The sequence below is a fragment of the Dermacentor variabilis genome, chromosome 8 (genome assembly GCF_050947875.1).
Source record: "Dermacentor variabilis isolate Ectoservices chromosome 8, ASM5094787v1, whole genome shotgun sequence".
NCBI classification, from domain to species: domain Eukaryota; kingdom Metazoa; phylum Arthropoda; class Arachnida; order Ixodida; family Ixodidae; genus Dermacentor; species Dermacentor variabilis.
The window spans coordinates 108,965,730-109,037,818 of NC_134575.1; the positions used below are offsets into that span (position 1 = coordinate 108,965,730).

Consider the following 72,089-nt stretch of genomic DNA (forward strand, 5'->3'; position numbering starts at 1 on the left):
TATGATGTTATACAATGTTTAAAGCAACAGTAGTACAGATGAGAGCGAAGAGTAATATCAAAACATGTTGTAGCATATGAGTAATAAGAACACTTGTTAACAGCAAGACGGTATAAAAAAAACGGAATAAAATTAAAAAATAAAAGAAACCTAAAAAAACAAAACTATAGAAAAAGAAGGAGAGTTTCAGTAAGTATTTATTATGAATGATTTTAGTTCTCTTTTAAATTGGTATAAATTTTTTGCATTTTTGATGATAGGTGGTAGAGTATTCCATAGCGATATTGCGGAAAATTCCGCAGTCTGTTTACCATAGTTAGTTCGCACTTTAGGTAGAAGAAAATTATTATTGAGTGCAAATCTAGTGTGACTATGAGCTATTAGGTCACAAGGTGAGAAGCAGATTGATGGTAGTTCCTTAGTCATATATTTGTAGAATAAAATTCCTAGATTATATTTGGTGAGTTCTGAAATGGTTAGGATGTTGTTTTCATGTAAAAGGGATTTTCCATTAGCAAAGCGTGAACTCCTTGTGATTATTCTTATGGATTGATTCTGGATTACCTGGAGAGATGCCAAATGGGTGTTATAAGTGTTACCCCAGCATAGTATGCCGTAGTTAATATTAGAGTGAATGAATGAGTGGTATAGCGAGATTAATGTTTTATGTGTGAAGAAGGGACGAGTTTTAATTAGAACGCGAATACCGTATGCTATTTTCTTTTTGATGTGGGAAATGTGATCTTTATATTTCAAGCTAGAGTCAAGAGAAATACCAAGAAAAGATGAGCATGGACTGGGGGAGATGGAGTGTGAGCCGAAAGTTAAAGGGGAGAATGCCGAATGTTGTTGATGTGAGGAAAATACAACAAATTTAGTCTTGGTGGCATTAATAGATAACAGGTTGGCATTACACCAACTTAAAACATTTTGTAGATCAGTATTTAGCTTGTTAATAAGAAGTGACATGTGTTTATCAGAGGAAAATATGGTAGTATCGTCAGCTTACAGAATGCACTTAGTAGAGGTCAAACAGTTAGGTAGGTCATTGATATAAATCAAAAACAGTAGTGGTCCTAAGATGGATCCTTGAGGGACGCCAATGTTAGTGGTTTGTTTTCTGGAGTAGACGTTAGACAGAGACACTGTTTGAACCCTGTTTGATAAGTAACTTTTGAATAATGAGAGCGCAGGACCACGAACGCCGATAGCCTCAAGCTTAGCAAAAAGAATAATATGGTTTAAGCAGTCGAATGCTTTTGTTAGATCAATGAAAACTGAACCTGCGAATAGACCATCGTCAATTATTTTTTTTAATTGGTCAGTTAGATGTATGAGTGCCAAATCTGTGGAGTATCCATTACGAAAGCCAAACTGGCATGAAGCGAGAATATTAAATTTAGTGAGATATTTGGTTAGACGCAATGCGATTAATTTCTCTAGAACTTTGCCGAAAAAAGGTAAAATACAAATAGGGCGGTAGTTATGTATTAATGAGCTGTCACCTTTTTTTAGAACTGGAATGACTTTACCGCGCTTAAGCTCGTTAGGAAACACACCAGTCTTGAATATCAAATTAGTAATATGAGACATGATATCAGAAATTAGGTGGGCAATCATTTTAATGGTAGCAGGTAGAACTTCATCTATTCCAGCACTGGTGGGTTTTAGGTGACATATAACATTACATATTTCTTCTGGCGTTGTGGGGAAAATAAAATATGTGTGAGGGAGACGATTAAGTTGAGTTACTTGTGAAGGAGATGGTGTGTCATTATCAAAAAAATAGGAGCTGAAGGCGTTGGCTATTTGGTTAGGGGAGTTATACTCTGAGTTATTGTATATAATTTTTGATAGCTGTTCTGGTTTAGAATTCCTGTTTAGAAAAGAGTTGATGATGTTCCATTTCAATTTGCTGTTATTGCCGGCTTGTAAGATTTTTTGTTCAAGATATAATCGTTTTGCCACTTTTAACTGGTTGTTTATAGAGTTACGTAACCTTTTATATCGGGCAATTAATTTGGTATTAAAAGGCTGGTTTTAAGTTTTTTTGTACAGGTTATCGCGTTTACGCAAAGCTGCTAATAACTTTTTAGACATCCATGGATTGTGAGAGAATGCAATGGTTTTTTTACATTTCCTTTTACAAGTGAATTTATGAATAAGCGATATAATTACAGTAAGAAATTTAGAAAATGCTTTCTGAGGTTCATTAAAAGTTTTTATTTCAGACCAGTCTATATTAGCAATGGCAGTTATGAAGCTCTCTTTGTCCAGAACATATTTGAAGTGTGGAAGAGGTCAAGGACTCGAGTTATGTTTAAAATGTAGAAGCAATGGGTAATGATCTGTTATGTCCATATCAAGAACTTTTGCCTCTGGTGAAGTTATTATGTTAGATAGGATACGATCAATTAGCGTCCCTGTGCCACTAGGAACCTGTCGTGTAGGAACATAAATTAAGCATTCATATCCGTAGCTTTGCAGTAGACTGGTGTAAGAAATAACTGTTGGTGATGTGTCATTCAGTAGGTTAATGTTGATATCACCCATTATAATGACATTTTTATTTTCTAGTGAAAGGGTATGTAAAGTATGATCAAGATTATAAAAAAAGTCGTCGACTGATGATGAAGGCGAACGATAAATGCATCCAAATATGAAATTTCTGTTATCATTAGAGGGAGAACAATGAACTATTTCAATCCAGACAGATTCACAATTAGTGATGGGTAAATGTAGATCATGTCGTCTGCGATAAGTAAGATCAGGAGAGATATATATTGCCGCACCACCATGACTGCTATTTAATCTGTTACAATATTCTGAATTGTAGTTAAAGAAGCAATAAAGATTTTTGTCAACGTCTGACAACCGAGTTTCAGTCAAGGCAATTAATGAGAATGAGCTAGAAGATGAAAAAAGGAAATGATTAATCTCCTCAAAGTGTTTGCGAAGGCTTCTAGCATTAAAATGAATGACGGAATGAAATCCACTTATGAAAGAGTTAACTTGATTAGGTTCCAGGAAAGAGGCCATGATAAGCTGCGAGACAATGAACACAGGTTGCTATAGTATTAGTCTATTCTAGTCAAGTCGGAATGATCACGGATTCACAGAACTCTGCTGTTAGTAGTCTTTCTAGCCTTGATTTGACAGTTGTCAGTCCAAAGAAACATCCACTTTTTTTCTTTCTTCAGTGTTAGAGCTTTGGAAAACAGGGCCTTGTTACATGGGGTCAGATGATCGTTTACGAAGATAGGTGCGTTAGAAATGCTAGAGAAGCCTAGATCACTGACACAAAGCTTGGCCTTACGTGCTTTACTGATGAAGTCAGATTTTTTAGTTCGAGAGCAGAAACGAGCAATGATGTTTTTTTTTGTCAGTAGACCGTGTGGGCACGCGATGAACGATGTCTAGATCATGAGGCGATATGGAACATCCAGCCTTCTCCCCTAGCATTTCCATGATTGCGACGCAGTCCTCTCCTTGGGAACAGGGAACGCCCTTGATCTCAACATTGCTGACATGACAAATAAAATATCGGGCCCCTTGGTCAACGCCCTTTCTTCTCGTTTATTACATAACGAGGGTCTCGAATCCGGCAACATTGATGCCTTCAGGTAGCATATGTGGGTTTATTGACCGGTTGCCTTCACCTAAGAAGGTCACGTTCTCGTGACCCCTGCGGCAAAAAAGGACGTTCCACGCCCGCCGCCAAGGTCTGTGAGTGGTGGCGCTGGCTAACACTCCCAAGGTTCTACTAGTAGACATAAATACCCAACAAAGTGAATGGGGAAACGCCGCCGCGCTAGCTAAATTGATAGAGCATCGTACGCGAAATGCCAAGGTTGTGGGTTCGGTTGCCACCTGCGGCAAGTTATTTTTTCATCCACTTCAATTTCCGTTAATTTATCGTTACTTTATTTTCATTTTTTAAACACAAGTAATTTCCCCTATGTTGTCCTTGGCGTCAGTGTTTGTTGGCTTCTCATGATATTCCTACGGACATGTTGTTTCAACCTGCGCTAGTGCATACGGGTCATCAGGCTGTTTATGCCGTAACCCGCAAGAGTCTCCCTCTTGTGTACGTCAACTGGTATTTATCAGTTTAACTCGTTCTCAACATGAGTTTTCCCTCAATTTGGTCGCTCTATCGACAATATCTTATGAACATGTAAGGAGCCATTCATAACAGATCCGGTCGGTTGAAAGCGCTCAATCGCATCTACCACTTGAGTGTAACCACAATCAAACATGAACTTTTATTTGACCTATAAACTAGTCGCCGTGACATTTATAAACTACTCTCCTCGACATTTAAACCTATTTTATAACTATTTTACAAATTTGCTGACTCTTGTATGACATCATCTGTGCATCACAATCTCGCTTATCAAACTTCAAGTAGACTGCATAAGAACTTTTGCTCAGAGCGCCTCTATGTTGATAGTGACGGGCTTAACTTATCAGCTCGTTTACGTGCTCTCCGTTTGTGGAATTGCATTTTGGTCAACGCTTTATCTGAGTGAGGGTACACAAAACTTTGCGATAACACTAAAAAATTATATTTGTGCTCCAAAACCTGATACATCGTATTTGCCGCAGCAACTATTCCCAGTGTCTGTAGTGGTGTTACCGGTATGCCCATCTTTTTAATCTTCCTTGCGCGAAAGCGGTCCTTTGTGCTTTTTTTTTCTCTCAGGAGCGCTATTTATTTTGAGTTATATTCGCGTTGAAGTTCGTGTTGAGTTTTTATTTTAAATACTGTCGTCACTCCCTCGCTCCTATAGTTTGTTTTGTGTTTTGGGGTTCGGGTAATGAAACCATCGTTTCATTATGTTAAGGGGATGATTTGTTTAGTTCTCTTATATATCTCTACTTTCCCGTTGCCGTGACAGTAATGAATCAGACACAACGGTTAGTCAGAAAACTTGTGCATGAATTGCTAAATATTTTGGTGCCCTAATTGCTGGTTAGGGAAAAAAGGTAACTCTTTACAGTGACAGGCGAATGGTTTCTTTAAAAGACGTAAATATGTTTTGTTTCTCCTATTTCCTCTCCTCAGATCGATAAACCAAGGTATTTGGAAACAAGCGCAGTATCTGTAACTGTGTGCTCTTCGGCCATGCCAACCATGAGGTTCTTAACGTAATTTCATGGAAATAAAGGAGGTGCATGAAGAAGCATGTGTTGTATTTGTGTTATTTGTGCAAATGAAAGCACAGAAAATACCTAAAACGAAAGATCACTTGAACCTCATTTTAAGCTTCAATCAAGAAGTTTGGCACGTTGTGGCCGTGTAGGTATTTCGTTTCTTACTTATATGACGGTTTCATATCGTAAGTTATTGTATCATGGCTTCGTCAGTTACTGTGTACGTAGCCGTACCTGTTTAAAATAAATAAAGCATCAGGGCTTGTATTTACATAAATATTTTAACACTGTCTCTACTTTAGCCATATTGAGTCTGTCTGTCTGTCTGTCTCTTTAAACATTTATGTTGTGGTGTCATCGTAGGAACTTCTATAAATAGATATATATCAGAATGTGAATGACATAGCTGGAGTAACTTGAGATGACATGCATGATATAAATGACACGACATGTTAATCATGGCATGAAATACATGTCATGACAGCCTATGTCTGCCATGTTCTGAATGACACACATGAAATTATACGAATGGCATGAATGACATGCATGACATGTCATGCTTGACATAGCATGTACGACATGATTGGGGTGTCCTGATATGAGATGCATATCATTCACGTCATAATGTTTAGTGTCCTGTCATACACACGTGCCATGAATGCATGTCTTTTTCATCACATTCTCAAGCCGATTCAGTGGCCAAAGTTGTTCACTAGCCTGTACCACTAGGTTTTTGCGCATTTTCATTGCCGCTTTGGTCGTTGCATTGTCCTGATTCTAACTTTGCCATCCGACTCCCGCCGCTGACTCATGCGCACTAGTAGCGCTCCAAAAATGTGCTGGAGTGAGAAGATCCGGGTATATCGTCCGCAGCGCATCGCATGATGGTCACGTCAATTCGAACACTGATTGAAAAGCACGTTTACCAGGGATATTGATGTGCGACAGTTGTAAGGCATTGCGACCCCTCCGCCAAGCCAACTACTTGCAAAATTTTTCACTTAACATGAATTTCCATTGTGTGTGGCATATACAGGATACTTGTGCATTTTCGCCATAAAAATTCGCCACAGGTACGCCAACTAAATGTCATAATATATTTACTAAAAGCGGAGTCAGCATTAAAGAGTATGTGCTCCACTTAATGCATAACAACACAGTTATAGAGCAACAGCGTTTTCTGTAATCTGTGTCCCGTGTCACAAGCAAACTCTCCGAAAGACGACTTACAGATTTCAATGTCTCAGTAAGGCATTCTTTAGGGTATGCATTTTGGAGCCTTGCTCAGCGATGCTATCTCCTAAGCAAAGGTAGCTTCTTCCAATTAGCTGAGCAAAAACAACCTAATGATCTGAGGCACTAATGACAAGCTAAATGGCAAAAAAAGCCATATACCTGTCGTAGTTCGCTATCGGTTCTAGTACTGTAGTTTTTTTGCTTTCTAAACAAAGCAATTCTCCTTTTGCCAACTGTACATGAGGCTGTAAAATAGTAAACACATCTGAGAGAAAAAAAGCAACCTTTGTGAGTGCACTCACTGTTGAGTTACAGTTGAAGAGACAGATGCGATGCTACTACCTATTTTTAATCTAATGCGCAAACTAAAACAAGCTTGTCCTTAACTGAGCTATCTTCTTTATGAAAGAGGCGATGTTCGAAAAGTGAATTGAATTGAGCGGGAAAGAGAAACTGCTGCTTCTATACATTTCTTACCTTATTTCTTATTTAGCTTGAAAACATTGCCACTCCATGCAGCAAGCACCGCTGGCTTAAAAAAGCATCGACGTTTATGTCCACGTGCTGGCAACTGTTATAATAGACGCTAGTGGTGAAGCAAATACCTTTTTTTTTTTATGTGTGCACGTGTGCTCGCTGCACGGTTACAGAGTCGGACGGAACACTTCAACTAAAGGTAGGCTGTATTTCTAGAACGTGACATTCCAGTTGGAGCTTCAGGGTAACGTTGACCCATGAAGCAGGCCCTTCCAAGCCGCAGCAATTCAGCGGCTACCCCTGATATTGTGCCATCATCTGAGAAAACAATGGTCATGGTGGAAGGTATGCCGGTCACACTACCGACTCGCTACGCTCTGCAGGACCCGCGAGTGCCATGTTACTTCCACGGCAACCTTTCTGACGGTATTGAAGACTCACTGGACGACATTAAGGTAGTGGCAGCTTTCAATGTATGGGAAGACAGAGCAAAACTAAGTAACGTGTATTTGAGCCTCGAGGACGGTGATCGCACCTGGTTCTTTATGGCGTCCGTTGCGTCGACGACTCTTGGAGACCTACTCGAGTTCCGATCGCCTAGAATGACCAGGACGTGTCCTCCATTGGCGCGCTCAGAATCTTAATGAAAATGTGACAATGTATGTAGAAGATATACACATATCTTGAAACGAGTCCATCTTAGCATGTGGGTGTAAAAGAAGCTCCGTGATTTAATGCGAGGTGTTAAAGAGAAGCTTTTTGGTGGGCATATTCGTGGTCCGCAGAGGACATTTGCCGAGTTCCTCCCAGAAGCCGTTGCCATGAATCAGCCCCTACAGCGGCAGTCAAACTAGTACAACCGGCAACTAAGTGCTGCCTCGGCAATCATAAGTTGAAAAGTTTTCGCGACTAGCATTCTAGTGTTCCGGGAGATCATATGTTTGGTAGTTCACGACGAGCTGTAACAGCTGCACTGGGCGCAGCAGCGTTCTGCCTATTACATCGGCGGAATCGTGCAGAACCATGTGCTGCATGCGCTCGGAGTACCTCTAACTCACCACAAGAAAAAATGCCCCTGGCAAGTTTATTTCACCACGCGGACTATGCTGACACGTTAAGGCTCTGTTTCGCTACATTTATACTACCATCTGAGGGGAACGATTTTCAGCGTTTGACTTATGCCCCGTTCACACTGAGACATTCGGCGTCTGGAGCGGCGCCCAGTTCGGCGGAACCCAGTTCGGCGGCGGCGAGATCTGCCGGAATAGCCCCTTCCGCGCCGATCGCTCCCGTACTGATTTCTGCGGCAGCTGCCGCCGGATTGCCTCGCCGCCGCGCGGCGCTGAACAATCGGGGAGCGCGAAACAGGACTTCCAAAGATGGCGGCCGAGTCTCACGTTATGTCGCAGTCCTCGCAGTCATCAAAGACCGCCGCGACATCCACATCCGAAATGCTCATCAAACTGGTGCGCAACCACCCAGTCATCTACGATAAGCGCCACTTGAAGCACAAAGACAACGTGCTGAAGGACGACTTGTGGCACAAGATCGGTCGCGAGCTTCGGCGAATGCTTCTGCGCGTCATGCATCGCCAGAAAGGTGCTTGCCAACAGGCCAAGCAGTACTGCCTCTTCTTACTCAGGGTTCATCAATAATGTCTTTCCAAGTAATGGTGGAGACGCGCAACATAAACACACGAACTCGACACGAGCGGAGACAACTGCGCAATTTCGAGCCGCGCGAACATCCGGGATATCCCGCGCTTGATTGGAGGTTAGCACTTTATGGGGCAGATGGCGCTGTATGTCTTTCCGGTGGCGCGGTCCGCAAGCAGTGTGAACTACGCGATTTTCGGCGGCAGGAGAATTCCATTCGCTGTAGACGCCGGATTCGTCGGTGTGAACGTACCATTAGGCAGACATATTGAGGCGCTATCTTCTTGAATCATCATCGCTAGCACCCGTTCCCCCCCCCCCCATGTTGCTCTACAATCGGTGGAGCCGGTTCCTCGCTTTGAAAACACTGGGCGCTATAACGTGAAATTATTCAAAATTTTTCTATTCAAATTCTGCTATCAGCCCTCCACGATTGGTCAAAAACTTTTTTCGACCACCCCACTTCACCTGTCTGTCACGCGACGTCACGAAAACCGCGATAGCTCCCCATCTGATATAATGTGTACACAGTGATAATTCATGATTTCAAAGAAAAAAGAAAAACAGTTATTTCTTATTCGACCCCTTTTCGCCATTAGCCCTCGGCTATTGGTAAAAAGTTTTCGGGCTGCACCCACTTCACCTGCGTGTCACGCGACGTCACAAAACCGCACAAACTCACCGCGTCAAAGTCACGTGTAAGCGATAAAGATGCATTAATATGCCGAACAAAACTGAATTTTCTTCGGAATAGCCGCAGGCTGCCCCATTCCTAAAGGAATAAAAGATGGCTGCCGCCGATCGCTGAGACGCTTGCTACTCGCACCTGCCGGAGAGCATGGGTGTATTTGCGTATAATAAAACTTCTGGCGTGGCCGTGTAACATTTTCGAGCATTTTCCGCACGTTTACCACGTCATTCTGTGAACTCTTCTTTGCTGAGGGTTAGTGTTAGCGTCATTTCTAAGCTTCCGTTGCATGCCGCCGCGATTTTCGACCAGCCACCACATGATAAGTAAGGGAAAGCCGACCAATCGCAGACGCCGGCACCACCCTCTTCATCCGGTTATCGATTTTCAGTGCACTGGCTCTGCCCCAACAGATCCCTCTCCACTTGCGCGTTCTCCTCGCCTCTTGTGAGCCAATTAGGTACGACAAGCCGCTCAGTGTAGGCAATGTTATTCGTTTTTCAAGCAAACAAAAGTGATCTTTTATAAAGAAGGATAGTGTTTGATTGGTCTGTACACACAACCCTGTGGGTGACCGCCCGGTGCTTGCGTAGGTGGTTACGGAAATTTGACGTCAGGAGATTAAAATAGAAACATGTTAGACTAGTTTTACGTTATAGGGCCCACTCACGCTGTTACAGGTAAATTGAACTTTGGCGCTCTTCCGATCGACCAACACTTTGTTTTCATTGTGGTGAGCCGCCTCACATATTACGAGTGCAAGTACCATCAACTTAGGCCCCAGTGTTTTGTTGCCAATTTACCCCGTCCCCCCCCCCCCCCCCTTCGTAAAGGCGCCACCCGAAATCGAAGTGTTTATCACCAAAGAACGCGCGCCGCCTTCTACCTACACGCAATTCGCGCCCGCCATCACCGCGACGATTCCATCCAAGTAATTTTTTTATTTCTTGTTTTCTCTCCTTCGAGAGCGTACCAGTTGGGCAGTACAATTATTCTGTTGTACAATGCAAGGAAATCAAAGTATAGGTTATACAAAAAGTAAAAAACGACATAAGCAGTGCAAGTTATACATGCTATACAAGTAAACCATGTTAAGATTAAACGGAACACTAAATACTGAAAAACAAAGAAAGGGATAAAAAGCAAGAGGTTTTATAGTAATAGCACAGATATCAGTAGGGGGCAAATAATAAAACAGAACTAGAATAAAACTACGAGTGTTTGAGAATCATTGTGGCAAACGAATAAGCTGTCGAAAATGAGAAGTTTAAGATTTCCTAACGAATAAAGCTATCTGTGCCGGTATCCCTGCATGCATAGGTATTGTTATTCACACACAGTTTTCTTCTGTTCTTGCGATAAATTCGTATAATACTTCAATGTTGGTGATAGTAGGATCGAGTTGGTTCCATTCTGATATTGCGAACGGGAAGAAAGAATACTTAAACGTGTCATTTTTACATGCGTATTCTGCCAATGTATACGCACAGTTGTTACGTGTAGGTCGAGCCTCGGAGAATGAAATGTATTTGGAGGTATCTATCCTATAGGTATTTTGTATTAGCAGAAACAAAAATTTTGCGTGTTTCGGTCTTGTGGATAGCTTTTCCGAACCAGACTTGGTGTAAAGATTTGTTAGCGAGTCTGTACGTTTATATTTGTTATGGATGAACCTCACAGCTTTCCTTTGTACTGATTCTAGTTTACTTATGTTAGTCAGTGTATGCCCAAACCAGACAGTGTTAGCGTATTCGAGAACAGGCCTTACAAATAATGTGTAGGCTAGCAGCCTCGTTGACTTGGTTACGAGCGCCAGGCTTTTTTTTTAAGGAAAAATAGTTTGCGCAGCGCTTTTGAGATTATATTACTGATATGTTTGTCCCACTTGAGCTCCGAGGTGAATGTAACACCTAGATAATTGTGTTCTTCAACTTAGTTAAGTGGCGTGCCGCTAATTGCGCATATATTTTTTGATGATACCGTTTTCTCGTTACAGTCATGATCGCGGACTTTTGTATGTTTATTTGCATCTGGCATTTAGAGCACCAATCAGCTATGTCAGCTTGACAATAATTTAAACGAATATGATCATTGTAATGATTAATTTTCTGTATATGACGCAGTCGTCGGCGAATAGTTTTATATTGCAATTGATGTTGGCTGTGATATCGTTAATATAGAGTAAGAAAAGCAATGGCCCGTGAACAGACCCTTGGGGGACGGCAGATGTTACTGCTACTGTGTTAGAGAGCGTTTTTTCGTAAACCACGAATTGCGAGTGGTTACTTAAGAAACCTTTTATCCAAGCAGAAAGTTATCCTATATCAAAAACATTTCAACTGTAGCTATTAATTTTCTGTGACATACACAGTCGAAAGCCTTAAACAAATCGAGTAGAATCAAGTCAGTTTGACCGCGGTTATTAACTGTAACAGCAATATAGTGGACTAGTTCTGTTAGTTGGGTTACTGTCGATAGACCACTGCGAAAACCGTGTTAGTTAGGAGAGAAAAAATCAATGCGCTCTAGGAATACGGTCATGTGCTTTAAGATTATGTGTTCTAGAAGTTCACATCACGTTCTAGTTCGTGAAATTGATCTGAATTAGAAGGTAATGTTGTGTCACCTCCCTTGTGGATCGGGATTACCTTTGCAATTTTCCAATCATGAGGTAGTTGTGAAGTCTTAAGTGATTTCCAGAAAACTAGGCCAAGACATTTACTACACCATTCTGCATATCTTTTAAGGAAAGTATTACGTATGTCGTTGCGAATCTACAGTTACGTTCCGCTCTGTACCGAGGAACTTCTCCTTCACTTCTTTGATTATGTCTTCCTTTTCCCCGGGTGGTTGTGTATAAGCCTCTGCACTTTCTGTTTTGCGGCATTCTTGTTTTCCTTCTTCGATAGGAGTGTCTTGAGTACCGCCCAAGTGCGCTTGCTGCTTAACGTCCCTTGAAGCTTGTTACATGTTTCGCGCCAGTTCTGTTTTTCAAGTTGTTCACAGTACTCTTGCGTTTCCTTGATCACCTTAGAGATTCGAATTTTGAGTTTCCGGTTGCATTTGTTCGCTGCCAGCGTTTCGCGAGAAGGCGAAAAAACACAAAATTCCACGATTAAAATTTAACGTCATGCAAACGCATTTTGGGTTCTGGTTTTTAATGCCCGGGTCAAAAGAAGAAGAGAAAGTGATGAGAGAGAAGTAGGTCGAATGTAAACAGTCAGCACTTTGTCAGTATCGGATCCTTTACATTTGTCGCAGCCCTACAGGATGAGGATAGAAGTACGAGTTGGTACTACTACAGTGGGACAACCGTACCTCCCGTCATACCAAGCGGAAGATGAAGAACAAGTCCAGGAGACAGCGAGGTCAGCGAGTCTGCTCCAGTTCATCGCAAGTAAGGCTAAAGTCATCGATCTCAGGCGGATCTCATCAGCCGAGGTATGTCGAAGATCAATATCAAAATGTCCGACTACGAAAAGCACTTCAGAAAGTTCTCAAGTAGCAAGCCCTTTCGAAATGACGATAACCAGGACATTGAATACTGTGCTTATGGAGCAGATGTTGAAGGTGCAGGCGTCACAAATTGAGCAACATGGGCAATTGCTTGCTGTGCTAACAGAAACTCTACGCGCTAGCACTGGTCCCAAAGGTTAAGTAGTGAAAACGGACATGTTCGATGGGATGTCCACGTCGGCAACTACTTAGGTGAAGTTCTTTGAATACGCTTGTGAAAAGAACTTCTGGGTGACGTCAGAGGATAAATTGCAAAATACGAGGATGATCCTTGTGCACACTATCAAGAAATGTCATGAGCTTCGCATTACAGAAAATCAGGATGGCGCCCGGGATCACTGGAGTGCAAGTTTTATCTCGGCTTTTGGCCAAAACCTGGTCGACCGATGGGACGAATCTATATTTTTCGAACAATGGTCAAGTTCATTATTTCACTGTTTCTACGAGACGAGACGGCTGTTACAATTAGCAGATCCTACTTTACCCGAGTCGTCCATTGTGCCTTTAGCAATTCACGGTATGAAAAAGGAATGCCAAAGGCAAGTGGAAATAAGATCGCCCAGGACAGTGGAAGACCTACTGGGGTGCCTTAAGGACGTGTGCCACGAAGCCCCTGGGCATGCTGCACAGCATAGTTGGACACATCCTGCCAGACTTCATCCGGATAATACAGCGACAGCGATGACAGCATCCACCAGAAGCGCAGCTTCTGACTATTCCCTTAGCAGCAGAGACGTCCAGATAAAAAACGAACGGCGGTGCACAGCCCCAGGCATGTAACCAGAGGCTTTCTACTTGATTCGGTCGAACGTTTTGGAATCTCAGTAATGTGGAAAGTTGGGCTAGATGGTGAATAATCATCATACCTTGCTGGTGAAGCATTGCACTGACACGGACACAGCGAAGAAACGCAGTTTTGAAAACTGCACTGCTTATTAACGAAAAAAAGTAAGTGTTCTAGTTGACACAGCAGCTTCAGTGAGTCTAATTAATCAAACAATGGCGAAGGCAGATGACATGTGACAAGGTAAAATGGTAACGGTTAAGAGTTGTGACGGATTATGGCGAACGTTTCATAGCTCGACAAAAGTCAGCATACATTTGGCTAGGGAGAACTTCACAGTAGAAGCACTGGTTTTGTGTGATGTCGAATTCTTGTTTATATGTCAAGACCCGACATGAAGAAGCTAAGAATGAAAATTTCTTGGAAAGATGAAGTGACCCTAGACTCTCGGGTTTCAAGTGTCCGGACACCGACACAGATGAAGACTGCCAAATACGCTAATGACATATGGATAATTTTTCCCGAACTTATACGCCTCGATACATACCCACATGCAGCTTCTGTACCTGAAGTACGTGTTGGACTTCAAGACACGACTGTTGTACGGAAGATACCATACAGGATTTCTTATCAAAAGAAGGCATGGCTGAAACAAGAGCTGCAACAAATGCTGAATGCTGGAATGATAAGGCCTTCAACATCATTTTTGGCGTCTTCCATTTACCCCGAAACAAGATGGTTCGCTGCGACTATGTACTGATTATCAAGAAATCAACGTCCAAACAAAGCTATATCCATTACCTATGGCTTTGATTGGGGACATCATTAGAGATACTGGAGGATACGAATGGTTCTCACGAATCGACTTGTGCAAAGTTTACTGGCAGGTTACCATCCAGCGAAAATCAAAGCACACGGCATTTACAATGCCATTTGGTATATATATGAATACAACCATCTGGCATTCGTTTGGAAGAATTCGGGCGCTTGGTTTCAGCGCATGATGAACGGTGCACTCAAACATTTCATAGGAGAATTCCGCAATGTGTATATCGATGACATCTTGATTTACTCTCGTACCGAGGAAGAGTACTGTTCCCACGTCTCCCATGTACTATAAGCATTAAGCAAATCAAACCTAAAGATAACAAAGAATAAAAGTGAATTCTTTCAAAGAAAGGTGGTTTTCCTCGGCAGAGTCCTGGACGGCTTCACGAAGATAACAAAGAAACAGTCCATTCAACGAATCAAGGAACTGAATACGACCTGCAATGTTCACTCACTGCGTGTGCTCTTAGGACTAGCAGCACATTTTAGGACGTTCATTAAAGACTTTGCAGCGATATCGAGGTGTCTTACAAGGCTCACTCAAAAGAAAGTTTCATTTGTGTAGAGCAACGAGTGTGACCGTGCATACGAACTGGTGCGGCACTATCTTCAAATCCAATCCTGATATTACCCGATTTCGCCAAACCCTTCGAGCTCTCCATTGACGCATCCAATTATGGCATGGGAGCAGTGTTATACCAAAGGGATTCAAACCAAGACCTAAGCCACCAGTTAAACGTCATTGGCTCTCACACTTACACCTCTTTAATAGCGGTTGTAAATTATACGAGCACGGAAAAGGAGGCCTTAGCAGTAGTGCTGGCGTTAAGATACTTCAGGATAAGCGTACCTTCTGAGCCTTACACAACAGAAGGGAAGACTGGCAAGATGGTTTAGTGAAATTCAGCAGTTCACTTTTGAAGTTAGCCACAGACCTGGTGAAAAGCTACCTCATTCAGACGCGTTATCAAGATGGCACCCACCGCCAATAAACAACTATCAAGGGACAGACGTCACAAGTGTATGGGAAGACACTGAATAGCTAGAATTAATTGAGGGAAAGTTTGTTGTCCCTCAAAGCTGTATATCTAAAATATTGCGGCTCTATCACGAGAGTGTACACTCAGGAGGGCATGATAGCGTTTGGCCTACCCACTGAAAGATTCAGAAACGCTTTACGTTGAAGAAGATGCAAGTAGAGGCGCCATTGAGTCTACAGAAGAGAGAAAAAAAACATATATTAAGACTACGCCACGTACATGTCACATACAAATGACCCATGTCACGGTACAGTGATGCTGATGCCGGTGATTTATTACCGTTCCCGTTGAAACTGGATGGAGGGAAGTAGTCACCGATATTGCTTCAGTTAACAAGTTCCAGCTACATGCAGCATGCAACTGCTACATGTGGGCGCACTTTGTTGAATACAAAGCAACTGAAATGCAAAGTTTGCACGTATCTACGCTACGCGGCACGCATGCCATAACGCGCGGAAAAATGCACGGCACGATGGGAAGGATGATGACGATCATGATGCATTGGCATTCTCTTCGAACCGGGACGGTTAGAATCAGCCACTTGCCTACTTATAACGGTAGGCAAATAATAGTTTTTCATTCTAGCATTTTTGTATACTTCGTTGTGGTATCTTCCTCAATCCTTTACTATCTACCTTGTGCCACTACCTATACGATTGCTACATGGCGTGCGGCCTGGAGCAGTGTTATGCAGCTGCACTACAAAGTGTGCGTATATACGCACTGCGCTGCGGGCATCTCGCATTGCAAGGCTAGTGGATGCTGATGAAGGAGACGATGATGATGATGACGCACAGGAAGATTTATTGGCATCCCTTTCAAATGTTGCGGTGGCAAATAGTCACCAAGCCTGCTTGATTTCATCAAATATGCCATATTGTTTTGAATTATATAATTTTTATGCGTCTCCATATTCTTTTTTTTCTTCCTCAGGACTCCTCGATCTACCTTGCACGGTTACCTATGCGGCTGCTACATTGCATGCCACCAGGTATAATATGCAACTGCTGTAAAAAATGTTCACTTATCGGCGCTTCACGGGGTGCATCTCATATCGCAATCCAAGTGGGACGATACGATACTAATGATAATGTCAAAAATAATTTATTGGCGCCCCCTTTGAAACGGAGCAGGGACATAGTAACGCCAGTAGCTCGATTTAATCAGGTATGCACAATTTTTTTATTGTGCCATTTCTGCGTACGCATCCTTAATCATCTTCTTCCTCAAAACTTCTCCATCTACTTTGTACTGCTACATATGCAGCTGCTACATTTCGTACCACCTGGGTCATCATCGCCAGCCTGCTACGCGCACTGCAGGGCGAAGGCCTCTCCCATTCTTGTCCAACTACGCCGGTCATGTCACCTGCTATATGACCTCCACCTCGTAAAATAACATGTAACTACAATGTAAAGTGTGCACGTATGAACACTACGAGGCGCGCATGCAATATCTCGTGCCTCCTCGCGCTCTAACGCGCGTTTCGGGTGAATGTTTCTGCTCGAAGCTAGCAAATGCGGGCGCGATCAGTTGCGCCATCTACGAAAACTTCTCGTTCTGTTTATTACAAATTACGCATTGAAACCATGCTAGTTGGCTGCAGAAATAGCACATCATCGTTTCGTAAGAGTACTGCGCCTTTTGTGACGGACCTTAATCTATTGACCACTTGTTTATTGAATCTAATTATGCGATTTTATCCTGGGATGTCCTGCGCAGAAATATTCAAACATATTTTGAAGTATTTTCAGAGTATCTGATATCTTGTTATTTCATGTGATGATGTACCATAGGATATGCTTTTAGTGGTAGGCCTGCATAGCCTATGGAAAGCTTTATGCAACACCGCCATACAGCAAGAAAATTTTCTCAAGATTGCCCTCAGTTCAAATGATTACGAACTTAATGAAAAATGTCGGCCGGATTGTTATCAACTTTTCCTTAGGTGTTTAGCTTCAAGTTTCAAGTTTTTCTTGTGATGGAAGGTGTTGTTTTGTGTGGCGCTTTCTTTGTATGTACTGCTGGATGACTTGCCATTAGGTGTGACCGTATGGCACTCAAAATACTGCAAATGGTTCGTGTAAGTACATCATTTTATTAACTGTGATAATTACTATACTAAAGAAAGTGTTCGCGTGGTTCACTGGGAGAGTAGCTGACTCCCGGGCAGCGGGCCAGGGTTTGATACCGGCGGAAACTAGGTATTTTTTTTTTCATTCCCGCCGACAGCTGCGACGGACACCGTTGGCCGACAACATCGTTAACCGAAACTACTAGTGAAATCAGTGACTAACACGTTACGCTGCGAAAGCACTGCGTTCTCTTCTGTCCGTAGTTAGCGCCTGATTTCAGCCCACAAGGTAATTGCAAGGAAGAAGAGGCGCAATCCTGAGTATCAAAAATTCAGACATGGCAATCGTGCTAATCATGTTGTAACTTTTGCAATCATAAACGTACGTTACCAACATGTCTACACCGGAAAAACATGTTTACCGAATTCGCTGGACAAGAATTGTACCGCGTAGCTTCCAAAATTAAACGTTTTGCAGCATTCCTGGAGTATTTCTGTTTTTTCGAGTATGCTCAACCTAATTCGTCATTGTAAGCACGAAAGTCCTCATGCCGCAATTCCTGTAACCCCGAAAGACGCCTAATCATATTTAGCAATACGATGTTACGCATCAGCGTTATTTAATGAACATTCTTCATACCTCCCAGGAATTGCTTAAAGAAATTGTATTGAATGTCCGAGGTTTCTTGTCGGCGGTTGTCACTGCTTTGTGATAAGCATTGCGAAAATAAAGCTCTCCGTGAAAGTCTAGTGGAACTGCCATTCACCAGTTGATTTTCTGTATTTCAAGAGAATAGCTTTCTCTGTCTTTTTCGCCTCTTTTCTTGGTTGGTGCTCGGTTTGTTCTTATATGCTGCGTGACCTCAAAACTGTTCGCCGATGCCTCACTGCCAAAACAAAGGCACCGGTGGAACGTTTGCGTGTTTTTCCCAATCAAGGGATGGTGGGCGGAATGGGAGTTCTCAGCGAATGCCAACTTTGAGGCACACGTCCTTTACACGCTGTGGCAGACGCTGTTTAGACACTCTACTCATGCCGCCCTCACCACTGCGGCTGCGGAAGCTTCTGCGATGGTAAAGGAGGATGGCAGTTGTGTTCTGTTGTTGCGGTCTCAAAGCTCACTAGGCGATTAGCCGTGTTCCCTAAAGTGCTGCAGTATATAGCGCCAGACCCTCATCACAATCACTCCCTCTTAGATTAACCCACGTATGGCGATTCAGCTTATTAGTTCATCACTGCCACAGATGTACTGTTTGACGGCGCTGTTCTCTTCCAAATTGCGCAATCATGTCCCCATATATGTCCAATAAATGTCTTCATTTCAACAAATGAGCACCTTCGTCGTACCATTCTTTAATAAAGCGAATCGTTGTCTAGACGCTTTTCGCTAACATTGAACATCATCGTCGATTGTAATGGTGTGGTTCATTTTTATCTTTATGCATTCCCTTCAGGCCAACAATTGTTTGTATCCCTAATGACAATTTCTGGGCTTCGGCAAAAATGGTTTAATATGAAGTCACAAGCCCAGTGCCGATTTTTCACATTGCTTTTCTTGACCCAGTAGGTGCAGTATGTTCTAACTGAAAAAGAGGTAAAAGAAAATCACAATCAGGGTTTAGTTTTAGTGCTATCTCGCAGTAAACATTGAAAGAAAAAAATTATTTTTGGTCCCCGTGAGTTGCTACACGGACGCCCATGCGCTCAGCGAAACTCGACACAGGCCAACAGCATATGTATAAAGCAAACGCCATTCTAATTGTTCTTATGTTTCTTGTGTTGAGCCCAATAGCTGATGTGTTACTATCGAGCTGCCATATGTAACTACCGCGTACGAGTAAACAAGACAACAAAACTGTGGCCGACAAGGTTCTTCGCTTCTTTTACTTAATCTAAGAGGTTACGTTGAAGTTGTACTGCTGTTTGCAGAAGGCAATATTTTGGCAGATGGGCAAGTTAAGTTGTACTTTGCGCCATTCCGCACAAAGCCGAAGATACGCTGCCCCTTAATAAACGGGAAGTATAGTTCACCACCCCAGTTGGTGAATCCGTAGATTCAGCCTAGAACTTGGAAGTTTACGTAAAAAAAATATAAAAGAACATACTGCGCCTGCTATGAAGTTTGCGATGAGCACTCCGGTGGAAGCAACGCCGACTGCTTTTGCCCTACAGATCGAGCCACAGGCTACAGACATTCATCATGACATTTTTCACGACGTCGACCATTGGCCTGCATTGTCAGGACTTGGTGCTTCCATTTTAGACCATGTTTCAATAACACATTCTGCTACGGCGCCAAGCCCTCCAAGCCAAACGAGCGGCTGATTTATCAAACAGACATCAGAAGTGTCGTTGCAGCTACAAAGAGGTCAAGTCTCGCGTACATGTGGTAAGCGCTGAAGGTGTCCACGTCAATCCGGTGAAAGCTATCACCGTGGGTTCTTTGAATCGGTGGAGGAAAAGACGTATTCAATGGTTAAGGGGCCTGGGTGCCTATTATCGGCCCTTTATTGCCAATATATTGGTGGGCGACATCAGTGCTAGGGTAGGCAAGAAGCAGGCTGGAGACAAGTCAGTGGGGGAATATGGCATATGCGCTAGAAATAGCAGGGGAGAGTTCTTAGTAGAGTTGCCAGATCAGAATATTATGCGGATAATGAATACCGTCTTCCGCAAGCGGGATAGCCGAAAGTGGACGTGGAAGAGCCCGAATGGCGAGACTAGAAATGAAATAGACTTCATACTACGCGCTAACCCTAGCATCACAAAAGATGTGGACGTGCTCAGCAAGGTGCGCTGCAGTGAGCATAGGATGGTAAGAACTCGAGTTATCCTAGACTTGAGGAGGGAATGGAAGAAACTGGTGCATAAGAAGCCGAAGAATGAGTTAGGGGTAAGAGGGAAAATAGAGGAATTCCGCATCAAGCTACAGAACAGGTATTCGGCTTTAACTCAGGGAGAGTACCTTAGTGTTGTAGCAATGAACGACACTCTTATGGGCATCATTAATGAGTGTGCAATAGAAAGTGGTTAGACAGGATACCAGTAAGCCATCGCAGGTGATGAAAGATCTGTTCAAAAAATGCCAATGTATGAAAGCCTCTAACCCTACAGCTAGGATAGAACTGGCCGAAATTTACAAGTTAATTAACACGCTTAAGACAGCTGACATAAGGGAGTATAATATTGATATAATTGAACATGCTCTCAGGAACGGAGGAAGCCTAAAAGAAGTGAAGAAGAAACTAGGAATAGGCAAGAATCATGTTTATGCGTTAAGACACAAGGCGGCAATATCATTACTAATATGCATGAGATAGTCGAAGTGGCTGAGGAGTTCTATAGAGATTTATGCAGCACCAGTAGTACCCATGACGATAATGGAAGGGAGAATAGTGTAGAGGAACTCGGAATCCCACAAGTAACGCCGGAAGAAGTAAAGAAAGCATTGGGAGCTATGCAAAGGGGGAAGGCAGCTAGGCAGGATCAGGTAACAGCAGATTTGTTGAAGGATGGTGAGCAGATTGTTCTTGAAAAACTGACCACCCTCTATACGCAATGCCTGATGATCTCGAGCGTACCGCCATCTTGGAAGAACGCTAACATAATCCTAATCCATAAGAAAGGGGACACCAAAGACTTGAAAAATTATAGACCGATCAGCTTATTGTCCGTTGCCTACAAAGTATTTACTAAGGTAATCGCAAATAGAATCAGGAAAACCTTAGACTTCTGTCAAGCAAAGGACCAGGCAGGATCCCGTAAAGGCTACTCAACAATAGACCATATTCACACTATCAATCAGGTGACAGAGAAATGTGCGGAATATAACCAACCTTTATATAAAGCTTTCATTGATAACGAGAAAGCGTTTGATTAAGTAGAAACCTCAGCAGTCATGGAAGCTTTACGGAATCAGAGTTTAGACAAGCGATCTGTAAAAATACTGAAACATATGTATAACGGCTCCTCAGCCACCGTAGTCCTCCGTAAAGAAAGCAACGAAATCCCAATAAAGAAAGGCGCCAGACAGGGAGGTACGATCTCTCCAATACTCTTCACAGCGTGTTTACAGGAAGTATTCAGAGACATGTAGAGGGAAGCATTGGGTAGAAGATTTAAACGAGAATACCTTAGTAACTTGCGATTCGCTGATGATATTACCTTGATTAGTAACTCAGGGGCCCAATTACCATGCATGCTCTCTGACCTGGGAAGGCGAAGCAGAAGTGTGGGTCAAAAATTTAATCTGCAGAAAACTAAGGTAATGGTTAACAGTCTCGGAAGAGAACAGTTGTTTACGATAGGTAACGAGGCACTGGAAGTGGTAAGGGAATATATCTACTTAGTACAGGTAGTGACCGCGGATCCGGACCACGAGACTGACATAATGAGAAGAATAAGAATGCGTTGGGGTGCGTTTGGCAGGCATTCCCAGATCATGAACAGGAGGTTGCCATTATATCTCTCAAGAGAAAAGTGTATAACAGCTGTGTCTTAACAATACACACGTACGGGGCATAAACTTGGAGGCTTAGGAAAGGGTTCTACTTAAATTGAAGACGACGCAACGAGAATGGATGGTGTAACGTTAAGGGATAAGAAACGAGCAGAATGGGTGAGGGAACATACGTGAGTTAATGGCACCTTAGTTGAAATCAAGAAAAAGAAATGAGCATGGGCAGGACATGTAATGAGGAGGGAAGATAACCGTTGGTCATTAAGGCTTACGGACTGGATTCCAAGGGAAGGGAAGTGTAGCAGGGGGCGGCAGAAAGTTAGGTGAGCGGATGAGATTAAGAAGTTTGCAGGGACAACATGGACACAACTAGTACATGACTGGGGTAGTTGGAGAAGTATGAGAGGCCTTTGCCCTGCATTGGGCGAAACCAGTTTGATGATGATGATGATTGCAAATTATTTGGAGATCGCGGAAACACTGGCTCATTGTATCAGTAATAATTAAGCATTCGCCCGGTGCTCATGCCATGAGGTGGGTTTTAGAAAGCTCAGACATTCACTTGCCCTAGTTCCAATTGTCAGCTATTCAGGTACTACTCAGGGCAGCTCAGGTAGTTCAGATTCCAGCTGCTTCATTCTTTCCGCCCAGTTTGTGTATAGGCAACATAACGTCAAGACAGTAATTGCTTATGCAAGTCGCAGTTTGTCGCAGCAGAGTTGAACTAGACTACCCCTGGAAAGGATTTTATGATAGTCGCTTAGGTAATTGCTAAATGGTGGTATAAGCTGTTTTGATGCTGCTTTTTAATATTACGACATTACCATTCGTTTCACTGGTTTAGAAACATGAGGGACTTTTGGGGGCGACTGGCGCGGTCATGCTTCTGTCGGCACGCCTATGGTGTGACCATAGTGTACAAGTCCGGGCGGACGCAAGAAGTCGCTGATACGCTATTTCAATCGTCGGTCGCACCAGTCGAGAAAGGCAATAAACATGACAGCAGTTATCTGAACGCTAGAAGAGTAACAGGTTTTTACCCACGTCTGCATGCGAGTAACGAACTGCGATCTATTAGTGATTACTACGGGGTCCGCAACGAATATATAAACAGGCATATTGGTGACGAATCTTCATCCTCCTGCTTGTGGCAGGGATTTTCGAAGCTTATGGCTTCTTGGACGTGATCCCCAGCCCTGTCACGCGAAATGTGTAATGCCTTCTATCTGTACAAAAATGCACAATTTTCAAAGGTAGGACTTTCAGTCGGTTTAATTGTTAAGTGTAGAAGACTGGCAGCTTTTAAGCGATAAGGAACAATCTAAAGGTAACAAATAAAAGGTTCGGGCGCTTCCTCTACAGGAAAACAGGGGTAAGAGTAGCTTATCCTCTGTACACCTAATCTTCATCACGGTTAAGCAACCCATAGATGATGGTGTCGGATTGCTTCCGGCTCCGGCTCCCTCAGCACGGCGAGCGCTTTCGCATGCGAGTTCCCGCCGCTGCTCGCTGAAGGCTGCCGGTTCCCCAGGGTAATGCACGATGGGTGGCCTTCCCGTTCGTTTTTTTTAAATGAACTGAATGGAAACGAAGCCGGCGCCGCCGGCTTGACACCCTTTTCTGCCCTTTCCCTCCCTAGATGCAGCGAAACGGCTCTGATTGGCTGCGCGCGTGGCGTGAGCGCGTGCTCATGCAGCTGGAATGGTTGACAGCGACTCACGCTATAGGCCTCAGACTCTGCCCAGGCGGCGCTGCGGAAAAACCCGTCACCAGCGCCCCCATCGGAGCCTTGGAACGAACTGAGTAGTGCAAGAAGAGCTGTCCGCAAGCGGAGGTGCATAGGCCACAGTGTATCCTTCTCTTTCGTTTGTGCTGAGGCACGGTTTCCTAAAAACCAAGGGCCTGGAAAGCTCCTTCCGCCCATCCACGCTTCGGACAGGAAGCTTAGCAGGGCGAAGTATGTGTACAATATAAAATAAAGTCTCAAGTGTTACTTCAGCGTGCTGCAACTCGCAAATACAGAGGGCATCAGGTTTCTCTATAGGCATATCAGCATAAAAATCTAAGCATTTCAAATTGTTTCATATTGAATATGTCCTGAACACAAGACTTATTAAGTATCTCCTATATATTTATGTATTTTATCCTAATGTTTTGTCTCGCAATTATTTACAGAGAGTAAATCCTTGCATAGCCTTTTCCAGGGCAGCAAACAGAAAACGTTTTCCAAGGCAGCAAATAGCGTGCGATCATAACGAACGTAAGCTTCCTACGGTGCCTACGCGCTGCGTCTTTCTTTCTCGCAGGAGGTACGGCATCGCTCAGTACCTTAATTTGAACTTTTTGCAGACGCTTCGAGCAACAAGCGCGCACAAATAAATGTAAATAAATGCGACATTCTTTTCTTTACACATGTGCATTATTTCGCAATTACTCATCCAGTGCTCCTACAGCAACTGTACGGCTCACATTTGAAAAACGCAGTCGAGCAGGCTCAGCACATTGCGAAGCGTGCTTCTTTTATCGGCGCAGGAGATACAAAATACCGTAAGTAGAAATGAGCTCGCGATGCAACGATGCTCTAGAACAGGATTTTGAATTCATAAACGAACCAAAATGTTTGGTTAAGCTGACCTGCCAGATCTGTCCATTCCACTTGTTGAGTCAAGCGGAGACGGATGTCTGTTAAAAGGCGGAGATATCGATGGCACATAAGCAAGATGGTTCGCAACGTTGTTTTTTTCTGTTACAAACGAAGTGGCGGCTGCATATTCTTGATTTTTTCGCTTAGCTATCACGGTCCTCCGTCAGGGCTGCGTAACACAGTTACAGAAGAACAAAATTGTCGCACTTTCTTATGCGAGCCGCTGTGTTGTGGGAAATGCAAGTAATCCGATTACCCAACAGGTTGAACGGCCCGTATCCAGCGCTCTCACCTTTCCCCTTCATACGATCGCGATGGAAATCGGTAAAACTGAACGTTGTTATTCCGTCCTTCACGTTCATAGTAATTTACAACACAACAGTAGCGTCGATTGCGGCGTTTCTTTGTAGCGCGCGGAGCTATCGCGGTTGCCGTCGTTTCCGCCATCAGTCCGACGAATGAGACAGCAAGCGCTTTATGGCAGTTCGGCGGCGCGTCCGACTAGCGTAGAAATTCATAGCTCTCTGTCTGGGTGTTGAATGCGCAAAACGCTCGCCATATGGACCAAAATATAGTTAAATCGTTGTTTCGCAGTCGCTATCTGCATAGGCAACTTAGCAAGGCAGTCGGGCTTCGCACTACTCAATTACTGCCTCTTCGCACCGCCAGGTGGCGCTACGCGTCTTGCAAAACTGCAGAGTCTGACGTCCATGGCGCCGGCGCAGCTGTCAACTCATGAAACTGCCGTTTACCGTAGCTGCTCTGCTTTGGGAGCAGCTCGGCTTTTGAGTGACCAGACCGCCACCGAAACTTGTGAGCCAATACAAGCTGCGCTTGAAATGAGAATACCAATAGAGATGCATACGGCTCTTCAGGATATGCATGGTGAAGCTTCCTGCAGGGGTGGGTGAACTTGTAATTTGGGTGTGGGGCAACTTGAGATTTTGGGGTGGCCCAATGTCCAGTTGAACGTCGCAGAGAGCCCTTCGAGTTATGAACACCTCGTGGGCAAACGAGTGCGCTTTCCTTGGGCCTTACCAAGGCGCAGTGAGAAAGCAGGGGAGAGCATGCTGATGAGAGCGACGGCGAGAGCGTGATTGTGAAGAGGAAGAAGGGCGCTCAGCAGCGTTCAACTGGGTGAAATGGCTTCGTAGCGATGCACTCTGCCTTCACGCAACGCCTCACGTGATACTGGGGCAGCTGCTGTTCCCTTTCAAGCGCTCCGCTCTTTCGAAACGCGCTCGTGCCCGCGTCCTGCCTCAATTGGCACAATTGCATTGAAGGGGCCGGATGTGACGTGCAAATCTGACATTTTTCTACCACAGCCTAAACATGTTCTGCCATCGGAAAGGCCATGAGTAGGCGCCTGTAAGCTAGAAAAAGCAAGTAGGCAAAATTAAGCCATGACGAAGTCATAGCCGAAGCAAACAATGCCTCGGCATGAATAGACAATTCTCAGAATTTCTGTAGCTTTTATTGCAAAAATGGCGCTTCCAGGAGTATACCATACCTTGTTGTCACGCTGAGTGATCTAGGTCACGAAATTTTGTTTGGTGGCAGAATGAAATTGCGCCTGGCTATTTGAGATCATCTTTTGGCGCTTGTACAAATATGACTCATATACTACCGATCAGAGTTTGCCGCGTGTGGTAAATGCTATGTGCGACCTTTGAGTATCGTGCTTTCTGTGACAAACGCCAATTTTTGGAAGGTAGTTTGTCTCTGCCGACATTTCTTTAAAGAAACAGCCTACAACTATTGTTTCTGATCATTACCCAACACGAAAACAAGAGCTTCAGCCAGTTTCGTGTACGGCATGTCTGGTGACAAAATTTCGAGGGGAGCAAGTTCTTTTGTATGTGGGCCTACAATGCACGTCCGAGCACAGCTTCTCGTGTACCAGCGGTACCATGGCCTTGAACTGCAGTAGAAAGGCTATCCATGACAGAGAACTCACACAATAGTTCCCGCCTATTACGCGCTCATGTTGGTGATTCACAGAATCGTTTATCCGTCAAGACAGCCACCAGTAGTGGTTGTGTAGCGTTAGCACTGATGAATATTATACCGAGCAAAAAGGACACAGCTCCACAATTACATTCTCAAATTGTAACAATCAAAGTCCGCAAATTCCATCTTCGAAAGACACTTCTAGTCCAGCGCGCTGCTGTGGTTGTGGTTTCCATCTTCATGTTTGTCCAGAACGGCACAACGGTGTGTTTTTGTTATAGTATACAAAATTTTAAAAATCGCCCGTGTCAGATATTATATTTTAGCCTTTGAGCTGTACAGCCGGACGCGGTGAATATTACTCGCACGAGAAAACAGAGAGAGACAGAGCGAGACAGAGAGCAAAGGATGCAAATGAAAGAAAGGCAGGGAGGTTGACCTGAGTTACCCTGCACTAGGGGAAGGGAAATGGATAGTAAATACGGAAAGAATAACGGAGACAAAAAGAAAGGCGTGAATAAAAAAAGGACGGGATGGTTTCATTATAGTCTTTCTAATAGGCCACTGCCACATAAAAAGGTCAACAAAGCCTTCACCGACTTTCGATGCGACGACAGTTTATATCGGCATTCAAAGACTGTTTGTACTGAAAGCGGCCTGACGTCTAAACGTGCCAACACGGCCGCTAGCGATAGCCGGTGCGCACTATATCAAGGCCAGTGGCAAAGTACGAATTCTATACTCTTCTCACCGCCCACGAGAAATCAGGATACATAATTGACTGAGTAAAAACATAACTAACTAGATTAAAAGATACGCAAGCAGTTACCATCAGCTTCAAGCACAGGATCTCCAATCGGTAATAAAAAAACAGCACTAATAGCCTATCAACATCTGTAAAACTTGGTTGCTGTAACATACGGCAAACTGAGCGCCTATTTCCGCTACTTCTTGCCAAGAATCGGCCTACATCGCAACCGCATTCTCAGCTGTTCGACACGGTCAAACGAGCGGCAGCCAGGTGCCTGCTTCCATTGCTTGGTGCCAGGAATGACTCGTCGTCGCACTTTGCCACATTGCTCGTCAGCAACCTGTGCACGTGTGGTTTGTTGAATTCCCAATCCCCTAACTGTGCGCGTTTTTGGATAAGTGATTGGAACGTTGACCTCACTCCGCTGTTGGCCTTCCATAAGCCAGCCAGAAGCCTGGAGGCCTGAAAGAACAAGAAAAATAGATGAAGCAGAAAGAACATGGAGAAATGATGCCTGACCAAGAGATTAGAAAGCCACAGTTTGAATTTCAGAAGGCGAATGCAGTAACAGCTCAAGAAGACCAAGCGATTTCAAACTATGTCGTATGGACTAGTGGATTAGGCTACACAAGGTTGGCGAGGACACTGTCTCGTCCTAAGTTCAGTTAGAAAGAACTTGCAAGAGGCGTAACTTCGCTTCGGGCACATGGTCGCAGAGGTTGGTGACTTCGTTTACATGTGGAGTCACAAAGCTGGAGGCGACTAAAGCGAGGAACTACGAGTAGAACATCACCGCCGCTTTCAATCCGTGAAGATGGTCGAGCAGCGGACCTATATTACAGCGAGTGTTACACCGTGCAAGTCAAACTTCGCAAACAGTCTATATAGTAATCTTTTTCACCATTTTTTCGCCTCATTTTCGCTTTCGCGGTAGGCAGCTTCTTCCTCAGGAGTACGCACTACTCGTGGACTTCCCATAGTTCTAGCTAGGATGGTATGTGCGGAACCACTAATCCAAAGCTGCCTTCATTGGGCGCAAAGCCCACCGATGGAGATGCGGGCGCTGCAGTGGTTTTGAGGATTGGCGGAATTGTGTTGACGTGGCGGCCGACACGTGCTCCTAGTCTCGAGTTTCCATCTTTGGGGACAGTTCGTTGGCCATAAACCGCCAGCATAATAACATTTGTTTTTTTTTCGTAACAGGGTGGAATCAATCGTAGGTAAATTCAATGCCGATCTGGTTCAATCCCAGAAAATGACAACTGTACAAGATTCGCGTATACATAGCATTCTCGCCGGGGGACAGGCGTCACACCAACCCCTTTCCTCGTGTTCAACTCTTATTTTCCCCATGAGCTAGGACTCGTGGCCCCTCTTTAGCGAAGTCCGACAACGACGGCACAGTGTCGGCATAAACAGTTTCGCTGTAATAAAGTCAACGGTGTTGAGGAGAAATTGACTTACACCAGGGTGTTCAGGAAGCGTTTCAAAAGGATGAACAAAATACAACCAGGTTCGTTTTCAGACCAGACGCAAATTTTCTGAGTTTGCGTGCGGTTTCAAAGTGAACATCGTTGAGTGGCTTAAGGGCGCCTAAGTTTACGAAAGTGCAAACAAGGTTTTAGAATGCATCTGTTGAAGAACTCGAACATTGCGCATGGAGTGAGGTCTTACGTGCGGGTAGAGAGGCGGTAGAGATGAAAGAAAAGGCGGCTGGACTAAATGATAAGTACGCGACGCGGCGAAGATTCACTGCGGAAGACGCGCATTCAGATGTAAAGGGCGACATTCCCCCCCAGACGACATTCCCCCCCAAAAAAGCAGGCACTTGTGAAGTTCACGGAACGAGCCTAATCAAAGTCCCAAGAGCCCATGATAGTGGTACTAGTCACCCTAAGGAGCACATAACAGACAAGGTTGTCGCGAAAGAAATCTAGAAGAGACAACCGGTACGGTGTTAAATTTGTCACCTACTAAGCCGCTCTTCGGGACGATTGCTTGGAGCTTCTGCGTCCATATTGTTATGGTGGAAAAAGAGAACCAGGTCATCGACGGTGAAGATCTTCAGCAGCTGCATGCAAACGCAAAGCCTGTAGGGTATTAAGGGAGAACTAAGGACAGGAGCGGGTGTCTCTAAAGCGCTACCCATTGACGTGTAGCGCCAGGGTCATCGACGCGATCTTCTAAGGCAAGATAACGAAGTCAGGAGAGGCCACGTGCGGCGCAGAAGCTTAGCTCACGCTGGGGACGGAAGAAATAAAAGCTAGTAGAGTTTGAGCTCCGGTGCTGGAATAACGTCTCGTCGTCTCTCCGTCATATGCTGTACAATTGGTGAGCGTTGACTTCTGGATCAACGCACAACTTGCGCCTGGAATTAACGCGCCACACGAAAATGAAATGGAGGCATGTCGAACACCGACAATAAACGCCAGCAAGCCTCGACCAAATGGGAAACCGCTAACCTCGCTTCAACCACTGGGGTTCTCTGGAACGTAATCCGCCTGCCAGAAATTCGGGAGCGGAACCCGACGGCGTGAAGATAGCTATAGAGGCTTTTTGGTAAGGCATATCTTATTTTGTTGTAGCGCAAGCTGAAAAAGGACAACAGAAAGGCACATCTGACACACAAGTGGCGCCGTGTGTGTCAGATGTGCCTTTCTGTTGCCCTTGTTCAGCTTGCGCAACAACAAAATAAGATACGCCGATGGCGTGGTTGGTCTAAGCCGAGGCCCGTGTCGACCTTTCGCGGATAACGTCACAGAGCCGCAAGCACCTCCTTGTGGTCGACGTGCTTCCAGCGGCCGCCATCGACGAGATTGCCTATCTTCTCCTTTCGTTTGCACACACCTCCCAGCGGCGTCTGATGGTGCAATCAAGGGAACTATACTAGATGATACACCTACTTCGGAATGCACACGAATACAATAGATACTCTTATTTGGACAGCTGGGCAATCAATACCCCATTCAATTACTGCACCGAATGCTTAACCTGTCGGGCCCACGCGCTTTCAGCATGGACAACGCCTTTGTACGTGAGCTATTTTTTTTAGCTCTTACCCCCTAAAGCCCAGATGGTGCTGGCCACCGCTTCCACCCAGCATCTGTCACATCTCGCTCCATTGGAGCACAAAGAGTTGGAAGTTCCAATCCACTTAGGCTGTGATGCATCCAACTTCGATTGCAGCTGTGACACCGGCGTCAGCGTCGCACACTGCGCGTTCTTTGCCTCCGAACCGGCGAGAGACAACATCGAGAACATTCCCCGTGGCTGAGCTGTGCGATAGACGGGACGAGCTCCTGGTTCCGACCCATCGCAAGGACATTTCTTCTCGTTCCTGTCGTCATCGCCGATTGCCATCTCGTCAGCGCGGCGCGTCCAGCGAGCGCCAGCGCTACTGTGCAGCATATCAGCCGGCCATCTGCTGGTATCACTGCCATTTTGTTATGGAAGCACGTCGTTGCTCTCTTCTTTGCTCTTGGTCAAGAAACCGTCCAACGGACTGCTAACGGCGATGAATTCGGTCACGGCCCCACCACAAGTCGCCTCTTGTACGTCATCAATAAGGCCACTGGGCAACGCTTTGCGACCGACACGGGGGCACAGGTCAGCATTCTACCTGCTACACGAGCGGATCGCACAGCTGCTCCCATTCTGTGCATACAAGCCGTGAATGGAACTTGCATTTCGATATTTTGACAACGCTCGCTCGCACGTAACCTGGGCCTGCGAAGAGCTTTCCGATGGTTGTTCATGGTTGCTGACACATTTCTGACAAAACCGATGATGATTTCCTCACCGACCATGGCCTTATTGTAGACGGCAAACGACATCTTCTGGACGCGACAGCCTATCTCTCTAGAAGACATTGCTGCGCCGGAAACCATAAATTTAGCGCGCTCTAGCATTGCGGTTTCCAATTGACCCTTCTAGGCTTTGCTGTGAGAATTGCCTGAACTCACCGCCCCCCCCTAATAAAAAAATCATCTGCCACGATGAGCGACACCATATCACTTCCGGACCTGCTGCATTCTTCCGGCCACGTCGACTTGCTCCGTACAAGCTCAAAGTTGCACGTGTAGAGTTCGAGCACATGTTGGAATTATGCATTATTCGCCAGTCCACCAGTAAGTGGACAGCTCCACTCCACATGGTGCCTAAAAAATCGGGACACTGCAGGCCGTTAGAGATTACAGGCGTGTAAACACTGAGACTATACCGGACCGGTACCCTTTACCCAACATACAAGATCTCACCGTCGCTTTGCACGGCGCCAATATCTCTTTAATAAAGCGAAAGCCTCTCTAGGCTCATGGTGATGTGTCCGCCAAAGTGTCATCACACTATATGAAGACGGATTAAAGACGGGTTAAAGAATGAAAAATGATTGATAGTGACAGTTATTGAATGATAACGCTATTACAGAGATAGGTAGAGGTTAAGAATCACTGGTAATGACTAATAATGACTGGTAATGACTTGTACTGCTACTAATGACTACGAAATGACCGATATATCTAATGACGGCATGTAATGATCGCAATTCATTAGAAATGACAAGAAATGTCTAGTAATAAGTGGTAATGACTACAATGACTACTAGTTACTTGTAATGACTAGTAATGTCTAGGCAATGAGCAATATTTCTAACTTGCAACGACTGCCATTGACTATAAATGACTAAAATGTTTATTAAAGGTCAGTAATGACTAATATTGACTGAAATGACTTGTAATGACTACTAATGACTGCGAAATAGCCAATATGTCTAACGGTGAATTGTAAAGACTACAGATGCTTAGACAGGACTAGAAACAGGTGTTAGAAACAGGTGTTTTAAATCGGTACAGATTTACTTCACCCGTCTCTGTAAAATTATTAATTTATAATGCCTGATTCATGTCTCACATACATTATGGGCATCTTTTATGGGGCAGAACAATTGAATGTAACTTGAGTAAATTATTTCGTATGCAGAAGAAAATCATACGTGTCATCGCTAATGTACCGTTTGCCGCCCATACTGAAAACTTTTTCAAGAAATACAACATTGCGACAGCCCTTAACATCTATAACAGCAGACTATTACGCGAGTATTACTTTAATACCAAACGTAACAAAAATTTACTTCTAGAACTTGCAAATCTATCCGTCAATTCATACCGTTATTCAACTCGTACACCTGAAGTCTGGGAGGTTCCCCGCTCTAGAACTAACTACGGTTGTCAAATGTTGTTTAACAACCTTCCAAGATTACTGAATTTATACGACAGAGCAGGCTTCAATTTACAAGATTTATCACTGTCACAATTTAAAACTCTATTGCTTTCACCTCTTTAGAGCACGTTTGTTAATGATTAATAATGTGTGTTATGTTCCTCTTTTTCTTGTCTGTTACCAAGTGTATATCATTTTTTTATTTCAATGCCGCAATGTGTTTTGCATTGTCATTGTGGAAATATTTCACTGTTCTTTCATATATTGTATAACTGCAATGTTTTATGGCCACTAGATAAATGTAATTTATATGGCGCTTGATGTGTTACCCCATGCAGTCATATTGTACCTAAGGGGGTGAGGTTACCTCAAGCCGCGTCTGTGCGGTTTTTTACTTATCATCCACCTCCATTTACCACTCCTCTGTACATGTGTGTGTGTAAATGGAAATGAATAAATCAAATCAAATCAAACATGCTTAGTAATGACCAGTAATGACTAACAATGACTCAAACGACTTGTAATGACTACTGATGGCTACTATATGACCGACATGTCTAACGACGGCTTGTAATGACCACAATCAATTACAAAAGACTAAATATGCTTAGATGTGAGCGGTAATGACTAATAACGACTGACATGGCTTATATTAACTAGTAATGAATACGAAATGACCAATATATCTAACGACAACTTATAATGACCGCAATTGATAACAAATGACTAAATATGCTTAGCAGTGAGCAGTAATGATTAAAAGAAAGAAGAGAAAGAAGCGAATGATAAAAGGAGGAAGAGTAGGCTTTTGTCGTTCACCTCCTAAGAGATAGCTTAAGAGACCCTGTTCAAGTTTAAGGTTAAGAGTCTAAAAGATGGACCTTGCGCCTACCACAAGATTCCTCTCGCAGAGCAAGACATACCTAAGACGCCCATTGCTAGGCCAATAGGGCGCTTCGCAAATGCCGTTTTGTCTCAGGAACGCCACCCAGTCTTCCCAACGTTTTATTGAAACGGTAAAGCGTGGTCTACCCTTCGCCTACGCCGACGACTTGTTGGTATCAAGAAAATGCGCGGAAGAGGATTGACAACATCTACGACTTTTGCTCCAACGGCTATCTGAACAAGGCATCGTCATCGACGTCTTCAAGAGCGAGTTTGGTGTTGCCAACTTGGAGTTTCTAGGACATCACCTCCATGCTAGTGGCATTCGCCCACTTTCATCAAAATCCAAGTAGCAGAGAGCTTCCCCAAGACCACAACGATCACAAAGCTGCGACAGCTCCTCGGTATGGTTAAATTTTACCGCCGATTTATCAGGAACTATGCTGCCATAGCGGCGCGTCTGGATCCCCTCCTTACCAACAAGAACAATATGTCCTCGCTGCATTGAGACGCCGCCACTGAAGATGCCTTCATTAAGATCAAGGGCGCACTCGCAAATGCCGTACTTGTCGCACATGCTAACGCCATAGCATGATTGGCCGTCATGGCGGACGTGTCCAGCACAGCCATGGAAGTGGTTCTCCAGCAGCGTATGGATAATTCATGGCAACGCCTAGCCTTCTTATCCATGGAAGTCGCTCCAACCTAAGCTCGTCACAACACTTTCGGTTGACAGTAGCTTGGAATTTACTTCGCTAGCCGTGCTTTTTGCAATATCGTTGAGGGAGGACCCTCTACCATCTTAACTGATCACAAGCCATTGACGTATGGGCTTTACAGAGCATCATCAGCACATACAGCACGAGAAGTTCGCCATCTCTTGTTTACTTCGGAATTCTCCACCGACATTTGACATGTCAGCGGTGGCACCCTTAGCCGAGTGGACGCTGTGACAGCACCTCGCATATCAAGCTAATGATTCCGAGCTCCTTCAGCTGCGCCCTTCGAAAACAGCACTACGGGAAGTCGTTATCCTGCTTGATGGGGGGACGCTCGTCTGCGACACTTCTACAGGCCCACTGAGACCATCTTTCTCCAGCACGTTAAGCAAGTAGCTTTTCGACACACTGCACCAGCTCGCTCACCCCGGTGTTAGTGTCACATAACGCCTTATTTCATTGCACTCTGTAGTGCCACGGTCGAACGCCAATCTACGCGACTGGGTTCGTGCATGTGGACCGAGCAAACGTGTAAAAGTTCATAGGTATCCTCTTTCCCGAGCCGGCCAGTTTCTCCAACCTGACCACGATTTCGTGACCTGATCACCTCTATCGAGATGTTTACCCGTTGGCCAGAAGTAAGGCCACTTCAAGACAGCTCTTCTGGAACGGTCACGGTAGCTCTTTTCATAGGATCGGTCACCCGCTTCGGATGCCCTACGAAAATTGTTACTGACAGAGGGCAGCAATTCAAGTACGCTCTCTTTCAAGAGCTTCTGCGCTTGCTTGGCACGGATCTTCTGCGCACGGCCGCCTGCCATCCCCAAACCAACGGCCTCGTGGAGCGCTTTCATGGTCGTCTGAAGTCAGCGCTGATTGCTCATGTCCAGCTCCTGACTGGACGCTTACCTTTATCATTGAAAAGAAAGATCTACAATCAGCAAATTTACCGGTGCTGACATATGGGGCAGAGATTTAGAAACTGACAAAGAAGCTTGCAGACAAGGCAAGGACCGTTCAAAAAGCGCTGGAAGGAAGAATGCTAGGCATAACGCTAAGAAACGGAGGGTGGTTTGGATCAGAGAGCCAATAGATATAGCCGATATTCTAAGTGACACCAAGAGAAATAGAAGGAACTGGGCAGGTAATGTAAGGCGCAGGCTCGATAACCGTTGGATCATTAGGGTTGTAAAATGGGTACTAATAGAATGGAAGCTCAGTCGAGGAAGGCAGAAGCTTAGGTGGGGCTATGAAATTGGGAAATTCACGGGTGGCATTTGGAATCGGCTGGCGCAGGCGATGAGCAATTTGAGATCGCCGCGAGAGGCCTTCGTCCTGCACTGAACATGAAATAGGGTGAATATGATGATAGTGGCGATGAGTTTCAATCCTCGACAGCACCAAATAGTTTATTTTCAATTACGAATAAGAACATTTAAGGTGTTATATGTGATTTCTATTCGAACATTCGAATATTCGCCCATACCTACTTATTGAAAACAAAGGGAGTGAACTGGTATGCTTTGTTCTTTAACAAGGTTTCGTGTGCGCGGTTGATATTGTTACGCTAAAGCGACAGAAGAAGAAGGAGAGGACGATGCAATAAGCTTGTCTTTTAAACGGCTCAGTGTACGTGCAGCAACCCTTCTGTCGATACGGGCGTCTCAATCCTGTGACGAAAGAGGATGTTTATCCACTTCCCGTATCGATGATGTTATCGACTGTTCATTCCATGTCCTAATTTTCATCTGTGAACTTCCGACCGCGTTACTGCCAAATATCCGCGCATCGAGCCTAAAAAGACAAAATTGTTTTTTGCGTCACCAGAGGTTCTGTAATTTGGAAGGTATAGGGACGCAATACTGCGCGGACTGAAATGGCAGATTTATTTTTTGTTATCTTCAAGGCGTCGTCATTTTTGGTCGCGCTCTTGCAGAGCACAGTCATCGACTTGACGTTCTTTTGACGCGTCTTGAACAAGTTTACCTTACCTTCAACTGAAAGAAATGTAAATCGGGCCAACGAGAGGCGCTAGTACTTGAGAAGCACGGCCTGCGATCAGACGCACAAATGGTCGCTGTGGTTAATGACTTCAAACAACCGCAGTCGCAATGCGAGCTTGGATGTTTCTTGGGTCGTTTCTCGTTTTTCTTGTTTCTAGTCCAACTGTGTGCATAAGGCCAACTCCCTGAATTTGTTGCTGCGCAAGGATAAGTCAATTACCTGTACAGCAGATTGCGATTCCTCGTTTCGTCAGCTGAAATTCCTGCTCTCGTCTGTACTCAACTTCGTTGTTTTGATGCCACTGCCGCAACAAAATTGCACACCGACGTGAGTGGAATTGGCCTCGGCACCATCCTCGTACAGCATTTTGAGGCCACCGGGCATACATTTGCCTACGCCAGCCATTTATTGAGCAAGGCTGAACAGAACTACACTATCAGAGAGAAGGAAAACCTCTCTGTCGTTTTTGCTGTACGTCAGTTCCGTCCATATCTCTAAGGAAGCCTTTTTACGATCGTTGCTGATCACCGCTCAATATGTTGACTGGTTGGCCAGCGCCATCCCTCTCGTCGCATTGCTCGATGGCCACTACGTTTGCAGTAATTTCCCTTTGCATTGCGGTACAACCGCGGCAGCCATCATGCGGACGCCGACGGTGTTTCGAAGCTCTCTATTGGCGGCGAGGAGTTACGTAGTCGCCATCTATCGGAAGCGCCTCGCTGGCGTAGTATGAGGGATCACGTGGCGCGCTCCTCATAGCTTTTGCTGTCAGCGCTCACTGAAAACACCACGCGCGAGCTCTCCCGGACATTTCTGTAAGTACTTTCGAAAGGAGAGAAGTTTCTTGCTGTCTAAATAATAATCTTGGGCAAACTGAAAGCACACAATCGTTTACAGACGCTATCTCTTTACCGAATACGAACTGTGAACGCCACTGCGCGCGGTCGCCGCGATGGAGTCTCCCGAACCGGCTTCTTGCGTGAAAGGTAGGTAAACGCTGAGAGCAAACTATCTGAAATATGTTGTTATAGTGTTTCTATAACTAAATGGAGCGTAATAGAATGAAGCCTCAATGAAGCGATCGCGCAGATTCGCAGCGACCGACTGCGCGTCTGCATGCTTGTCCGCGCACTGTTTCGCTTTCTCCGCGCGCGCGTTTTCGCACCGTGCCATGAGCTTTAGGCCGCAGAATATGAGCATTTGACAGTATACAAGCAACCATTGTTGCGTGGGCGCTATCAGAGCTGTTCAAAAATAATTTTATTGTAGAGACTTCGACGCCTACGGGGACTGTGATGTGCCGTCGCGACGATTCAATCTTTTTTTTTTCTACTAAATTCTTTGACCTTTCAATACTATTTCTCGAGTTGCGTCGCACTGTATGTTTATCGGTGTTCTCAGCGTGCAATTCCCCGCTGCTACTTTTTTGTAATCCAGTGCATTAATACATAACACAAACATGACCATATGCCATGCTTTTTTTAAATGTGCTTCTTACCGCTGCCTTTCCACTCCACTGAACTTGCCAGTATCTATAGCATTCGACAAGTTCATAGACTAAACTGTCATGACATTATTCGGGCAGCGGACTCGGGCGAGCGTCTCAGTGCGCGTTTTCAGGACATTGCAGACGGGGCGCCGTAGCAGAAATCTTCCTCGCGTCTGTGCTTGCTGCATACCCGAGTTGTAGCCGATGACTGTTTGTCGGTTTTATGTTTCGCGAGCCAAGCTTCACACAGCTTCTTGTCCTGCGGCTACGTGTGAATAAGGCTGACACCGTGCTCCGTTGCGTGCGTCCGGCATTGCGGCACCGAGCAGTAGCCTACCATGTTGTACGCCTTCAAAGGCAGCCACTACCTATTAACGCGATAGCGTTAAGGAGCTCGTGTCGCAGGAAAGCCGGTGTCGTCGGTGTCGGCGTCCGCGGCGTTGGCCGTGAGCGATAAATCACGGCAGGCACTTCATAAATAAAAAGCAACTTCCCAGATGGGCTGGGTGGGAATCGAACTAGGGTCTCCGGAGTGTGAGACCGAGACGTTACCACTGAGCCACGAGTTCGATGCTTCAAAGCGGTACAAAAGCGCCTCTAGTGAACGCGGTGTTGCCTGAGCTGTTTCCAAGGCTCAGGCGTGCGTCGCTTGTTGCTCAGGCGCACATTTCGTTGTCGCGCCAAACGCTGCGTTGCTCGACGCTCACCGCGTCCGATGCGGGGTGCGTAGTCGCTGCGCCGTATTGTCTTGCACCCCTTGGCGGGTCGACGGGAACGCTGTCGCGTTCCACTCTTGAAGGCGAAGCTTAAGCGTCCTCCAATTTTTGTAGTGCTTTCAAGCGTTGTAAAGGAGACACTCGAAGCGGGCGAATCTCGCCACTAAATGAGGACCGCAGCGTACGAGGGAATTTAAACTCTCGTTTTCAGCTCGCTTCGGCGCGCCCGAAGCAGCCGACGCGGCCGCTAGGTCCACGTGATCCCTCCTAGCACGTCACGCCGACGGTGGCGCCAGCTTTTCCAGTGGTGGAGCTCGAGGCCAATACCAACAACTGCATGTGGCGTCGAAAATTTCGATGAGTTTCAGACTGCCATCAACGACATTGTTTTTTCGGAACTGCCCACCTTCCGGGAGGAGCAGTCCACCGACTGCAGCATGGATGCCCTCTTCACGCCAGTAGCTCAGCTTACGTGTAAGAATGGCTTTGTTATTCAATTGGCCTGGTCTACAAAGAGAATAACGTGACTGATAGTGCACCCCTCCTCTTAATGGTTCCTAAGCATTTTAGAACATGCATGAAAGAACATTTAAGAGGCCCGGGCCCAGGAAAGCCCGCGGGCCGGGCTCGGGTCGGGTAAGGTATCTAATGCGGGCCCGGGAAGAAGTTGGATCGGTTCCAGGCCTCGCTCAGGCCCATTACAGCCCCGGGTCTCCTTCAACCCTCTAATAGGCCGGGTATGCCGTTGGTAACTTTTGAAAACTGCCTATTACAGGCAGCAAAACTGCATTTTGTCAGCATCAGGCGAAATGACAAGGCATGATTTCTTAAGCGGGACAGATGGCCGGCAATCGACGTTTCAAGGCTACCTCCTCAGCTCATTCTACGGCATGGGGTTGGGTGTCCAGGCTAGAACTGTGCAGCGGAACATCCCATGCTTCATGTTACGAAGAGGTCATGAGGCTTGGAGGAGGATTTTCCTACTCACAGTGCCATATTATATTAATCTGTTTTGCCAGTTTTCCACAGATTCTAGAGTGGACTAAGTCGCATCGACAACGATTGAGAGCTTGTGCTACGGCGGAGGAGGAGAAACGCGCTTACCTCTTCCTCCCTCCCCCTACCGCGCATTCACGTTTCCCTGCTCCCACTTAGCTGTCCTTTGATCAGGTGACCTGTATCATCTGTGACGCTGGTGGAGGAGGCAAGAATTTGGCAAATGTACCGCAGATTTTCATATCGCAGGTTAACGCACGAGTTTAATGGGCTGAATATTTATTCTTTCTTTCCATTGTACCTATTGGTTTATCAGAAACAATGTCAGACAAAGTACTGGAAAAGTCAAAACTACCTCCAGAAAATGTCCTGTGCCACAGATGGTATCTTCACAATACCGGAGAAGTGGGTCATGCTTTGCTTACGCTCAAAGGCAAACGAGACGTACCGGGCCGGGTTGCCGTCGGGTTATGAACTACTTAGACGGGATCGGCGGGCCGCCGCAATGCACTTTCGGGCTCGCGCTGTGGCCCGGGCCTGAGAAAAGGGCCCGTGCAGTGCTCTAAGGCACAATTAGTGCTATCCACGATGACGCGACCGTGGGGCTTATGGGTTTCAGAACTTACCATCACATTCAGGGCCTATTTTACTGGCCTAGTATGTGGTGGAATAAAGAAAGGTATGTGGCCATTTGTGACAAGTGCCAGCAAATCAAGTATCCTAATACTATTCCGGTTGGGCTCCTTCACCCCATGGCGCCACAATGATCTCCTTTTAAAATGCTTCAAGTAGATCTTCTCGGTCCATTAACGCGTTCAACAAGCGACAACCGTAGGATTAGTGTGCGTCAACCATCTGATGAGTTATGCCGAAAGAGCAGCAACGCCAGCGACCAAGGCTATCAACGTCTCGAGCGTCCTGTTGTTTTTAGTCATACTGCGTCATGGACCCCTCGTATGACTGTAAGCGATCGTGGCCGCCGATTTGCGGCCGGCGTTGTCGAAGAGATTTTGTGTCTCAATTCTTGTCAGTTTCGCCATGCGACCTCGTATCACCCGCAGACAAATGGTCTCGTCGAGCGCACCAAGAGAACTTTGACGAACATAGGTTCTGGCTACGTCCATACCAGGCACGAAAATTGCATTGACATCTTGCCTTTTATCAAATACACCTACGATACTGCAAAGCATGAACCCACCGGCAACAGAGCCTTCTATCGTATTTATGTTAGACCATTCCCCAGCTTACTTGACACCATTCTGCCTTTTACTTGTCACGCGGACTTTTACATCGCCAAGAAACTCTGCCGCGCTGAGGAAGGACGTCACATAGCTCAGCTCCGTACGCTGGCGTCCCACCAGCGCCCCGAAATTCCCAACTGTTCACGGCATATGAATGTGTTTACGAGATAGGAGACATAATAAATCTTTGGACACCACTTCTCATTTGTTTTTGGAGCGGCTTGGTGTGGGCGCGGCAACCCTTGTTTCAACGTTAAACAAGCCCACCCAATTGTAACAATATGATATGGATAGCACAAAGGTGCATAATAGATGGCACCTTGCGGGCCTAATAACTTTGATAGCAGATAAGTTTTATAATGCACTATCTACTCGAGAACTCTCCGTTACGTAAAGAGCACGCAGTGTCCTCATATAACATGAAGTCCTCACAACTTAACGTTATTGTAAAGCAATTACATTTGCGTTCAGATTCTTGAATCTTTTTGGAACGTTCTTAAATATTAGATGCGTGCACCATCTTATACTACATGTTCTTTGTACTGAGCTCTATAGTGATGTTTCTGGCTACTGTTTGCCAAAACCATTATTTATAAATAGGGGATGATAAAAGCTTTATAAACAAATCGGCGACTGCCATTTCTGTTAAATTCAAGTATAATTATTGTTTAACTTTCGTATTCTACACGTACAGATGCTCTACAACATCTTATATGAGCGGGATCTAACTTTATAGAAACACGTCAATGCGTTGTTTACTTACGTGCTGGCTGCGGCACGTTACCGACAATAATGCAGTGTTTCGTAGCATACAAAACTTCGTATTTTGGGTGCACGTGTACAGGTGGTTGTCCTCCCGCTTTGAAGGGTGGAGGAAGAGGGTGGCGGGGCAAGAGACAGAGTTATTTTGCAGCTGCTATTAGCATCACTGATGCACTGAAATAATCGCACAAGACTAATACTTTGTTACCAGCACTCTCAAAGTCACGGGTAGTAATTGTCGAAAGGAAGCAGCCTTGTGTTTTACTCAAAACAGGAACTGGAATTATCTTTTAACCAAGGACTACACCTGAAATGAACATCTAATAAGCACAAATTGGCACGTTGTCTTGCCGGCGAAGAATTAAACATCGCCGAAAGTAACACTCAGAAATTTAGCTCAGCCGCGATGATGGTGTAGTAGCTGTTGTTGCGGTGTTAAGACGGAGGCTGAGGATGGGATCCTGTGCGCGGCAGCCGCATTTTGATTGTGTTCGAAATGCAAGCACTTGCGGTGTGGCTATGGCCCACGTTTAGGGAGCAAAGGCCACCAAATTTATTCTGGAGTCCCCTTCTACGGCATGCCTAATACTCAAATCTGGGTTTTCACATGCGAAACCGAAGAATTTTTTTTTGCAAGTAAACTCATTATCGGGCGGAATTGTGCAGCTAAGCAAAGACAACACTAGAATCGCAACCATAGCGCCAAGGACCGTTGCCGTTCGTCGAAACTAAACGTGAGATGTGAAGAGAATTCATTATTTATGCAAATATCAACATACATTACAGCGCTATCGCAGCAGTTTCAGTTCATTCAAGGGTGTGCAACATCAACATTCTTCAAAACATGCGCTCAGTCTGATTGGACAAGGCTCTTTGACATACAGTCGGCGACAACGTCAAAGAAATTTCGGATATAACACGCGCGAATCTGCGCCTGTCGAAAACTTGATAAAATTAATAATCCCGTAAAAAGAGTCTGCGGGAAGAAGAAAAGCATTGTAAGCGAGAGAATACCATTTGAACGTCGGGTGTCCTAATAAGGAGTGTCATTCCCGGCACAGACACGCGACCAACAGCAGAACGCGTGTTGTTGGAGCGCCCGGCTACAATAAAATTATGCCGCTATACTTTGATGCGCAAATTAACAGCTACAGAAATGCAACAAAGCAAAAACCGGTGCATAGTTCATTCTGACGCTGCTGCTCCTTAGGATCTCTGCTAGCCACGTAAAGGCATTGTCGTTTTTAATTTGACATATTTGCTCTTAAGCTCTTCGCCTTTCTCCTCGGAATTATCGGGGTCATTGACACACACTTTCTATATCTAGCAACAATAATTTAGTGCGTAGCATCATCACACTAAAGACAATAAAGCTTGAGGAATTGCTGAGAGAATTTACTCGCGCTTTGTAATTCTCAAGAGCAGAGTGAAATGCTGTGGTACTTTCATACTTACGATTGATCTTTATATCAGCGGCCTTTCCTTTATTGCGCATGACGACCTCCAACGTAACATTACTTTGCCTAAAACATAGTGAACAGAGGTACCACTTAGTGAAATCTGTCACTTCACTACCGGTAAAAGAAGAATCGACAGAGGTCACAACTCCGCAGCTTAGGCCTTGCATAGCGGGTGTTTTTTTTTAGCTGCACAAAGATAAAAAAAAATTTGCGGTCGCAAGTAGCACAATTCTAGCCCATTCAAAGAAGCGGTCATTACTTCTACAAGAAATACAAATGCTAAATTGAAGAATCAACATAACTGCACTAATCAAATGTTGAATAAACTCCTTTATGGCACATGTTTCAATTTACGAATTCTAGCCAGTGAATCCGAAACGCGTGTCAATGTGGAGAGAATTCTGAAGACTACACCTGTTTCTTGATACTATATTCAAGGTACCCGACCAATACAATGACATTCCAATTACTTTTGTGCTGAAGTGCATAAAAGTTTGGTTTCCTAAAAGAATAAATTGAACAGTGCATTTTTACCGCAAGTTTGACGGCGCATATCTCGAACCCGGTGCCATCCTGAAAATTTGTTGCAAGTCGATATGCCATGCAAACTCACTAGCTGAGTACGATTTGGAGATTGAAATATGTGCCCTAAATTATTACCGAAAAGGTTATTCGTGTAAATATATTATTTATTCAATTAGACGTTTTCATTTCTAATAAAAAAATTTGTCGCCTCGTCGACTAATTTAGCTCGGGGGTAACAATTATTGCTCCCAATTCATGGAAAATTTGGGGCAACTAAGGAACACCAAATATGCGATGTAACGTATTATACGAGCAAGCAGCCCCACGTATCAGCAAATGATATGTGTAGACTGCAGCATACAAAACGTTAAACAGCTGAAATACTAGTAAAAAAGTAACCTAACTAAAGGTAGCCAACGTGGCCACTCCTAATTCGCACACGTGTTCACTAGGTTAGGTGAGACTACCAGTTATTTTGTTAAGGTCTAAGGGCGCGGTATCTCTGTCAGCACCATGTATCTCTGTCAGCGCAGTGTACTTACGATGCGAATAGACATTACCAGATGCCACTAAAGCAGCGTTACGATAACAGGATGCCGTAGGCAAACTGCTTGCAATCCTTTCGGCCTGTGTAACAATTTTGTGACTTTCTTCGTATAGAAGAGCTGTCATTATCTATGGAAGAGGTAAAACAATACTTTTTTCTCTCATTTTTATATATGCTCGCTCTGTATGATACTTAATCTCAAGGCATGCGCCTGTAGGTATGCTGAAAAACCTTTGAACACAAACCAGGCAAAAAAAGTGAGAGTACTACCTTTCGCAACCTTCACACTATCTTACGAAAAAAGAATACAATGAAAGGTTCTGTGTTAATATGCAAGCTTACGTACAGTCGACCCTGAAAAAAGAAGAAAAGTGATATTGTTACTATTCGAGGCTAGCCAACCTATTGCACAATAATACAATTGCCGCAAATACACACTTTCACTTGAACGAACAACACCCACCTGTCGGCATCTGATGAATGAATAATGCCACTGCTGTCTGACGTCTTACAAAAAGCCAGGCTGTTAAGAAGGCCATCTATCCTTGAAAACACGTGCTACTTAAATTTTAGTTTGTATTGCTATGCTGATGATATTGTCGTGCACATTAGTGTTAGCCTGGGGTAATAGGCGAGGGCACGCGTTCGGCCCGTTACACAGTCAAGGCAGCTCCAGTGCTGCTTCCTCCCTATAGTTCAAATGCAATTTCTTCTTTTGGGCCTGTCGAACATGTCCTCTGGTTCCTACAGGCCCGGACAAGTTTTCTGCAGAGCGGGTCCACTCTCAATAGACGCCAAATTTCTACATTCTGACCAAATTGCTTACTAACATCAATGCCCAAATTAGTGACCTTATTGCCATCCTCCAGTCCGTGACCGCATATACTACCTTCAACAATTTTTTTCATGTTGTGGCAATTCTGCGATATGCCAAATCTGAGATGAATCAAAAAGTAGCCTATAAGGGAGAAAAATGTGGATATTTACGTCATGCATGGTCAGAGCGAAAAACGCCTCAGCGTGTCGCCATTCCTAACTCAGAAAACGACACTTTGTGCATGGCGCTTTCAACGAGTGCGAACAAACACTCCAAAAGAATCGTAAGGCTGCGTCCATCCAGGCGCATACATATGAAGTCGCTATATCTGGAATACCAGCTTTTTTACACACTTTTTCTTTGATAACACATATCAAGTATGTGCTTGTTTACTGGGAAAAACATGTGAATATGTAGCAACATTGTTTTAGTGGCCTATTTAGTATTCTGAACGGTGCCGAGAGTGTTTAGGATATTCTTTCCGTAGATATGAATAATTCTAACTGCCATTCGAATGTTTTCCCTCAGTGGAATACTTCAGGCTATAAGACATGCAAGAACCCATGGCTAAATGCATTCAGTTTCCGATCGGGAGGGTCTTCAGCAACTACTCGCAGCGGAAGGTCTTTGTCGCCAAACAACAGCGTGCTTACATGGCTACATGCAATGCCTAATTCTTGAAAGAGCAAACATCACCCATATACATCTCCTATGTCAGTTCTTCCTGAACAAGGAGAAGGCACGCTTGACTTTACCTGCAGGTGTTGATATTGACCTCTGTAATCTTGTGGACTTGACGCGCAAGATTATAGACCTTTTGACATCTTCCATCTTTTCCATGGAAGCTCACATATTTGGGGATACAGCGGTAGAGCTACGCTAAGACCCTTCCAGCCTTGCTTATTTTGTGCAACCTCTGTATATTCATTTACAAACAAGCTGTTTGTGTCACTGACACAGTCGCGGGGCTTGTTTTGTGGCCGCCCGGCTGTGCCGGTACCATCGCTGTTTCAGTGACACCAGTCCGCAGGTGCGTTCCCCCACAGTTACACGAGAAAGGTAAGTCCCATCACTGGCAGCATTGAGTGGCTCTGCCCAACCTACGTGCCACCAAATCGTTTATGGGTGCACCACTTGAGCCCGCTTCTGGGTGCAGTATCCGAAGTAAGCGTCCTACTGCACACGGCTGCCCACCACAGACATTCGGCAACTTCTCCCTCAAAGCTGTCAAGACAGCAAAATGACATCTGACAGTGATAAGTCGCTGAGCCTAAACCTATCCTTTTGTGTCTCTCTTCAACAACTGTTTACTGCCCCTGACGTTCAGCAGCCACCATCGGTACAGGTTTCTTTGCTATTAAAACCTCCTCTTTCACGTTTGTCGACAATGCTTCGATACAGTGCGTGTGGATTTTGTAAAAAAGGCTTAGCTTATGTCGTGGTACCCAAGAACTAAATGGAGCTGCCTTCCTCCGGTCGAGTTTTATTGGAAGATCTCCTCCAATTTCCTTATGTGATTCTGTCAACGTGCCAGGGCAGTGCAATCGCTGACGATATTCTGTACTCAGAAAAGTGTAAGCACCAGCCTATCCACGACCATGTGCACCAGCGTTGAAATAAACATTCAACGACCACAGAATGAGTTACAACACAACGTGGCTCTCGGCATCACATGATATTCGAACAGCTTTCGGTCCTCGCAACTGTGTATGTAATTAAAATTTACTCTTTGAGAAAGCGGATTACCGAACTCTCAGTCGTGTTACCATTTCTAACACCTGTACCATCGCACACGTATTTAAAAGCATTGCAGTCAACTGCGGGGCGACTATATTGATGTAGATGGACGCTGTCCTCGTAGACCATTGAACTCTTATCCCATGCGATTCTCGTACGGATTCCTCTCGGCCTTCGAAATTAGGCGCAACGATTTGAGCGCTTAACGAACAAAGTTCAGTGCAGTCTACACTTTTCAGACACCTACCTCGACGATGCGCTCTTCAGGAATAACGTGCCACATGTAAATCGCGGACGCATTCCGATTGTCTCCCTCCGCCTAGACTATAAAGGACGCATCGCAAATATCAAATTCCAGTCTCATATATAACTTTCTTGCGATAAACCATTGATTTCTCCTTGATCCGTAAACTGCAGCTGAATTTTGAATTTTCCGGCCAGAAGTAATTTTACCCAGTCACCTGGGCAACGCCACTGACGAAGCTTTGATTCCACCACAATTTCTTACACTGAATTGAGCTCGCACAGTGAAAACTTTGGACAAATTCCAGGCGCCAGCTTCCGAGTCAATTGAGCTGTTGGTAACTATATATGACTACCGCAATCTAGATGATTCATACTATGGCACAGTGAGCACGATTGACAGCACCAAGATTTATTTTCCCAGAAAAGGGCTTAATCACGTTCAGCAGAAAGGGCTTCCCAGTGAACCTCGTTTAGGAAAGGAACGATCGAATGACCGTGTCAATTGGCAAGTTATTTTACATTGATATCAATGTCTCTAAACAGCTCCATAGAATCGTGTTTGTGCACGCAACATTCAGGGAAAATCTTGCTCACACTTGTAGGTAAAAAATAACTTCCGGATTATCTTCGCTTGCAAATATAAAAAATGGGGAATAACTTTCGTACCAATAGATAGGAATACAGTGCACAAACAGTTGAAAGAGTTTATCAATAATCTGTCAAGTTTTTTACAAGAAGAACATATGATGTAAAAAATGCATGAAAGCCCTGTAGATAAAAACGCAGGTTTATGTTTCCACGTATACCAAAAAAGCGAATTGGGCTCCAGCAGAATGCACGCAATGTGTTGCTTTTGGAGCATTTACAAAGCGATAATTAGGGTTTCGTTTGATACTTTCTTTTTGTTTTTGCACTCTGAAAGACAGCAAGAAATTGACAGTACGAATAGTCAGTGTGCAATCTTCAATTCGTGTTGGAAAGTTCGAATGATAAATGCATTGAAATCGTGTATATGTTCTGTTATCCCATTTGGCTACTCAACAGACAGATACCCAGCCTGTATTGTTTAGTTGTCTCTTTCTTTTTGGTGTGCAGAAGTTCACTTTACTTGTCAGTAGCACGTGAAAAATAGTAGGACTCTTTAACGCTCTCAATTCTTTCTTTCTTATTTCAGCCTCAAGCAATGTGACATTAAGGTGCGATGTGCCTTGGGAGGTCTCACCTGCACACATGAGAACAGAGAAATCTGATTTGCTGGCATCACAGCGCCGTTTCTGATGAGGTTTCTTGCATGTATAAGGAAAAGGTAAAATCTTGGAACTTTTTGAAGAATGGTTTTATTTAGGCGTTCAAAATTTTTTTCATGACTTGCTGAAATTTGAACAATTGAAAAAAAAATTTGCGGGCATCATCAACAATAATTGTCAAAAAATGGATCCCTTAAGGCTTCAAGAAAAGTTTTCGCTTTATAAAAGGAATGGTGTCATAGACACCATATATATTTGTTGCACTGGAAATAAATTGGTCTCTTTTTTTGTCTAACTGCGTAATTTCACGACGAATCCTTGGTGGTTGTACGTGTGGACAGCACGTGCCTCCGAAAGAGCTAAGACAGTTGGCACTTGGTAACAAACCAGCCCCACCACATGAGCGTACGCGGTTTTTTTATCTGGAAGCGACTTTAAGAAAATCTGTCCGTCGTTATGTCAGTCCATCCGTAAAGCGTAAGACGATGCGCTCCATAACAAAAAAAAAAATAGAATAAATTTCAGTCGAAAAACTTGGGCGGTGGTGAGCTTCGTACTTAAGAACCAATGAAACTATAACGTTCTAAACTTGCATGCGCCCAAACCAAGTATTTAACCTAAATATATATATATACTTACCTTCTGCAAGCGTGGCTGTTTAGCCCACTTTCTAGAGCTAGTGTGCTAAACACCCACGCTGGCAGAAGGTGAATACATCTTAACCATATGAATGTGTCCTCCCACCGGTACAAAACGAAAGTCTAAGGAGGAAATTTTCAATGAGGCCTTTCCTAAAACATTCGGTGATGATGGAATAAAAGACATCTCTAGGACAACATGTAGAGCCAATATAGGGCCTGGAGAACATCAGCCAAATTCTGGTTTTGTTATAACGTTTATTCGCGAACACGCCACATCACCGGTGCGTTTCGGTGGACGAGGGACGCGCCTTCTATTGGCGCGTTCCTTCACCCACCGAAATTCCAACGACAACCGCGGGCGCACGCGCTTCGCGTAGCCCAACACAGACAGATGAGGAGTCAGTTAGTTGATAAGGATGATAAGGAGTTATGAGGGGTCATATGGCTCACATAACGGTTGATAATCGTTTTATGCAGCTGGATTAAATGCTTAATTATCCGCAATTATTAAGGCGGAAGCCTTAGACAGCTCATGGAACGAAAATTTTACTGTCCGGCGTTATGGCTTCCATAACCAATGCCAGGAGAATTGTAGGTCGAAACCTCGAGCTTTCGTGGGAGCAGAAACTACGACATTTGGTTTTAATTAGAGAAAAATGAATTGACGCAGAGTTTATAAGCCTATAGTTAATTGGGGCACTAGAAGTCATGACCTCTGATAGCTGTGCAACCCACGACCTTTGGTGTTAATTATGGCGAAGGGAATTAAGGCTCTTAACTGGGCCCTAATTGGAGATATTTAGGTCAGATTTATTTAAGGCACTCGAGCCTTTGGTTTGTGTTTAACCAACTTGGGAATACGGACGAACCGGCGATATCTCCAAGTTCGATTCCAATCTACATCGCGAAGTTCGAGAGTCGGTCTTACGACCACTGGTGGGAGTCGAGCCCCCGACCTTTGGTGGTAATTAAATCGAAGTGCATTAAGGCATTCGAACCCAAGACCCACTACGGAGATATGGGTGAAGCAGCCATAACTCCAAGTTGCATTTCAATGACATCGTGAAGGACGAGTGTCGAACCCACTTCTTTTTGCGGTAATTAAGCGACGGCTAATTATGATATTTCATTAGGGCACTCGGACCCAGGACCTTTATTTGGAGTCGAAGTTGCGACCTTTGGTGTTAATTAGGGCGAATGTAATAAGGCACATTTAATTGAGGCACTCTAACTCACAAACTCTGGTGAGAGAAAAAAATAGGAAGGGACGAAGCATAGAAATTAAAATGTCAAGTCATGTAATGAATGTCTCATCAGTGGGGAGCATTTCCACTTCATCTTCTTTAGCGTAGGCTAAAGTGGCTGGCAACATTTTGAGCCCCATTCACTTTAACCAACATTAAAAAACTGGAACGTATACTGCATGAGATAGTTAGATTTCTTTTAAACTATACCGGTCGTATGTCTGATAGTAAGCTCATATGACGCAGTGGATTGCTCCCGGTGACTGTGCGCAACCGCGTCTGCCGAATAAAGTCTCCCTTTCAACTTGTAAACGGCCATTATAACGTTAGCACTTCGATTTTTTTACTTACTCATTAGGGTATGAAAGGAGACAAAGGCATGCTCTCACAATAACACTCTTGAGCGCACGAAATAACTGTTTCAATTATTATTTTCCCCCAAGACAATGACAGAGCAAAATAATCCTAATTTTGTTCCTGACCACGGCGGCCGCGTTTCGATAGGGGTGAAATGCGAAAACATCCGTGTACCTAAATTTAAGTTCACATTAAAGAAGTAGAGGTGGCCCGAAATTCCGGAGTTCCGCACTACGGCGTTCTTGATACTGAGATCGTAATTTTTGCACGGTATATCCCACAACTCAACTGTTGTAATTAATCCCCCTAATCGCATGACTGCTACCCAAAATCTCTCAGCAGTTTTTGAAAAATGCTTGCAAATGTTATGAATTTGTGTGTTTATATGCTTGAATGTTCTTATGTATTCTTTACATGTCATTATAATTATTTACCGATGATTGAAATTGCTTACAATTATTATGAATTTGTATGTGTTGATAAGCTTGTATATATTTATGCAGACCCACCCTGCTTTATTCTGGTATCACATCGCTGTATCTATTAATATATAAATAATTAACAGCGATAAGGGGTTCGAATGCTCGGAAGAATTTTGTTAACGCTTATAAGGTTTGCTAAAGCTCGGATTAAGTCCGATAATGTCAATAAAAATCGATAAGGGTTGATAATGATCGGTTCAACTGCAATAAGGCTGAGAACGATGGATAAAGGTTGATAAGAATCAGATCGACTCCGCAAAGGTCAGATCAAATCAGATCGAGTCGCTAAGTCAGCAATATGTCTATAATTATTTAATAATGTTGAAAAAATGCCTCCAATTATTGTGAATCTGTATGTTTACATTCTTGTATATTTCTATGTATACACACTCTGCTATTATCTGTTATCACGTCGCAGTATCTATCAAAAAATAGATAACAACCATGAGAGCTTATAATGGTAGGGAGAATTTTGATAACGCTAAGGGTTGATAAATGTCGGTCAAGTCCAATAATCTTGATAAGGAAAGATAAGGGTTGCTAAGGGCCGGATCACGTCGAATAAGATGGATAAGAACAGGTAAGTGTTAAGGGTTGTTAAGGATCAGATCAACTGCGATAAAGTTGGTAAAGGTCGATAAGAGCTCATAAAAATCAGATTCGAGTCCGCTAAGTTTGATAAAAATTGATGTTTGGTAAGTGTCTGACTGAGTCCGATAAGGCTGATAACAATCGATAGGGGTTTATAGGTGTTTATACTGTTCGGATCAAATTCTATCAGATCGATAATAACACCGGGCTGAGTGGAGGTGAGCAAGCGACACCACGCTCACGCATACTTAGAGAACTGCAGTGTAGTTTCTGCATAAGTTTTGTACAGCTCTGTTGTGGTAACTTGTGACAACTAATTTTTGAGTTCTTATCTTGTATCGCCTACCGCAGACGGTCATCCACTGCCCACGAAAACCGGCGAAATGGCTAAAAATAGATATTCAACTGAGGCATTGTACAGGCTCGCAAATCTACCATAATTTGCGAATGTGATTTGTGGAATCCCTTAAGGCATGTGGCTACCTTAAACGGCAAATTCTTGTGCATAACATCTTCGTTGAAATGCAACCAATTTCAATAAAATCGGGGAATCAGTTGCCACATAATATAATGTCTGCGTTTTACAAGGTTGAATATGCAAATCAAAGTTGGCCCCGAGCCAAAGCTTTCTCTCAATATGTCACTTGGAAAGTCACAACTTTTTGGAGAGTAACTGCTTGTAGAGACTTGCTATAATTGGACGGTGAATTTGGTCAAGGGCGGCATTTGGCACCAGCCAACATTTCTACAATGGAAATTGTCTTCGTCAAGGCTCTGTCTTCCTTTGGGCTGTGCTCATTCCGTGCCAAGAAAAAGCCCTTTGTTCAGTTAACTGGCACTTGGGTTGCAGGTCCCCCGACACCCATTGATTTAGTGTTGCTGGATAACTTTATTTGGAGGCATACCATTTCTTTCTACCATCTTGTATTTCATGTGTAGAACCATTATGCTGTGCTAAAAACTAAAAATATACTTAGTGAAAGGTAAGCTCCAGCGATATTCAACGTTTGAGTACAGTTAGGAAATTCAAGCCTTCACTTTAGTGTGAAATTCTCGTTGTTCAAGTAACTGACTCTGTAGTCGTCATCACGATCATCAGCATATTTTGATTTCCACTGAAAGACAACGTCATTTTCTAGCGATTTCCAAATATACTTGTCCTATGCTAGCTTATCCCAGCTGGCGCCTGCAGATTTCCTCATTTCTTCACCCCACCTAGTTTCCTGCCATCCTCAACTGCGCTCCCCTTCTCTTGGCACTCATTCCGTAAATCTGATAGTCCACCGTCATCCACCCTTACATGGTCTGCCCAGCTCAACTTTTTTCTACTAACGCCAACTGAAATATCGGCTGTACTTGTTTGTTTTCTAATCTTCACCGCTCTCTTCCAGTCTCCTAACGTTACGCCTAATATTTATCCTCCCATGGCCTTTTCGCGGTCTTCAGCTTATTCTCGAGCTTCTTTGTTAACTCCCAAGTTTACGTATCATATGTTACCACGGGTACAATGAAATTACTGTACACTCTTTATTCAGGGACTGAGGTAAGGTCCCAGTTAGGATTTGGTGATGTCTGTTATATGCTCGCCAACTCATTTTATTCTTCTAAAAATTTCCTTCTGATAATCAGGATCCACTATAAGTAATTGGCCTAGGTAAAGGTATTTATGTACGGATTCTGTAGTATTTCCCCATAAAATGTCTCAGTGTCCCAGACGTGGGGCAAAGTGTGCATCGTTTCGCAGAATTGTACGAATTCTTTTGCGCCTTCAACATGTGCGTCTCTTATGGTACGGTTTCCTTGTCGTTCCTAGTACTCCAGACTTCTCGATATGGAGTAATTTTTTTAAAATTGGTAATCATTTCTATGTCCAACCGTCTGTGCATCATCTAAGACGCCTCACTAAAAGAAATAAATGTATAAACTGATATACATTGGAAGAGAAAAACGTTCGTGCTCGCGAGTATCGAACGAAAAACCCCACGCTCTGAGGTCGAGTGTCTTATCAACTGGGCTAAACTCCAGGCTTTTATATGGTAAATGTAACTGAACCATATGAACGTGCTGCACGGAGGGCACAAAAGAAATCCCAAAGGAGAAGAATTCCTGTGCAGGCTTTCATGAATGATTTGGCGATAGTGGAATAAAAGCCATCGCTGGGACAACCTGTAAAGCCGACTTGGAACATTGCATACAGGAGTACATTTCTGAATTTGTGACTCTGATAGCAAACGCCCCACAGCCCGGATGCGTTTCGGCGGTCGCGGGATGCGCCTTCCGTTAGGCAGGGCCTCCACCGAAGGCAATGACACCGATATTTGAGGGCTCATGCGCTTCGCGTAGCGCCACACTGAGCAGATAAGCAGATAAGCAGTGAATGAGTTGATAGGGATAATAAAGATTGATGATGATTATATGGGTTCCATCACTGTTGATAATAGTTAGACGCGGATGGATTAAGTGCTAAGAGCGATAATGGTTTATCAAGAGCGGAGCAAGTCTAATAATGTTGATAAGAACCGAAAAGCGTTGACAATGGTCGGGTCGAGTCCGCTAACGTTCATAAAAGCGACAATAGTTGATAAGCGTCGGATAATGGCCGACAAGCTTGACATGAGCTGTGCAATGATATGGGAAACTGATATTGACTGTTTCTAAATCACTTTCTTTGGCTACGGGAGCGCATTCGCGGTGCCACCATTTCTTTCTAAGCAAGGTGAAAATGAAAAGATATAATGCACTGTTTCACGCTCGCGTAAATTTTTTGCAGACTTGTGCGAAGAAGAACTAGGCTGACACACCTGCAGAAATTTTTTTCGCTACAGAAGAAAGCGATACGATGCGTTGCAAACATTTGGTACGGCCTTTCTACCAGGGAATTATTTTTCCGCTATCACATTATAAACGCCACGCTGATATAACAGTACCGCCTAATTCACTCGTATTTCGCTTGAAAGAGAAACACGAACACTTCTTTTTTAAGATTCATTCCAAGCTGAATAAGAGAAAAGCTATTCTTGAACACGAGAGCAATGACATATAGTTGGTACCGCGATGGCACACATTTTATGGCAAACACCCACTGACTTTCAATATGCCATATTTTTTGAGCAAATATCAGCAGCACGGGATCAATTTTACCAACGTTTCTAACAAATAGTGGCGGGAATACTTTATCTGAGATCCGTACTCAGCATTTCCATCCATTTCTTACCTCTGCACTTTCATTTCAGTATACCTGGGGCCGAATCTTATAACGGTTCGGAAGACGAACCGTTCGTTTCACCGCTTACGTAACTAAATGTGCCACTCGCAAGCCGGTGGTGGAAGAAGGGGAGGACGCGACCAATAGATGAGAGGGTGCCACCTATGAAGTGTACGTCATTATATTACGAGCTAATCGAGGAATTGCAGAATGTTTCCGCTTGCTAAATAAATGTGAAATATAAATTAAATACTATACGCCAAGTTCTGAAGTATAAACGTGTGGTGCCGGGCATTTGCGCAACGCAGAAGTAATTTATTAATGTCATTATTTTTAATTCTCAGCTGACAGGCGGTATCGCTGGCGTAAATGAGTTGGCAGAGCGAAGCGCTATGTCGTCTGTTACCAGGAGCTTGCACGATACACGAATAAGGAACGCACTGCCAGCACTTCTTTAGTAGCGAGCGCGACAAAACCGTGAACTGCTTCTTAGGGACACCTTTACTAGCCGACTATATCAATCTTCCTTCTTTTTTGACCCTTCGTCATTGGCTCGAACATCACTCGCTCGCCGCCACACTGCCGCTATCCTTGCGATCTGCCCCACGGCACATCGCGTGATAGAAGCAATGGAACTTGTAATGGAACGTCACTATATACGGGCCCTGCCTTGCTTGCGCGAAGTAAAATCGAAGACCGTGGTGTGACGGTGCGCGCTGTACTGTGAAATTGAGGGAAAAAGGGCGGCACTCCCTAAATAGAGAAAAAAGGCAGCCAAATAAGAGATCTCCACAATACCTTCCCGTCCTGACTATAGTTTTATCAGCCGAACGACGGAAGCGCTGAACCAGCCTAGGTTGAACTCTTCTGATTGCTGAACGGCGATTAGCGAGAAATTCGCGCTGGCGAGATCACAGGGAATTCGATCTCACCATGCAAATATCTGCTTGGCTTTGGCTTTGAAACGGAGGTCACGCGAAAGCTGACCCAGCCCTTCTACCGGCCAACACAGTAAGTGCTAGAGCAACTTTGTGGACATTGTCGGCAGTAGAGATCGAGGTCATTCCGATGAATGCTTCGCGAACGACCGACCTCTGGGAACTGCAGGCCGGAGGCGATGAACCGCAGCGCGCAATATGCACTCCTCTGCGTGGAATGATCACTGGTACGCTTGCACCCGAGTCTCCTCCATTTGATAGCGTAGCTTGCAAAAGGTCTACTTAGAAAGCCGGCAAGGGTTGTGCGACTCATTATCCGCCACTTCTTCAAACGCGTATCGCGCTTCCAACCATGGTCCACACCTAAAGAGCAACGCCAAGCAGACGACGAAGGCAAGTAATAGCCTCCGAAGCAACCAACGCACGCGCGCGCGACGCCCGCGTGTCTCCGGGGTCGCGCGACAGGCGCGCGCGTCCAGGGTCGCAAGCCAACAGCCAAGCCACAGCAACGGAACCCAAAGCGGACTACCCCTTCGCCGGTTCCTACTGCCGGTTCGCTATGAAGATATATGCCTGACAGATGCGAGACGTATTCATAAATTGCGAAAGCGCCCCGCTGCCTCTGACGACCTGTGACGTAATCAAAATTTTGGCCAAGCAGGTGGGGCCAGACGAACGGTTCCCCAACCGAACCGTGATAAGATTCGGCCCCTGATTGCTATGTTGTTTTCCCTTACGTATTTATGTACGATTTGTGTTTTTAGTTTCGGTATTATTCTCATTATAATAATTATTATTATTATTATTATTATTATTATTATTATTATTATTATTATTATTATTATTCTGTCCTCTTTACCAATTGCTACTGTGCTGTAACTAGGTGATGTCATTCCTATGTTTATTACTTCTAGTTACACCGACTCATGTTATATATATGTATGTGTTATGTTTGTCAGCATTTTATGTCAACAATTTTTCTGTACTAGCTTAAAGATGTTTGTTGCTTATGTGTGCTATATTTTTTTGCATGTCATCAATAAATTTTTGCGTATGCTACCTGAGCAAGAGCTACCAGGCACCTTCAAGCTGCATTATTGCGCTTTTCGCCTGGAGTGACCCCCGACTATGTGGTGGAAATAAAATACTTTGATTGATTGACTGATTGATTGAAGCACAGAAGAGGATTGATAAGGATTAGATAAATTGCCATAAGGTATATAACGGCAGATAAGGGTCAATAAGGCATGGATATCGTCCGACAAAGAATGATACATATTTACACTGGTCGGATCAAGTTTGATAAGATTCATACTGACCCCACGTTGCGTGAAGACGACGAAGTACATCAATGGTTACACATATTTGGGCAACCATAGTGGAGCTTCTGTGTGAATTTTCTTTTTCATTCCTGAGGGCGTTTGGAATTTTCGCAGTACCACAGGAACTCACTTAAACGCCCTATAGTCAGCATGGTCTTACCAGGTCAGGTAATCTGTATGCGTTAAACATGCTGTATGCAGTATGTGTTTAACACTTGCAGTGTTATTGTGCGCACGTTAAGTACAAGCACACCATCGCAAACTGCCTGAACTATTGAAAATTTACTTAAACGTGAGATAGCACCAGATAGTCATTCCGCTATCTTGAAGGGCTGTGACCACACTGGTTTGAAGAGATGACTTTCACGCAGCCTGTTTCAGAGGTATGATAAATATTGCAGAATTTAACCAATCCGAAATGCAGCTAAAATAAAATGGACTGTACTCACGTAGCGACCTGTGTCGTATTGTATGGTGCGCTGGAGTTTCGTGCCTTTATACTCAATAAATTCAGATTTGTAGCAGCTGACCGGAGCCCATCGGTACATGTCTCCCGAAACGCCCACCATTATTAGGTCTTCTTCGCTCGTCAGCAGCTGCGTACAAAATGAATGTTTATGATATTGCTCGGATCACGATAGATGTATGGGTACGTGTGTCACGCGTTTGGCAGAGAAGATGCGCAGGAGAACGTGGAGCTTGAAAAAGTCAGGCTACTCCTGCGTTTAGGTGTCATAGAAATTAAGACAATATGACAGTTTACTGCGAAATACAGTTTTTAGCAAAACGATAAATGATTTGTCATTCCTTGTGTTCATAGGTAAAATGATCGGGCCGTTGCGCTGCGTGTCATTCGCCAATAGCCTCGGAAAGTAGCCTCCAGAACAATTATCGCGATGCGATTCCCACTACTTACTGTATCTATTGTGTACTAAACAATTATGTCAAACCAAATAGTCTCAAGTAAGCAATGCAGGTCGCCCAGTATACTGCCAAATGCGCCAACACGCAGAAGTTTATTGGTACGCGAATCTAGAGAAATTGGCTTTTAGACAGGCGCCACGGGCTACGAAAGAAGGACTGAGGTGACAAAAGCACACGCACTAATACACCCACAGCCGACAGATGAAACGAGCACACAAAGTTATTGCATGTAGCTGAAAGGGAGTAGGTTGAAATGAACCACGTGAAATGTCCTGCTAAGCAACGTCAATGATGTGACGTTACTGATCATTGGTTCTGTGGCGGTAGAAGGGCGCATGTAGTACATAGATGTCGAAGAGAAACTCATTGTTCTTCCATCGCAAATAATGTACTTTCCAGAAACGATCGTGATTGCATCTTTGTTTGTTAGTTTATGATTGCAATACGACGAAGTGTGCAAAGCAACTACACATCGTATGGCGCTCCTCCGACAAAGGCAACGACTACCTGAAGGCACGGCAGCAGTTGCTCTCTGAAAACCTCTTATAAATGAAGACACTATATCGCTGCGGCCCGATGCTGTATGCGAAAAGAAAGGACGAAGAGCTGGGGCAATCAGCAACCCTCAATGCCAAAAAATTCGAGGACACCTAAGCACTACGTATGAATTGCAGAAGCAAAAGCATTAATGTATATTTGAACGCCGCTCGAGTTTTGGCCTGCGAGTAATGCTTTCGAGTTTCGCTCCGGGGTATGTTATCATGTTTCAGATGTATTTTCCGTGGGTTATATTTTGCACAGTTTCTAAGTTGGCGCGTTGGCTGCATTTTGTACGATATTGCTCAAAAGCAACGGGTACCGCATGACCGGAAGCAACAGCGGCTAACAAGGCTGGCATGTGCCCGCAGCAGCTAAGCCCAGCCTGGTTGAGAGAGACATGCACCGTGCGCCGGCTTCCAAGAGTGAGACGGCGAACCCTCACGCATGAGTCACGCCACAGCTTCAAAAGAAGATAACGCCCCCCCCCGCCGCGTCTCATCGCCTTATATGCTCCACCGAGGAGCTCTGGTGGCGCGTCGTCGTCGCGATGCCACGCAACACCGACCCCTTCGCCCGCTCTGCATCGTCAAGGCGCACACGTGATGCGGCGTCGCAGCCAGTGGGATTTTAGGTGCCTTTCCCCGGCTACAGACGCCGCCCTTTTTCGCTCAATGGGTCATTAGATGCTTTGGCATAACAGAAAGATTGACGAAAACCAAGCACAGATGATTCACAAACTGACGAGTAGATTACTTGTATTGCACTGCTGCCTGCCTCCATCACATCCCATTGCCCACAGTAAATCTCCTGCCCACATTTTCAGATGCACTAAGCTCAAACGCAATGCATGTTTACTTCAAGATATGGGGTGTCGGTGTATATGAGACATAATTTTGCGCACGCGCACAACGTGCTCGATATGACCTGCCCAAAATTAAGCTCTGGTCTAGAGATCGTCATCCCTCCCTAAGTTGCTTTTAGGTTCGGGCAAGCGAAAGAGATAACCATTGTGCGTGGTTCATGCTCTGGCGGCCGTGTCTGCAATGTACTACACTGGTTTTCCCCGCAAAACCAACGGAAAATGGAAGCAAAACCAGCGTGCTTGTCGAAGAAGTCACCGGTTAGGCGAGAGAGAGACGCCAGTCGCGACAGCGCTCCCGCGTCGCATGTCGCATGGGCACCAAAGGTCTGCAGAAGTGCAAGAAATAGTGCGTACGCATAAAATGCAGAGGGTCCAGAGCAGCTTGTTGGAATGCTTGGCGCAGCAAGAGAACGAGGTCGTCAAATAAAATCACACGGTATTGCGAAGACGGGACAGTGAAGAAATGAGAATTCGGCCCTTTCAGGAGAGACAAAGAGCGAGAGAGAGCATCTGTTGGAGAGGAGAAGCTCATCTCCTGAGATGTCCCTTTACAATAGGAAATGTATAAATTGCTAGTGAGACGGAAAGTATGGTGCTTTCGGTGTGACGAAATGATGTCTCGAAATGGCTACGAACCCTAGACCAATGTTGAAACTGGAACCCACGCCCTTTGGTGTTAACTAAGGCTACGTATCCTCGACCTTCTCTTAGTTAAGGCGATGGTAATTAAGGTACATTAAATTAAGATATATTTATCCCATGTTTTCTTGCTTGAAGAGGTCATTAATGAACTGTTAAGTAATATATAGTTAAGGCCCTCGAACCAACTTCATTTGGTGGGAGTTGAACTCACGAAACTTGGCTTTAAGACGAGATTCATGAGGACATAGCTAATCAAGGCACCCGAACCAACGAGATATGGTGGGAGTCGAGTCCATCACCTTTGCTATTAATTAGGGTGAAGCTAAATAAGGTACATAAATTAAGGTAGAGTTATGTAGGGACTTGAGCCCATGATTTTTCCTGGCAGCCGGACAATCGACCGATAGTGGGAGTCGAACCTACGACCTTGTGCTGCGGCATAATTCTATGCATCGCGCGGTTGTCGCAATGCTTTCGTATTCATCCACGTAGAGATAACTGCCTCTTGAATGTTTACTTCTATCAAGCTACTAGAGAATCCATAAAAATATTATCGTCGTAGGACAATTCCTTAATGCTAAGTACATAACTTAAATATCTGAAGGCGACCTGGCTTGTTGCTCTTTAATGGGGACAGAAAATTTAAGTGAGGAAAATGTAGCCTGTTACATTTCTTGAAGACACAAGTGAATAATATGCGTAAAGAACTATCAGTTTCGCCTCGAAGGTGAAACAATAAATGTGAGAGCAATTTCCGACCCTTGGCATCAAATGTTTATAACAACATTAAACCCACAAAGCTGCCGCATTCAAAATCTAACACATGACTTTGGAAATGTCAATGCCCCTTTCGCGTCAAAAGTTTATGAGAACTTTATAGCCATAAAGTTTCAGAATTGAAATTCATGAGCTCCGCACATTCTGCGGCCTCCGCGCGATGGCGCGATGAGCCCTCTCGTCATCAAAACGCCCTTGCAACTTTGTGCACGGATGGGGCTCCTTTCCGCGAAATGCAGCCCGATTTCACAATGTTCGCTCGGAAATGTCTTTTCAAGCTTGAATAGACATTGTAGACAAAATCTCCGGCTTTATTTCCGCTGCCGGGTGTTGTTTCGGTCGGTGGCGCACGGAGGGGCTGAAGCCCCATGAGCCCTCCCCCCCTCTTGGCTACACCCCTATTTGTAATATTCCTGCCATCTCTTGACCGCACTTCCACAAAGGGTATTACTCATACTTGAAGGGGCAACAATTTTAACTCCTTGAACGTTGTACAAATAGCTGCGCCTAATTACCTTACCCTAATTCGTAATCCGATCTGACTGTATTTAAATGCACTCCGAAATTTGACTTACTCATCTCAATCAAAAAAGAAGTGAGGCGTACAGACAGGACACAAGAGTAGAGAAGTGGACAACACGAACGCCGTGTTGTCCACTTGTCTACTCTTGTGTCCTGTCTGCACGCCGCACTTCTTTTTTGCATAATGAATCGTTACCAACTAGCTGAGCTTTCTGTCGTTCTAAGCTTCATTTGAATCCGCTTCTGTCGGGCGCAGCAGTTAACGTGCTTTCGTAGCGCATTAGACCCGTTCAAATGAAGGCGATGCGCTTAAAAGTTAAAGTGATGAGATGAGATGCGCCAGTTGTCGCATTCATTTAAACGCGGCTATGTAACGGCTCTTGCACCTGCACATGTTTTTTTTTTTTTACCGTGGTTAGTGCATCGCACTTATATACTTGAGCTCCTTTGTTGTAATCCTGTTCTCGTTTGATTTCGTTTGTGTTTATTTATTTAAAATAAGATATGTATGTTTGTGAAAGATCATGGCGTCGACGAAAATTCGCCTGGAACGTTGTTATAATTAGGGTCGCAATAAAATAACAAGTAATCTACCTCAACTGCTACCCAAAAATCCGTTGAAGAATGACATTGGAGGTGGCTATTTCTGGCACTATGTTGCACGAAATGTTATGTGTGGCGCTTCCTTTAGCACCATGCCTTTCGCGTACGTGGGATCCAATTTGCACTTGGAGAGCCACATCCTCAAGGAATATTTTTGAACACCGTGCAGCTTCTGGGACCGCTTTCAGTTACTGGAACTGCGACCACGGTGTAAGATATATAGGTGACGACACCGCACGAGCGATGCACAAGGCACAAGCGACCCAGATAAGGTCCCAGTCAAGCTCCTGCGAACGGGGCTGATGATAGCACCGTCATCCCGGCAAAAGCAAAAACATACGCAACAGATCTCGTTGCCATAACAATTAGGTGATGACATCGCATGGCTCATCCATGTCACATACGCCGCTTACATGGCCTGAACTGTTCCTTGCGGTGTCGCCAGCTGCATCGTCGCAGCTCTTCAAGCAAGCTCACTTGTGATCGCTGACTTGTGAGTGATAGGCAAGCTGCAGCGATGAGTAAGCTGAGTGTTTCGTTCAAAACTGCAACAGTGGCTACACAAGCTGCAAAGGAATGGAAATCTAATTTAATGCTGTTTCTGACCCGAAGCGATTTAAAGACTGGGCAGGAAGCCGTTCCTCGCAAATACCGTGTGCTGAGCCAAAAAGAAGCACTTTGCAGAAAGAATTTATGAAGGCGATGATGGTTGAGAAAAGGGTGCTTCGCTGAGTTTTGTGTCAGCATTTTGCTTCAAGTTACAAAGAGAAACGTGCCGGCAGATCACCTTGCATTTTCCTACCAGCATATGTGAAGAAGCGGAAGACGCCCATGACAAGGGAATCACCCCTACTCACAAGGGCCAGAGAGAAATGACGTACAGAAGAAGTCAGTAGGAATGATGAGGCTTATGGAGCACTCCAACATGATCAGATGAGGCAGCCATCCTCTGCTCTTGTATACGAGGACCCAACCGTTGCTTCTGCAGAAAACGACTTTTTCTTTATTGATCAAAAGTGTACAGAATCTCCCAATTTCAACGTTCATGACGGCTGCCTCACTAGGCATCTCGACACAACGCCCAGCAAGGACTCAGCAGCAGGGGAAACGCAGGCCAGCCCCATCTTCGATGAAATCCGTCGGCGGCTCAACTGCCCACTGCTGCTTGGAACAAGCAATATGTGCATTAAGAGCGGCTTCACAGTTAGTGTTCTATGGAAGTTATCTTATTAGGACAACCCCTTCCATCGAAGGCTCTCTTCGTCCAGCAGGTGAAAACAATCAAAGTTTTCTTGAAGCACTTTTATACTAGGCCGCAAGCTTCAAATAACATGAATTTCAGATGTTTGCCAGCTGAAGGGGACTGTGGCCGTTGTAAGCCAAGTGGTTGAATGTCTTCATGAGCTGCAACTCTGTCCTGGCGGCCCATGCCACGGTAAGCATGCAGATGTGCGCCTCGAATGCATCTACACAGACGCCAGCAGTACCTGGAGGCATAACCCGCGATCCTTAGCTAAGCAGAAATAAATAGCACCGGGCACATATTGCAGTAGGTTGATATTGCACTTGATGCAGCAGTGTGGTGGACTGAGTAGCATATCACCCCCCCCCCCCCTATTGAGTCACGGTTATTCTACTGCAGGCACTCCGACAACATAGTTCTCGCACTTTTTGGTTAGAGTAAACTAATGCGAGAAAACTTCTAAAAAATATCGTAAAACACGGGCATGCTCGAGCACGACAATGTGAAAAAGTAAACAGAAATAATAAATAAATAAATAAATAAATAAGGGATGTTTGGCTGCGCCAACGAGCGTAGTACTCCGTAACAGCTCATTCGAGAGTCGGTGTAGGCGATGCTAGGCCGTTGCTATGCGTAGATTATGGTTTCACTGCACCCTAGCACAGAGGCACGATCCGCTAAGAAGGTTCGTAGATCAGCGAAAGTGTTCATACCATTCCTGGCGAAGCGGGGCAGCGGTTAATTGACACACCACTGCCCCGGCAGGCGGCTGTTTTCAAAACAGCCACCCGTGGGGCTTGTGAGACCCATGTTTTTCTCCCTGCACAATCTCTCGGGAGCTGAAGTTATCCTCGCACGCATGCACGCCCGCATCCTTGCAAGGATGCAGTCGTGGAATCCAGGGTGGTAGTAGGCTAGTAGTGTTTTCACACTAAAACAACGAAACGAGCGAACAAATCAAGAGCAAATCCACGGAGGTATCAACGAGCGATGTGTACGGAAGCTAGAACAAATGCTGCAATGATTTAAGAAACCAACGAGTGAACTAGCGAACAAACGATCAGGACTTGCAACGAGCAAAAAAATGAGCAGGCAAACTAATGCACGAAGAAACGACCAAGCCATCGTTCATGAGAACAAAAGAGACGAGCTTTGGTTACAGCTTCGTTACAAGGGCGCCGGCTCTTACTCGCGTAGCAGGTTGAAATAACCCGCCAAAATTCATTGCCTTCCGTGCGTTCAACTAAACGCTCACAAAACCGCTGGTTCACAAAATTGGACTTAGTAACGAAGCTGCACAGAAACAATGCGGCAAAAGTATTTTCTTATTTTCGTCAGCAACAGTTTCCGGAAAAATGACATTCGCAAGACGCGTATTCCTCGAAGAAAAGCATTGCCGCTGACTCCGACCCGGCTGCTGCGGGAACAGCCATCTCGTGGCATTAAGAGAAACTTGGGGACTTTATTGGGGACCTGGGCGGGCCGCTGTGTTTTCACCTATACTGGGGCCACCCGCCGTGGTTGCTCAGTGGCTATGGTGTTGGGCTGCTGAGCACGAGGTCGCGGGATCGAATCCCGGCCACGGCGGCCGCATTTCGATGGGGGCGAAATGCGAAAACACCCGTGTGCTTAGATTTAGGCGCACGTTAAAGAACCCCAGGTGGTCAAAATTTCCAGAGTCCTCCACTACGGCGTGCCTCATAATCAGAAAGTGGTTTTGGCACGTAAAACCCCAAATATTATTATACTGGGGCCCAAGGCAGGCAGCATATCAGGGAATGCGTCTGCCAAGGTTTGCTCGCTCTCGAGAGAATGACGTGGCACCAATGATGATCTTGATTGGCGTTTCCTTTGAACCGTTGCCTAGACAGACACATTGCATGCTTGATGCAAACAGGTTTTTTTTTTCACATCTGTTGTCATATAATATTGGCACGTGCAAAGGTTTATCTTTTTCGTGTGACCGCCTTTCACCGTCTAAAATAAATGTGTCGCTAAGCGCTGGACGCGCCCGCATCCATCGGAAGTTTCTCGAATGTTACCGGTGGTTCTTTCTGCTGTTTGTTGTCACCGAAGCGTGTGCAATCTCATTGCACGTGCGAAGCGAATTGTGTAGAACTTTCTGGAAGACGCGCGGGCACCAGCGATTACTCTGGAGCACTCGATGGCTCATTTATAAAAGCCGATACGCTTGACGGGCAGATCTGATTTCAACGACCACCAGCTGTGTTCGTCGCTACCACTGTGCTTTGAGTGTAACTAACTTTGATTGGGTGAACTTGTGCCCACCGAAGCAATCGTTGCATTCAATTACGATGTGCGGAGTCCTTTCCGGGCTTGTCTTGCTGTACGCGCATGCCTCATCCAGTGACACATATTTGTTTCCAAATGTTTTTTTTTCTCACGCGGCCCGCTAGGGCCTCAAATAGCAAGACACTGTTTTTTGCGTCATCATACAAGCCTTCCCGGCTAATTTCTGTTTTCCTGCTTTTCTATATCCCCCTTCTTTATCGTGTCTACCTTTCGCATAGAAGTGACCGTCGGTGTTTCTCACCTCCTTTTCATAATTCCACGTAGTATATTCACGCTTTTAATTGCCCTGTGCTCTACTGGCCTCGATGCTCCTCTTACAACCGTGCGGCACCGCATGGTACCAAGGTTAACACTGGTAGAAATGCCCGGTGGTACAATACCACCGTGGGGTCTTTACCGCTCCGTTAGATTGCCCGCTCTTGTGGACCAGTTCATGTAAACGGTTAGACACAAAATATTACCAGTTACGTCTCAAAGAAACAAAATGCATTAAAATCCCTATTATTGTAAATGTTTACTTCGTGTTTGTAGAAGTTCGTGATAGTCACAATTTAGTTTTCTGTAAGGAAGAACTGTACACGTTTAATCGTTTTTTCGCCGTTGTAGCTGTGAGGTCCAGCTAAATAGGTTTCTGCTTATGGGGCTAAAAACGCGATGCGAATGTCAGGCAGCAAGGAGAGCAATTTGCATGAAAGTACAGGTGATCCTCCACACTTACGTGCATTGGTTCCATGGTCCTGTGCACTTTAGCGTTATTACAGTCCATGTATTATTATCGTCATACCATAGAAAACAAGACAATAGAAAATAGATAAAGGCACTGGCTTAACAACAAGGTAAATACATGAGAATGCTCTGGAATAAATGCTGTTGTAGATAATAATGTATTGTCATTTATGCATACTTTTTTTGCCGCTCGAGCATAGGAGAGCAAGAGATGGACGGGCAGGCACATGTAAGCTCAAAAGCGACTTCAATTACCTGCTCTCAATGTGCCACCGCTGTGCATCTAGGGAACTTCCACCTGTCCCTCTGGCGTCTCGTTTGACTATCAGAACTTACCTTCATAGGCTGTACAGGACTGGTCAAATTTTATAAGCGAAATGGAAACATGCCTCTAGTGTACGCTGTGATATAGGTAGATTTGCTCTACTTCGTTGGAAATAATCCGGTTAACAGTATGCATTGCGCAGGTATCTAGTATTTAAATGCGTTTTGTCAAGTTTTTTTTTTTGCAATTTAAAGGGTGCTACGAACCTCCTGATGCTAATAAAGTTAAGTGCTTGCGCACCTTCGACACACACGGGGCTTGACATTAAAATTGGCACATGAGACTTGTGCCTCCACATAGCATTTCGATTCCGGGTTAGTTGCGGCAGAAGTGTGGTACTGCGAAACAATGCTCTATCCACGCCATAGCACAAGCGTGTAGTTGAGGGAGCGGCTGTGTCGCACACGCAGCCGGGTGCATCAAGTTCATCGCTGGATTTTGTGTTTTTTTACTATTCACATAAGGAATAAATTTTATTCGGTGTTACGTGGGTCGTGTATTTCTGTATCGTCTGATGTTATGTTGTTACGGAAGGATGAAAGAAGAGAAAAGGAAGAAGATCGCTAGACGCTGGCTGCTGCCCGTTGTTTCTGGCGAGCAATTTTAACCACATTCACTCTGCTTGTATATATGTAATGTAAATAGAGTCTGTATGTACTCCCAACATCGCCGCAACAATATTATGAATTAAAATGATAGGCAACTGCAAACGAACGTAACAAACCAACTTAGCAGTAGTATTTACCTGTACTTTAAACACTCGGAATTTATTGGGACTCTAACCTCAGTTTTATTGGCCGTGTTTTTGCATGGTAATACTTGTGTCAACGAATGGCGACAATTCTTACAGTGGTGCCGCGGGGCTTCTTCGGTTTAAGAGCTCACTGGGACTACGCCAAGTCACAAGTGAAGAGGTGGCGCCCGTAACGTTCACATATCATAGTAATAACACGCGTATTTCTTATACACGGGCGCGAGAAAACTATGTCTAACCTACACACACAAATACATGCACAAACACACAAACCAATAGAATTTCAAGCTTACCGCAGGTTTTAGGAAGGCAAGTGCCTGATGTAAAATTATGGCTCCCTTCCTTCGTCACATGTGTTATGGAAACTTCTTTTCTCGTCTAACAGGCGTGTGATGTGGGTGTTACAGTTTTCTTATTCCGTTAGCACAAATATCCCGGCCGCTCGCCACGCAAACGGTTGACAGAGCCAAGTACAGTATTCGCTTCAAAAGAAATCTATTAGGGGACCTGTGCGACAATGTATCTAGCAAGACGTCTTGTTTTTCGTGGCGCTTGGAGCCGTAATGCAGAACTGAATCAGAGAATCTGTACACGCCTGTTGGCACTTAAGGGGCCGCTAAAGCAATTTTCAAACTAACCAAAGAACCGCGTCACAATTCATTAATGTTGTCCCGCCAATCTGATGCCGGAAACGTTTTTGAAATTCTTAAGATATTGGCACAGCTATCACACCTATAAGCGGCCTCTTTTCTCTGTTCGTCTCTGCTAGCGCAATAGAAGCCACACTAGAGGCATAGCCCGGCTACATATAGAGACGCGCGTTCTCTTACCGTCTCCCATTTAGCTCGGCCGTGACAGGGGAGAAGCCAAGAGGGCCAAACGCCGCCTAGAAGTTGGGTGCATGAGCTGCGAAAGGGCTCGTCGTGGCACGCCGAGGTGGCAGCGCTAGACTACGTGCAGTGGTCGTCTCTACCATTAACACACTGTTCTAGAAGCTTATAGTCAAGGGAATAACTAAGTTCTTCGCAATATATAGTACACTAATACTACATCAGCACAGATTTTGCCCTAACAAGTAGAACAGAACTGCACTTATTAGTGTTACAAACCATATTAACACTTGTCTGAATTACAACGAAGTAGTAATTGGCATATTCCTAGACATTAAAGAAGCGTGCGACACCGTCGATCGCCAGATCCTGTTAAAGAAACTGCAGTGTTATGGATTTCGAGGAGACAGCTTATATTTCTTTCAGAATTACTTAGAAGAAACATACCAGAGCGTATACTTGGCTAGTGTCGCGTCCGATTTCCTCCCCATTACACACGGCATTCCGCAGGGATCGGTTTGGGTCTGATACTATTTCCCGTGTACATCAATGCCCTACCCCAAAGCCTTGATAAGGGTTAGGAAATTATGTATGGTGATGATACCATAGTTTAAATATCAGGAAAAGGCATCAATCACTTAGAAAGCAGTGGTAATAGAGAACTAGAAATCGTAAGAAACTGATTAAAGGATAAAAATATAACACTAAATATATATAAAACAAAATGCACTATATTTTCGTCTGATAGAGGTTAAATACTAGGAATAACTTTGATGATTGCGATGAAAACAATGATAGAAACTCAGGAATATAGATATCTCAGTATAACGTTACATTCAACCCTTCATTATGAGGCACACATAGCAAATGCTTGCAGTCGGCTCAGTCATGCATGCTTTCCTTTATATCAGGCGCGTCAGCATGTTCCCGGATGTACACTACGAATGACTTAATTTAGTCTTTTCATAGTCACTTACCCTAATGTATTGATACATGGGGGCATATGTATTTATCTTATCGAGACCAAGTAATCAAACTGCAGAAAAGATCGCTTCGAATTATGTCCTTCTCTTGTTATACTGAACACACGGTGCCGCTATTAAAAATGAAACTAACATTATGCCATTCCTCATTATGAGAGACTTCAAAACAGCGTGCTGAGTTCATGCGACACTTTCGGACAACCACCCGCTTCCAAGTACCTCTTTCATCACACCACACAGACAGACAAGGACACAATTCAACAAAAATTTTAACGTACCAACTTTTAGCAATTTATATGGTAGGCGCAGGTTAGCCGACATTGGAACGAAGATATGGAATAATCTTCCGAAGAGGGTAAAAGAGAGTCCATGATTTTAGTATGCTCTTAAGCAATTTATAATTCATAAGCCATGTGTTTCTCTATCGTAATAGTAACGAATTTTGCGATTGTTGTTTTTTCCTTCTGCTATAACACATTTAATTATATCATGTTAACAACAATGTTACCGGAATATGTACTTGGAAATCACATTAGCTGTTAACCCGAGTTGCAATGGTGTTTTTTATTCATTTGTATGGGCCCAAAACTATAGCTAAGAGCGTATAGGAGATTTTCAGCAACGTTTGTAACCACAAAAAGAAATAAAGTGAAAGCTGAAAAAAAGTAGCATCGTGGTGGCTTCTTCAGGAAGCCACCCCGATGTGGAAGGCATTCTGGAGCGGCACTCACCCGACGTTATTCGAAAGCACATTGGCAGTGCAATATACTATCTACACGGAGGACACTTATTTCTCACGCTTTAGTCATAGTTCGGGACCCATTCACTGCCCGTTTCTTTCCTAAGTTCTCAGCAAGGCCACAGCAGACGCGATCGAAAGTACTAATCCGCTTGTCTACTCACCGCATTCTCGATAAGGCACGCATGCCCAGTCCATCCTCCGAAACTTTCCGTGTTTGCAGCCGCAAACGCATCGCCGTCGTTTCTTATTGCAATATGTCTCAGGAACTCCAGGGCACAACTCCTCCGGCACGAAATTGTCCCAGCATTTCACTTTCCATTCATTGTCTCGCCAGCATTCTAGCCAAAAACAATAAAAAAGGAAGCAATGTGTGATTAAGGTTGCCTTGCACCCCTTGTGATATCTAATTTCTTTAGCTTTACTGCTAGCGTATCCAGCTTTTCTGGACATGAGGGTTTAGTTCGCGTGAGCGCCACCACGTGGCGTACTAACCTTAAACTTTTCAAACTTCCCGCGGTGACACGTGATGACGTCAACCAAAAAAATAAAAAAAATAAAAGCTATCCCTGCGCATTGAACTTCGCCACAATGCTTGTCCCGCCGGTGTTATCAGTGGTCTTGATCAAGCGTATTCGCTCGTCGCCTAGAAATTACTCGTCATCCTAAGAGCGTTTAGTCGCGACGAACAATGGTTGATTCTGGGCTTTTGATGCGGTTCTTTTTTTCTTTTTTCCTTTTCCTTTTCTTTTTCTTTTTTTTTTTCATTCTACGGAGTAAAGAAGCTAGCCTAATCGTCAGAAGTACTTCGGGGCAGCCTTTCTTCAGTCGGCACACATTGTTAACGTCCGAACATCGCACAGCGTCTACTAGAGATGCCGTCGTGGACGGATTTTGATTTTCCACTATCGAATTCGTTAAGGTTCACACAATTATTTCGCTAGCGACATTGCAATGCGCACTCATGGGCCACCGCCGCAGCTGCAAATCTAGATGTGCTTAAGCATAAATACATATACATGGATAAGTTGGTTTTTCACCTTAACACAAAAGTCACGATACAAGAGTTGAGCAAACTGTCTCTGTGTCGTCGCAGGGTGTGAGACCGGGCTCGTTGGTATTCCATGTTAAAGTGACTAGCGCAAGAGTGGACACGGGACACTAGAGGCGACAAGGATAAGCGCAAACATCCAACTGGGCGCTTGTCCTTGTAGCGTCTTTAGTGTTCCCTGTCCACTCTTGCACTAGTCACTTCAGTTTGTGTCGTCGTCCGTTAGCATGCTATAGGCGAAGCTGTTCGCAATATTACGTCTCCATTTACCGGCCACCAGGCCAGGTACACCATTGGGTACGACATATACAGTACTTGCGGTTAGTTTCCAAAGTAGTCTCCTATGGCGGTTATCCACGTGCGTGAAGCAAGAACGATATTTAAAATTATTGTGCAGTAATATATGCGGGATTTGTGTGTTCTCCACATTCTCTACCATGTTGCCGTTCCGCCTTTATTATATAGCCGCAATGTAGACTAGCAGCTATCGAACGCCATAAAGGCTATCCACATACTCAAAGACCTCGCGCACAACTCCTGACGCTTAATTGTATTCAAAAGTTGTGCGACTGCCCAGGACATCCTTAACGATTGTTACATAACACATTGTGAGGTTTTACTTGCCAAATTCAAAGGGAGTATGGTAGCGCGATTCAAAGACGGGACAAGAGAAGACACAAAGGGACACACACAGCGCTGTGTGTGCCCCTTTGTGTCTTCTCTGTCTTTGAATCGCGCTACCATACTCCCTTTGAAGATGCATTACAACAAGCCCACATTGCAACCCTCGTTTACTTGCCAAAACCACGATTTCATTAGGAGGCACGCCGTAGTGGACGATTCGAGAATAATTTAGACCACTTGGGATTTTTTAACGTGTGCCTAACCCTAAATACGCGGGTTTTCGCATTTCACACCCATTGAAATACCGCTGCCGTGGTTGGGATTCGATCTCGAGACCTCGTGATTAGCAGCCGAACCCAATAAAAGCTAAGCAACTACGGAGGGGAAGGAATGTTGACAGTAGGAGGAAGGTGACAGCCGCAAGGTGAGACAATTTGTTCCAATCCTCATTGCGCGAAAATCGGTAACATCTGTCGAAGAATGACACCGAAGAATGCACTGTATTCAATGAGTGAAAAAATTATGCGAATCCTATGTATGTGCGAATCGATGTAAGCAAAGCTTTCTGCGTTTGTTGTCATTGTCGTGCGTAATCTCCACAGAGTAGACAGGCACTCTCTAATGAAATGCTGTCAATGTTTGCCTGATTACGCCTGCCATTGTGATGCAAATAAACGGGCGCCTTCAACTCTTTTTCTGAGAAATAAACGCTGAATGAAATGCTGACGTGATCCCCAGTGTCATCTCTTACGCTACTCGCTCCTGCTAGACACAACACAAACACGCAACGACCTTAATGAAGTATCAATTACACGCTAGTTGACACACTGTCGACGTATATTTCCGCTGAGCACCGGGATTGGAGCGTTGTCCTGTCTATGGTGACATTATCCATCTGCAGCCTCGCTCAACAACACCACTCGTTACTCATCACGTTTTTTTTTTGTCGGCAAGAGTATAGTGTTATTTGGATCCCACCGATGG

The 72,089-nt window shown here is 44.6% G+C and overlaps 2 long non-coding RNA genes across 3 annotated transcripts in view; both read right to left on the minus strand.

Moving 5' to 3' along the window:
• Positions 1 to 18,792: 18,792 nt before the first annotated feature.
• On the minus strand, positions 18,793 to 42,948 carry LOC142591220 (uncharacterized). Its single transcript, XR_012830393.1, has 3 exons — positions 42,744 to 42,948; positions 41,290 to 41,385; positions 18,793 to 19,038 (listed from the first exon to the last, which is right to left on the minus strand). It is a non-coding gene; the product is annotated as an uncharacterized LOC142591220 (long non-coding RNA).
• Positions 42,949 to 57,101: 14,153 nt separating this feature from the next.
• Positions 57,102 to 72,089, minus strand: part of LOC142591221 (uncharacterized) — a 46,578-nt gene continuing 31,590 nt past the window's right edge. For both annotated transcript variants that reach the window (XR_012830394.1, XR_012830395.1), the window contains exons 3-5: positions 69,595 to 69,771; positions 65,792 to 65,817; positions 57,102 to 57,243 (exon numbers count right to left, since the gene is read on the minus strand). This is a non-coding gene — a long non-coding RNA (uncharacterized LOC142591221). The remainder of the gene's footprint in view (positions 57,244 to 65,791; positions 65,818 to 69,594; positions 69,772 to 72,089) is intronic.